At 34.4% G+C, this 68857-nt stretch overlaps 12 protein-coding genes, 1 non-coding gene and 1 pseudogene across 18 annotated transcripts; 6 read left to right on the forward strand and 8 right to left on the reverse strand.

Annotated features, from left to right (window-relative positions):
* The first annotated feature begins 4583 nt into the window (after nt 1-4583).
* On the forward strand, nt 4584-6691 carry MYB110 (myb domain protein 110). 2 transcript variants are annotated; one of them, XM_048108298.2, is made up of 3 exons: nt 4584-5010; nt 5102-5482; nt 6315-6691. In XM_048108298.2, exons 1-3 carry the CDS (start codon nt 4641-4643, stop codon nt 6473-6475), a joined length of 912 nt encoding a protein of 303 aa, XP_047964255.1. In that variant the 5' UTR covers nt 4584-4640; the 3' UTR covers nt 6476-6691. The 2 variants fall into 2 exon arrangements, with proteins under 2 accessions (XP_047964255.1, XP_047964257.1); XM_048108300.2 differs by having other exon boundaries at nt 6318-6691.
* Nucleotides 6692-8996: 2305 nt separating this feature from the next.
* LOC125204790 (Calcium-binding EF-hand family protein) lies at nt 8997-9842 on the reverse strand. The gene has a single exon (XM_048103524.2). The coding sequence runs from the start codon at nt 9663-9665 to the stop codon at nt 9096-9098; it is 570 nt and encodes a 189-aa protein (XP_047959481.1). The 5' UTR covers nt 9666-9842; the 3' UTR covers nt 8997-9095.
* Nucleotides 9843-13253: 3411 nt separating this feature from the next.
* LOC125207423 (cyclic dof factor 1-like) lies at nt 13254-15900 on the reverse strand. Of its 2 annotated transcripts, XM_089061997.1 has the most exons (3): nt 15734-15899; nt 15467-15660; nt 13254-14723 (listed from the first exon to the last, which is right to left on the reverse strand). In XM_089061997.1, exons 2-3 carry the CDS (start codon nt 15518-15520, stop codon nt 13500-13502), a joined length of 1278 nt encoding a protein of 425 aa, XP_088918123.1. In that variant the 5' UTR covers nt 15521-15660; nt 15734-15899; the 3' UTR covers nt 13254-13499. The 2 variants fall into 2 exon arrangements, with proteins under 2 accessions (XP_088918123.1, XP_047962713.1); XM_048106756.2 differs by having other exon boundaries at nt 15467-15900.
* A 3497-nt stretch (nt 15901-19397) lies between these two features.
* LOC125203795 (uncharacterized) lies at nt 19398-20663 on the forward strand. Its single transcript, XM_048102245.2, has one exon. It carries the CDS (start codon nt 19756-19758, stop codon nt 20443-20445), a length of 690 nt encoding a protein of 229 aa, XP_047958202.1. The 5' UTR covers nt 19398-19755; the 3' UTR covers nt 20446-20663.
* A 2507-nt stretch (nt 20664-23170) lies between these two features.
* On the reverse strand, nt 23171-23987 carry LOC125207425 (E3 ubiquitin-protein ligase MPSR1-like). The gene has a single exon (XM_048106758.2). The coding sequence runs from the start codon at nt 23933-23935 to the stop codon at nt 23303-23305; it is 633 nt and encodes a 210-aa protein (XP_047962715.1). The 5' UTR covers nt 23936-23987; the 3' UTR covers nt 23171-23302.
* Nucleotides 23988-27050: 3063 nt separating this feature from the next.
* AAR3 (defective in cullin neddylation protein (DUF298)) lies at nt 27051-30245 on the forward strand. 3 transcript variants are annotated; one of them, XM_048102209.2, is made up of 9 exons: nt 27051-27235; nt 27615-27747; nt 28234-28285; nt 28378-28453; nt 28537-28619; nt 28766-28862; nt 29058-29103; nt 29720-29790; nt 29876-30245. In XM_048102209.2, the coding sequence occupies exons 1-9, from the start codon at nt 27190-27192 to the stop codon at nt 30118-30120; spliced, it is 849 nt and encodes a 282-aa protein (XP_047958166.1). In that variant the 5' UTR covers nt 27051-27189; the 3' UTR covers nt 30121-30245. The 3 variants fall into 3 exon arrangements, with proteins under 3 accessions (XP_047958166.1, XP_047958164.1, XP_047958165.1); XM_048102207.2 differs by having other exon boundaries at nt 27052-27235; nt 29714-29790; XM_048102208.2 differs by having other exon boundaries at nt 27054-27235; nt 27615-27744; nt 29714-29790.
* An 846-nt stretch (nt 30246-31091) lies between these two features.
* LOC125203667 (Pentatricopeptide repeat (PPR) superfamily protein) lies at nt 31092-32863 on the forward strand. The gene has a single exon (XM_048102064.2). It carries the CDS (start codon nt 31241-31243, stop codon nt 32771-32773), a length of 1533 nt encoding a protein of 510 aa, XP_047958021.2. The 5' UTR covers nt 31092-31240; the 3' UTR covers nt 32774-32863.
* On the reverse strand, nt 32845-34436 carry LOC148923838 (amino acid transporter AVT1I-like). Its single transcript, XM_089059981.1, has 3 exons — nt 34216-34436; nt 33515-34122; nt 32845-33442 (listed from the first exon to the last, which is right to left on the reverse strand). Exons 1-3 carry the CDS (start codon nt 34349-34351, stop codon nt 32927-32929), a joined length of 1260 nt encoding a protein of 419 aa, XP_088916107.1. The 5' UTR covers nt 34352-34436; the 3' UTR covers nt 32845-32926.
* A 266-nt stretch (nt 34437-34702) lies between these two features.
* On the reverse strand, nt 34703-36174 carry LOC125203669 (amino acid transporter AVT1I-like). Its single transcript, XM_089059982.1, has 2 exons — nt 35489-36174; nt 34703-35405 (listed from the first exon to the last, which is right to left on the reverse strand). Exons 1-2 carry the CDS (start codon nt 36116-36118, stop codon nt 34884-34886), a joined length of 1152 nt encoding a protein of 383 aa, XP_088916108.1. The 5' UTR covers nt 36119-36174; the 3' UTR covers nt 34703-34883.
* Nucleotides 36175-38885: 2711 nt separating this feature from the next.
* LOC125206873 (amino acid transporter AVT1I pseudogene) lies at nt 38886-40376 on the forward strand (annotated as a pseudogene). Its single transcript, XR_016132893.1, has 3 exons — nt 38886-38991; nt 39079-39686; nt 39775-40376. The product of XR_016132893.1 is annotated as an amino acid transporter AVT1I pseudogene (transcript).
* Nucleotides 40377-42777: 2401 nt separating this feature from the next.
* LOC125207998 (aquaporin NIP2-1-like) lies at nt 42778-44777 on the forward strand. Its single transcript, XM_048107537.2, has 5 exons — nt 42778-42916; nt 43031-43255; nt 44048-44242; nt 44324-44385; nt 44457-44777. Exons 1-5 carry the CDS (start codon nt 42779-42781, stop codon nt 44695-44697), a joined length of 861 nt encoding a protein of 286 aa, XP_047963494.2. The 5' UTR covers nt 42778; the 3' UTR covers nt 44698-44777.
* A 170-nt stretch (nt 44778-44947) lies between these two features.
* Nucleotides 44948-53392, reverse strand: LOC125207997 (structural maintenance of chromosomes protein 4-like). The gene is made up of 28 exons (XM_048107536.2): nt 53040-53392; nt 52824-52913; nt 52632-52733; nt 52373-52549; nt 52150-52280; nt 51858-51936; nt 51608-51765; nt 51446-51521; nt 51213-51341; nt 50976-51120; nt 50213-50343; nt 49667-49819; nt 49390-49579; nt 48871-49004; nt 48430-48588; nt 47867-48172; nt 47601-47777; nt 47230-47313; nt 46928-47137; nt 46739-46828; nt 46521-46642; nt 46222-46377; nt 46022-46129; nt 45872-45932; nt 45649-45783; nt 45454-45541; nt 45284-45356; nt 44948-45190 (listed from the first exon to the last, which is right to left on the reverse strand). Exons 1-28 carry the CDS (start codon nt 53193-53195, stop codon nt 45067-45069), a joined length of 3744 nt encoding a protein of 1247 aa, XP_047963493.1. The 5' UTR covers nt 53196-53392; the 3' UTR covers nt 44948-45066.
* Nucleotides 53393-58096: 4704 nt separating this feature from the next.
* Nucleotides 58097-59147, reverse strand: LOC125204303 (gibberellin-regulated protein 6-like). Its single transcript, XM_048102907.2, has 4 exons — nt 59008-59147; nt 58878-58913; nt 58747-58780; nt 58097-58576 (listed from the first exon to the last, which is right to left on the reverse strand). The coding sequence occupies exons 1-4, from the start codon at nt 59068-59070 to the stop codon at nt 58395-58397; spliced, it is 315 nt and encodes a 104-aa protein (XP_047958864.1). The 5' UTR covers nt 59071-59147; the 3' UTR covers nt 58097-58394.
* A 9034-nt stretch (nt 59148-68181) lies between these two features.
* Nucleotides 68182-68253, reverse strand: TRNAT-UGU (transfer RNA threonine (anticodon UGU)). Its single transcript has one exon. It is a non-coding gene; the product is annotated as a tRNA-Thr (tRNA).
* Between the last annotated feature and the right edge of the window lie 604 nt (nt 68254-68857).

A 68857-nucleotide genomic window follows, 5' to 3' on the forward strand; every position in this document is an offset into this window, starting at 1 on the left:
TACGTAAAGTGAATCAGAATGTTAACATCTATTAAAATAACACAAATACTAAATTGATCGTATTTTTTTAAAGTTAAGTATTAATGCGAGATCTATAACTACGTACTACTTAATTCTAATTTTGTTGATGTAGTATGAAATATCTCCCAAATCCATAATTTGTTCACTATAGTTTTCCAAATCCACAATTCTCACTATATAATGCCTGCGCATAGTTATTTTTTCAATAATCACTGTTCCTCTCAAATCACTATATAAGCCATGGAGATTGTTTTCTTTTATTTTGTTTTACAAATGGCCATTTCATCTTCTCCCCATCAACCACCTCCCGCACTTCCACCGATGTCTTCGCCCAACACACTTCCATCGCCGCTCCTTCACTCACGTCCGGTGCCTCCATCACACCAAGCCGCCCAAGCCCACCGGATTAACTCACTTCCACCACGTACTTTTTTGTTCAGAGATCCAAACAAAAGTAACTACGAATTTTGATAGAAATTCATTACCGATATTTTGTGATAAAGCCATTGTACAAGGCTTGGTATGAACAAAGCGAGTTATATTGTATTTCTCCATTCCCCAACTTAGTAAAGATTTCGTAGATATTGAGATTTCCAGACTTAGTACAATTTCCCCAAAAACATATTCAGATCGGGGTGCGAAGAAATGGAAAATACTCCATAATAAGAAAAAAATTGTGAAATAGAGAGGACAGGATAGGCCAAGGAGATTAAGAGAGCTCGGGGAAATTATTAGGAAGAGGCAATGTGTATGTATATGTAAATGTCCGAGATTTTTTTAATGATGATATTCCGACAAATCTGCGGGTTGTGCTGTGCATTCAAAACGCAGTGTTCTATCTATTTTTCTCATTTAGTTTAATTTGTTGTTATTGTACAAATTTGTTATATAGATGACATAGTTGGAAAATTGCACGAGATTTTAAGAGACATAGTTGGAAAATTGCACGTTCTATCTATTTTTCTCATTTAGTTTAATTTGTTGTTATTGTACAAATTTGTTATATATAGTACTTCCTCCGTCCCATAATAGATGACATAGTTGGAAAATTGCACGAGATTCTAAGAGACATAGTTGGAAAATTGCACGAGATTTTAAGAGACATAGTTGAAAAATTGCACGTTCTATCTATTTTTCTCATTTAGTTTAATTTGTTGTTATTGTACAAATTTGTTATATATAGTACTCCCTCCGTCAAAATAGATGACATAGTTGGAAAATTGCACGAGATTTTAGGAAACATAGTTAGAAAATGGCACGGAATTTTAGAAGACATAGTTGGAAAATTGCATGGGATCCCAAGAGACGTCGTGATAAGAAGCATAGACAATCAACTCGAGCTTATTGGAATTATAAGTAGTGATTGTTTGAGCCACGATATATATGAATTAGTAGTATTATTATTGTTATAATGAGCGCCACGATACAAGCCCTCAATTTCCGAGCTAGTTATATAGGTGATTGACTTCGGAATCCACATTTATTTGATGGTAGAAATGCAATTTTGTGGCCTAATCGTGTTTTCCTTATAGCCACTTACTATTTTGATAGAAATAAAATCATCACCGATTGTGATAAAAAAAATCGTCACGGACTTTGGATTATGATCTCTAAGAGACTGAAGAGAAAAAGAAAACCTTTGTTGTGTCATCATGGAAAACAAGAAGAAGAAAGAAAATGACTCTTGGATCATGATCTCTAAGAGACGGAGAGAAAAAGAAAACCTGTGTTGTGTCATTACGGAAAAAAGAAGAAGAAAGAAACTGACTCTTGGATCATGATCTCTAAGAGACTGGAGAGAAAAAGAAAACCTGTGTTGTGTCATCACGAAAGAAAAGAAAAGAAAAAAAAAAAAGAAGAAAAAAAAAGTAAGAAACTGACTCGAGAGACAGAGAAAAATTGTGTCTCTGAAAAAATAAATTCTCCTATTATTCATCATACAGTAGGAACTAAATCAGATGTCAAAGTGATATTATAAACAGGATTTGGCCCAATTGATTTGATAAACATTGAACCGAAGTTTGTGTAGGGCCCATATATTGATGTTTTCTTAGCCCAATATCAAAATAGAGGCCCATTTGTTAAAGGTAAGCCGAAATTTGTAGATTCTGATATCGCTGCAAGTTACTTAATTAAGGAGTACATTTAATATTATTCTTGTTTATATATGGAGCAATATATTACTGCTAATAATTAAAAAGCAAAAATAAGAGAACGATATTATCAAAAGAAAGGATCGGAAGTCTTGACAATAAAAGCAATAGAAAACAAGTTCAACACAAGTTGTATGTTAAACAATCAAGTAATGAAAATTATTCCCGAATATCCAAGCAAGACAATAAAATTAGAAGAAATAGAAAAAATAGTTACAAACTTAGATTCAATTTAAATAACATGTATTCAGAAAATGACCTGAAATGCATAAAATTAGTTCATATTCATACAAATAGCAGTACTACTAGTTATTTTAGCTTTAAAAATGACTAACTTTCCATTCTTTTCTGACAAGTGTCTAAATAGGCGTAGCTCGGTTTGGTTTGCCTAACTTAAAAACAAAGATAAAGATTAGGTTTACCTATAGACAGTCACGATTTAATTTATACATCAAAACGGAAAATGCATTGTCAAATGCTGTTACTTGTCAATTGTGTTAAATTAATTTTTTTCGTTGGGTATTCACCTAAAAGAGGAATTTCAATTTCAAGTGCATTATAGAGTTAATATATAGGACAAAAATTAAGTAAAATCTCTAGTACTAGTAATATTGTTTAGAATGTGAAATGTTTTGCATTGCAATATCTATAAGTACCGCTCACATTAAACTCGTGTATATTAACTATATTTGCTAAGTGTGCTGTTTATATAGTTCATTAATTTATAGGTTCAGTGCGAGTCATGCAAAGAGAATTAATAAATCAAAATTATTTTGAGATATAGAACTAAATCATTTCAGTTATTAAATTGTGAAGATCTATGTGAATTCACCATTTTACCGAATAAATTTGTGGTTGTAGGTTCAAATTAGACGGTTAGCGTTTTTTTTAATTCATCATTTTTTATAACGAATTTAATTCATATCCTATATGGTATATGTAAAAATAGATGGATAAAAGGTTGTCCCTTGATTAACTAATTAAAATTAATTAGTACATTTATCAACGAAATAACGAAGGGGGATTTCACATTAAATGTGTGTGATGCTATATCAGACAGATATCAAGAGAAAAACAAACCAAAACTATGCAAAACCTTGTGGGAATGTGACAAAATTAATTGCGGGGGACAATGATTGAAAATCGAAGACTCGAATGATGTAATATCATTATCAAATATTAATATTAGCCGTATTATTGAGTTTGTGAAATCAAAGGTACCTAGGTCTCTAGCTAGCGTTCATATGATTAGTGGCTATCACCATAAGTAGTAAATTAAATTTTAATTCAAAATATTATTGTGGGGAGAAACCATGAACTTTTCAATTATGGTGATTTTGCACTTTGTTGTCTCATTTTTTTTTGTTTTAGTGAGTTGGATATAAACATAGCAAAAGTTATACCTTTTCAACCTTATTTTTGGAATGTTGAAAGTGAAACTCATTTTATCAATTTTGTAGAGTATATGTTATTCATTATTTCGATTAGGGAAGTAGTACTATATTATTTTGACTTGGTTGTTTATCAGTCTATTCAGTTTAACCTACATAGCCTAATAACTAATTAATGTATTACTATTATAGAAGTCGTGCGGTCGAAATATTTATCCTACAACAAGATGCACAGATTAGTTCAGAATTAACGAAAATATCAACCAACCTACGTACATTAACTAACAACACAAGTCGAATTTGGGGCCTATGTCCTATTAATTGTTGATTTTCCCAATGCATCTACCTTAATTGTGAAGATTATTCACCGTTAATTACAAAACTAACTTATTGGGCCATAAGGACTAAATTTTCTCTCTTGAGTACTCTTGAACTATAGAAATCACCAAGACTACTTTTATCCGGCTTATCAAACAAACTTCCACATCCATTTGTGACGTCAACAAATGACAAATGATCATATTAAGTTAATTGGAGAATGTTTATTTATTTATCCTATTATAATACTTATAAATATTTTCCCTTATACTAAAAAAATCAAAACTAGAATCTATTCCTCAGTCAAAATTGGCATTTATATTTCGAAGATTAAATAATCAACATGATTGCCATGTACGTGTGCCACATACATCTTTCAATAATTCTGTAATTAAATAATCAAACATATTAATTTCTTCCAAGAATGAAGGGTTGAAGAGAGCAAGTAGTACTGTTTTTAGTAAAAACTGCGTTTCAATATAGAGCATAATCAATTCATCAGAACTGCACCTGTTAAATGTTTAGTTGGTGAAGATAATTGTACTGTGCAACCATCAATGGAGGTTAATAATAAGTCAAATTGAGGGTCATCCCCACTTTCATTATTAGCCACACCAGGCCCTCCCCCTACAATCCTAAATAAATAAACAAATCATCCCATTTAATCTCCCAAATAAAAACTATACTACTTCCTTTTTTTCTTCCCTTTTTAAGCTCAAGTTCTTGCCCTATTCCTCTCTCGAATTCGCAGTTTTCCATGTACCACCACCGCGAAAAGGCCGGTGGCGCCTCCCTCATAGATAGGCTGCTCCGCCCCATGTTTTCATTAGGGTTTTCCGGAAACCCTATGGATGATCGACCGGACCAGATCATTCTAGGGTTTCAAAGTAGTGACCCCAACAACCACGAAGAGGAAGAGGAAGAGGAAGATGAAGCATCCTATAAAAACGCTAAGAGAAACGAGGAAAACCCTAATTCGATCTCCAAAAGGAGGGAAAATGGTGGCACTAAATTTTGTGCTAGAGGGCACTGGAAACCCTCAGAGGACGCGAAGCTCAAAGAGCTCGTCTCCGCCTATGGTCCCCAAAATTGGAACCTCATAGCAGAAAGACTTGAAGGAAGATCAGGTTAATCTGTTTCCAACTTTTTATATAATAGTACTATACACGATAACAGAGTTATCTGACCTAAAATGTGTTTTCTTGTCGTATTTTGTAGGAAAGAGCTGCAGATTGAGATGGTATAATCAACTAGACCCTAAGATCAACAAGAAGGCATTCACGGATGAAGAGGAGGATAGACTCATGGAGGCTCACAGAATGTATGGAAACAAATGGGCTCTGATTTCCCGGCTTTTCCCAGGTCGAACGGACAATTCGTTGAAGAACCATTGGCATGTGCTGATGGCGAGGAGGAGCAGAGACAAACCCAAGACTTACATGAAGATGAAATGGGCTTGCTCGAAGACTCCACCTCTCGAAGATCGCACAAGAACGACGACAATGCAAGAGTCTGTAGCTTATAACTACAACTCTCTTGCCACCACCCCGAATTACTATGGTGAACATGGCTTATTCGACTATCAACACTTCAACCATGGTACTTCTTGTCTCAAATTAATCTTTACTTTGTCTGATTTTTCTTTATATTTGGCTATATGTCTGTATTCAATCACTTTCTATTTGTTAGTGTCTAGATTACAAACCCTAGAATTTTTCTAACTTTAGAAACATCAAACATTTTCAATTATATAAAATTTGCAACACATTTATAAATAGGGGTGTGATCAAATTGAACTGAGCTAAATACTACCAAGCTCATGCTTAGTTTGTTAAGCCTTGAGCTTTTTTTAATAGCCAAATACCTCGAAACTCATGAGCTTATTCAAGCCTAATCTGAGTTTTACAAAATTAGATTAGTGTTTAAACTATTTGTATCATTTTTAGGGTAAATAGCACTTTAAAAGTCAAATCATACATACTGTAAAAAAATGGATCTAGAACAAACTCTTATAAGTATTTATTCCAGCCCTAAACTATCAGTTTAATAATAAAAATTGATTTAATTTTGTGCTCGAATACTTAAAAAATCATGTCCTGATTTTCTTTTAAGCATTATGGCTTAAAACAATAGTTGTTTTGTGTTATGTCAATATACTAGTAAATTACACGATGACTGTTGATGAGCTACATCATGAATTTGGGGAGTGAAAAATAGGATAGTTTGAGATTTAGTACACTTAGTATCTTTAGAGCTAACTCACTTCACAAGAATTTGCGCACGAGTTAAAGAGATTAATATTGTAAAGCTCTAACTTGATTTGTTTAGCTAACAAGCTTTACTAAACGAGCTCGAACGAGCTTTTATCGATTCAAGTACCCAGTGAATTAATGAATTGATCATATTTGTGTCAATGTGTGCTTGTTTGCAGCAGGAAGTTCATACTCACCGGGATCAACGTCACAGATATCGTTTGCTGCTCCAGTATCGTCTTCTACTTCGGCTGCAGATCGCTACCAAGATGCTCACTGTTATCAGGAGAGTGTGGAAACGCCTACATTCATAGATTTTCTTGGAGTTGGATCTATATGATATGAGCACTTGCAAGTCTTGAAGACATTTCTAGTTTAATCGGCGCCTCTCTAAATTAATGAAATTGATTATTGCAAATTTTATTATATTTCTTTTGATTTTAGTTTCATTAATAAGTAAATTATATTAGCATGTACAAGTTTGCTACATCTCCCCTCCTGCTAGAATCCCTTAATATGAATATATATATGATCATCAAGTTATTTTTTAATGATATGATATGTCTCATAATTTTTTTAAAAAGGCATGCAATTCACTATGTTGAGACGGCCAAGATGGTGATTTTATCTTCATATTTTGATGTATATGTCCATCCCATAACATGATAACAATGACAACTTTTGAGAAAATAATTAATGTGATTTGCTGAATGAAGGGTGAATTTTAAAAACTAATGAAAATTAGGAATTGATGGTTGATATGGAATCATTGAGGCATTTTTATTATATATAATAAATTTAATTTAGTGTTAGTTATAAATTTTACTCACTACTAGAGTGTTTTATTGGTAGTATATATATAGGAACACATCCAATTATGAAAATATTTAATCACATGATTAGAAATTAGAATGAACCTTAATTCAATTAGAATCATCATCCACAGGAGGTTCATTACTAATTAGGAGGATAAAAATTGACCTCGAAAATAAGCTAGAAGAAAAGGAGATCCTCACTTAATTTATTGCTCATTTATGTATTGACTGAATTATTTTGTCGATCCATTCCTTCAATACAGTGGTTCAATTTAATTGGGAATTCTTTCTTTGACCACAAAATAAGTACTCCATAAAATGTACACTTTTGGGAGGCTTACTCAACTGGTAATTAAGAAACTTCATTCATTCATCACCAATAATGATCATCAAAATATAATTCCAAAGTTATTTCCTATGAGTACATAGTAATTATTGTAGTAGTATATTCAACCACAAGAATAATTACGTTGATCAAGGAACGTGGAGTCAGCAGTTTGTACGTTTGTAGACCGACCTGTATTAATTACTCTTATTATTAAAATTACCAAAAATAATTGCACACGTAATTAAAATAAAGAATATTGCTGGAATACATTCGTATTTAAATAAGTATTTCATCTCAATATTATCTAGGCAAAACACATTATTAGGTCCTTATACTTTAATCAAAATATTTATTAGGTCCTCATACAATTTTTTCGTTTTAATAGGTCCTTATACCTTTCTCATAAATTTCATCACATCCTCGTACATTTTTTTCGTTTTAATAGGTCCTTATACTTTGATTATAAATTTTATTAGGTCCTTATAAAAATTTTTATTTTAAGATATTTTTTTACTTTTATTTTAGATAATAATTTATATTTAATTAATTAAATTTAATTAACCTTTTAATTTTATTATTTAACTTATCTTATGATTATAAATATTCAGGGAAACGTATCTTTCAATATAAATATAAATAATCAATTGAAAATTCGGATAGTTATTCTAAAAAAATCTTTGATTTTAATCTTCAATCATCACGGTTAATCTTTTTATTATTGTCTACAACTTATTGAGATTATTGGATAACAAGATGATATTATCTTTATAGACTATGCTAAGTTAAATAATGGAATATTAAAAAGTTCATTAAGTTTAATTAAATTTAGATTATTATCCAAGATAAATGTAAAAAGTCTCTAAAATAAAAGATTGTACAAGGACCTAATGAAAGTTATGATAAAAGTATGAGGACCTACTAAAACGAAAAATCGTACGAGGACCTGATAAAAATATTGTGAAAAGTATAGGGACCTATTAAAACGAAAAAATTGTACAAGGACCTAATTAACATTTTAACTAAAGTATAAGGACCTAAGAATGTGTTTTGCCTATTATCTACTGTGACATTTTTACATGTCCTCGTAGATGTTTATATATATAGTGATTCTAACATGAGAGACAACAGTTTATGTACTGTCTCTGTATGTGTCGAACCCTCAAAATTTTCAAATTAATTTTGAATTAGAAATTTTATGGGCCATTGTGGGCTGTGGTATTTATGGATGTCGGCCCAATTCGTTGGGCCAGTTAAATTACAAAGTTTAGTAAGTACTTATTCTGCAAATAAATTGTTTTCCACAACGGAATCAGACATTTGAAAAAGACCATCTTAAAAATAAAAGTAAGCAACATGGAATTAACATTAATGTAGAAATCTTTTTTCCGATTGGAAAATTTTGACTCAAACACTTTTCTTGTTTCATTAATTTTGACGGAACACCAAATACACATTCTCTCTCTTTTACTTGAGAAATAAAAATACTCCATAATGTGTGAATCTTAAACCACTTTAATGAAAAATATAATTTAATTCGTAAAACACTTCTCCTCTGTCCAGATTGTGAGAGAATCATTATTATTTATTAATCACTCAATAAAAAAAATAAAACTCTCTACTTGTATAAATAATCAAAACATCAAGTTTGCCCATAAAGCAAGTAAGACATATAACTTTTTCATATTGCAATTTATATACTTGTACCAAAACTGAGACAATTTAATTAAAAAAATCAGTAGATTAAATAAAGCATTAATTCCTCCAACTTCTAAACAATTTCTCTTGCAGCCAAAAACTAAAAATAAAAAATAAAAAATCTAAGCAAAGTTATTTTCCATGAACTTGACAAACTGATCAAAACCAATCCTCCCCTCTCCAGCTTCATCAACAGCCCCAATCATCCTCCTACAATTCTCAATCTCCACCCCTTCCTTGAATCCCAAGCCACACAGAACCCTCTGCAGCTCCATCTCGTCGATAAACCCATCCCCGTTCTGATCAAACACATCGAATGCTTCCCTCACTTCCCCCAAACTCGGCTCCTTCTTCTCAAACATCTCGAATATCTCGTCCCCGCCCATCTTCGCGGGGAGCTTCCCTTGCCCGGAGATGCCTAGCCTCGCCATGACCGTCTCCAGCTGCTCTCCTTCGCAAACGCTCTCATCATCGGATTTGATCTCGGCCACTTTTATGTTCGTGTTTGAGTCATCATCGGCGGCGGCGGCGTGGGATTCGGCGGTGAAGAAGAGGGAGATTCTTTTCCTGTGGAGGAGGATTTGCACGATAAAGAATTTGATTAATCCGATGATGAGGAGAGAGAATCGGATGGTGCTCATGTTTGTGGATAGTTCGTGAAGTGGGAACTCGTTGAGATTAGCCACAGACATTGTTTTAAGGTGGGATGAATGTTTAAGGATTGATCACATGTGAATGGAGATGAAATCCTAAGATGTTGGAGATGATGGCTTTCATGTCTGAGATAGCCACATATATATATACATTTGTATAATTGTTGTGTGTGAGATGGGGGGATTTGGAGAGTGTGAGGAAGCTGCTTGTGTGGTGCAGGTAGCGATTGACGTAGAAATTTATCAGAAATGGTCAGGAAATGGAAAAGGAAATTAATTGTGTAGGAAATTTCTTAATTGAGTGGGAAATCTTGGGGATATTATAGTTTAAGTGGACAAGTGTGGAATTAGAGGTGGTCTTGGTTGACTTTATATGGAAATTTTTATGTGATGAAACTTCTTGGAAATTCATGACTTGGAGTCGTGTTTGGTGATCCTAACTTTTATCTTTATTTTACTTTTACCCATATTTACCTACAATATAGTTGAAAATTATTTGGTTTAGAAAATCAGATGAACTTTCGACTTTTTCTATTTTTTCTTTATGAATTTTATTGTTGGATCCAAATACACAAACTTGATATTTCTTTAGATTTTTGTCTCGAAGAGCAATTCCGACTGAATTACAACCGATTTGGCTTTAAAATAAGTAATTAACATATTATTATTATTCTCTGTCCTATGACAATAGACAACTTTTGCCATTTTTGGATATCCCAAAAATATAAACCACTTTTATTTTATGAAAACTTTTTTCTATGCTAATTTTTTAAACAGTACTCCAATTGTTTTTTCTTTCGTTTATAAGCTTTACCAATTTCAAATAAAGACTAGTATAGTTTTAAAAGTGGTTTAATGTTATGGAACAGAAAGAATATTATTCACATGGTTCTAGTACGTTAGAATTACGATATGATAAAGATGAAACTGTGTGTATTTGGATCATAAGAAAACACTAAATTAACTTGCGTATTTGGATTGAAATTTGATCAATATTACTTGTGAGGGAAAAAAAATCATAATACTCTGTGCTCCGTTTAATATCAGCTTGGTGACTTTTTCGAAAAATAAAATAAAGTATAAACATGTAGTACATGCGAATTTGTAAAAAGATTAGGAGGAAACGTACATTTTTTAAAATCTCCTTCGTCTTTTATACTCAGGTTCTTCCTTTGAGCGTTCTCAAATCCACGATGATCAGAAGAGAGATTTGAATGTAAATTCTACTATCAATTGTGCTATATTTATATCGTATCCAATTTCCCTATCTCATATAGGATTCTAACTCTTTATTTTTGAACTTAGATAATAATTTTACTTAAATATAAAAGGTTACTTCTATTCGCTAATATTAAAGAAACCAAAACATAGATTAAATATAATTGACCAAGTTTATATTTAAAATTAAAAGATATAGACAATCAATTATGATGAAATTAACTAACATATACTAATATTTTTTTTTTGGTTTTTTTCGCTGGGAACTAACTTCTATTGAAACAATAATTGCGTATATCCAAAATTCCATAAGATATATTTCGCGATTAATTATCAATTTCCATATCCATATCTTGTGGGATCTTCCTTCGGTATGAAGTCTTTGGATGAATTTAATTAATACCATTGTTTTCTTTTATCTGAAGGAACATTAATAAAAGTAAAGTAAAGAGATATCTATTTATTCACCCTCTTTTGAAAAAAAAAAATAAGTAAAGATCTAGATATTTATGTAATTAAAAGAATGTAATAAGGGTACTATATAAAAATTTACATATATCTGAGGCCGCGTTAAGCATAAAGAGAAAAGTGAGAGAAGATTAAAATTATTTTAACTTTTACATTTAATAAAACAGAGTCATTTTTTTATTGAAACAATATTGTTTTGATTAAAACGATCATATTTTGTTTGTCATAACATTTTCTTTTGTCATATTTTTTTCTCGTTTGATTTTATAGGATAACGAAGAAAAATCAAAATTTCATAATTTGTTATTCTAATTTTACTAAAAAATATGCTAAACTATCAAAATTTCGTAATTATGGCGACAATTTTTTCTAACAATTGTCCATGTAATTTTTTAATGTTCTTGTATCCAATATTTATACAATTATAGTACTAAAACTATATTGTTACATTTAGAATATTTCTGTGATGCATATATATGCATATAGTTTTACATGATCTCAAAAATGATGGTGGTCCGATTAAGTTACAAAATTGTTAGTTAAGTGGTCCGATTAAGTTTTTACCTTGACACTTTTATATTTTGGAAATTATAAAGTATTACCTATTAAATTGGAAGAATTATCATGCCTCATTCATAGCTCCAAATTTCTGCCGTATTGAATCTTTCACTTCATAATCATCATTGACTTATAAATAAATTTTTTAAAACTAGTACTCGGAGTATATACTAACAAAAATAATCAATTGCATTGAGTCGTATTCAAAAAGGCAGTCTTAGCCGTCGTTATCGTAAAGAAAAGAAATTGGGAATTTAAAATTCTTGTCGTGGGTAATTGCGTTGTTTGTCATTTTTGCGTGTTTAATAGTAAATTGAATGCTACTAAAATACATTTTGTTGGATGTCAATATTCTTGACGAGGAAGATAGTGACAGAGGAGAATGCATAGGTTAATACGACTCAATCGCTTCATTAGTCAATTACTAGTATTTTTCAACCAGATTGAAAAATACTAAAATAGTGTGAAATTGAAGCAACTTTACGGCCCAAATAATTTATTAATTTCCCATGCCAAATGTTTATAATTTAGTTTAGTGTTACCCCCAATCAACCTATTTTTCGACTATTAAATTCTTTTCTCTTTTAACTACCATATGTAGAATTATAACCTACGTATAACTCATAAATAGGGTAGTCACTCCATGCATTTCACGTGCCAACAATACACACTCTTTCTCTCTCTGCTTTGTTCTTCTATCACTAGAGACGAAGCCGTTTCATCATTGGAAACGACATGTCAAATCCGAGGACACTACCAGAGTGTATCTCATCTTGCGAAAATGAAGACTCCTCGACTCAACTTATTTCTTACAGTTTTGTAGTTTCGACTATTTCAGTTGTAATTTTCCTTCCAATTTCATTTGTGTTGTACTACATTGACTAGAGTTTATACACTGTTTCTAACATAGATTTCGTTACATTTTAGGAGTTTCGTTATACATGCAAATTCTTAATAATTTATATTTACTAATATACATTTAAACACATATGACTGTTCGGAATAAAAGATCAAAACATTTTCAACTACATACGAGCTTGTTTTAGCTTGTAGTAGATCTGAAGTCATAAATTCTTTTTTCCTTTTTTTTGATAGTGCAAACACACTTTTTAAATGTACGAGTGATTTAAACAATTTATCTAAATTTTTTTTCCATCATGTTTATGCTCATTGATTTATGATTATCATTATTTACTGCTATGATTGAAAAACATTGATCGGAATTATTAATAAATAAAATTCTAAAACCAATTAATGAATAGAGTAAAATATTTTCCATTAAATCCAAAAAATATGCAAATGAGATTGAAAATTTCTCTTGTGGGCATAATAATAACCTAAAAGTCAAAACCATGTCTGAAAGAGAAAAAGGCTGTGATCAAATAACAAAAAAAGGAAAATCTCATAAATATTCCCCACTTATTTTTACGGCATGTGGAGTTTGTTACACAAGCTCACTATCTTAGCAAGTGACATTATCATAAATTTAATGTACAAGGAGGATACCATATCCTAAATCTTGTCAAGAATCATGGAAATGCACCATTTCCCCCACACTCAGTCCATGGCTACAACTACTTCTCAACTTGGCAATGGAGATCATCAAGAAAAACTGCGCGATACCTCGGCTTAGGAGTTCTCATGGAAGTTCAACGAGCGGGAGAGTGCTGCCGGATTCGCTTGTAACACCGTCGAGGCCTCTGAACCGAGGCTCTTTTCATCACCTTTAGATTGTGGTTGGAAGACCTTGAAAAGGCCGCTGCCACCACCGCTGGCCCCCACAGCTCCGGCTCTCTCGTTCTTTATCCCCAACGTTGCCCATATCGAGCTCTTAGCAGCCTCTCCCGGATCGTCAATCCTCAATGTTTTTGGAAACCATAGATTTCTCTCAAGATTGCTCTCCTTTGGTTCCCCTTCCTCTGCATTTGCAGGTTTTGGCGCGGTTTCTTCTCTCAAATGCTTCCCCAAAGTCGGGGAGTTTGGGCTAGGAGGCGTCTGGAGAGCAGTTGGCGGTTGTTGCATAACATACGGGACGTTCCAAGCACCAGGCACTGCACAAGCCCAATAAGGTGGTGGTGCTGCAGCATAGAACGGCACAGGAAAGCTCGGTGGAGATACAGCAGAGTTCCACTGCACGGGATTCCACGGGTAGGGCCAGGGGCCTCCCGGATAGCATGGCACCTGATGAGGCAAGGGATGGCCGTTTGGCATCATCTTGGGCTTCTTACCTACTTCGTCCTTCGAACTTGAAGCCGTGGTGGAAGAATCATCCCCGCTCTCCTTACTCCGAACAGACATCTCCATCTCTTCGGGTCTGTGGAATCCGTTTCTTGAGTTTGTTTTATCAACAATGTTCAAAACCGACGCCATGGATTCACATAGGGGTGAATCTGAGTCGAAGGTGAGAAGAGTGCCGTTGGGGTTGACAGCAGCGTGGTGAGCACTCTGAAGGGCCTCCGGGACAGTGATATGGCCGTACTGGGGAACAGAGTTCTTGTTCTTACGTCGACCAGCACCTACAGGCACGTTCCTCATGGTCCCTCCGGCTGTCCAGTATCTCTGGCAGTTCTTGCAGAAATGCCTAGGTTGGTTCACGTTGTAATTGTTGAAGTAACAAAACTTTGTATCCATGCTATTGCAGCGAGGACACGGGATTATCTTGTCAGGCTTCTTGAGGGTTTTCTCCTGTGAGTTACTTGTCTCGTTTTGGTCATCATCGCCCGTCACCATCTTCTCTGATCCAGCTTCAGCCTCAGAGGGTGGATTTGGATCCTCAGCTATGGCTCGATACTCACTGGAATCTATCAATTCCTCAGAGTCTTTAGCATGATCTTGTTTAGGACTTGACATACTCTGCATATACATCATTCAGAAATCAGAAATCCAAAGTCCAAAGCTACAATAGTTTTCAACACTGAACATATAACATCATGAAGTCACTCAATCATACGCCTTATCGACTTATCACATATACAACATCGACTCTCATAGCACAGTTTTGTATACCAATTTCACTCAAGAAGAACTATAACAGCCAGCAATATCACATCTGATAAACAATCAGATGCTTCTTTCACCTTTTCTATTTCAGTTTATTAACCAGATTAAGTAAAATTGTTCCTTTAACTTCCATTCTTATGCATCAGCACAATCTATCACAACATCAAAATTCTTCTATAACCAAGAGTCTCTCCAAATCTGAATTTCAGCTAGTTAATCGTATCTTCAATTCTTGTTTTTTATTTCAATGAACAGAAAACTCTCCTTAATCCATTGTTATTTACTGTTGAAAATTAACATATTCCTAAAGTGAAATTCAGACGATTAAGTTTGCTGAGAATCCAGATAATTTCCTTCAAAAGAAACGCATAACACACAGTAAAAGGTTGGTAACCGTAGAAGGAAGACACACACACAACACAAAGTAACAGACAATTTGCATGTGAAAGAGTAAAGGATCAATAAAACACAATTTCAAATTCAACTGAAACATTTTATCAATGAATTTTGAGCCTAAGAGTTTATCACAAAATTTCGTAACACAATCAAAGCAAGGATCGCAAAACACCCAATCGAATTTGAATTTCAAACCATACCTCGCTAAATTCCTGGTCCTCCGCATCTCCATTCAAGCCGCCATCTTGGAGCATAGAATCAGAGGAGCACGGCGGTTCCTGATTGGAGCGATCAGCGTCGCAACTCCTAGCTGAGACAGGTGCACCATTCTCCGCCGCCGGCAGCTCAATAGTCTTACCAAAAAGTCTCACCTCGGACACCGTATTATCCTTCTCTGTCATCGAAACTATCAAAACAGATGAATATAGAAATACAAAAAGGAAATACCAGATCTGACTGACACCCACTCAGCGTGCGACTGCGCGTATTTTGGGGTTTTGAGAGGTTTTCTTTTTTCAGTTTGTGATTGTGTGTGTATGTGATTAAGGAAGCGTCTGTTTACAGTTTGACGTGTGAGCCCAGAAGGTGTTTGATGAATTGCCACGTCGGAAAAGGGAGTGTTTTCTGAGCCACAAATTGTGTGTGGCCTTTACATTTTCTGTGGTTCTCTTTTTCCTCTCTTTCCCTTTTCTTTTGATTCTTCTTTTTTTTTTCTGACTCATCACTTTGCCTTTTTTGCACCTTTTTTCCTTTTTTTTATTTTTCTAACTCTCTCCTTTGTTTTATTCTTCCTTTTTCTCTAATTAAATAATTAGATCATGTTTTGCTTTCCTATCATTATCCGAATCACCTAATTTTTTTCCTACACCATCTCCTGTTCCACTCCTCACAATGATCAAATCAATTTAAATAATAATAAATTGTCAAAGAGGAAGTTCATCAAGTTCGTCAACAAGAATTTCGGTTACAGCTTAAAAAGTAACCAGAAAAACTTAACATGAGACAATTAAAAATAAATCTAAATTTCAGTTTCTTTTACTAGACTTTTTGAATATGAGAGGATAGGACGGAAATTTGATCTGATCAAATTTCGTAATTTTTTTGACAATTTAACCTAAGCAAGTATACACAAAATCTCCACCGTTCATAGTCACTTTTTTCTAATTTTCTTTAGTCCTTTTAATTGCATAGATATGCCATCTTTTAATATGGTTTGGATGTGCTTTAAAGTTCCTTTGGAAAAGGTTTTCAACTTTTTCAGTTTGCTAATTTGGTTTTTCCATTTTATTAAGCATTCACACTTGTGGATGACAATAATTTTGCTAATATTGTTTTTTCATTTTATAAATATTCACTCTTGTGGATGACAAGAGAGCATGCAAAAGTTGTTGGAAAGTAAAGGTGGCACTTTAAATTTGAAGCCATCTTTGAAGATTTTGGCTACCCCATCCATATTTGAGCAATATGAAATCTTTTCAAATTAGGGTAGAGCTAAAAAATGATCCTCCCTTCTTCCCATAAATTTAAATGATTTTTTCATTTTAAGTTGTTCCATAAAATTAGTTATTCCCTCTGCCTCTTGAAACTAATTTTCTTTTTTATCTGTCCATAATCAATTGACATTCCTACTTTTAATATTTTTGGTAATAGATTTTGCATTTCACTATCTCATTTCACTCAAATTTTATTATAAAAATAAGACCAATGTTCCATTAACTTTTTTCATCCACTTTTTCACTACATTTCTTTCTTAAAATTCGTATCAGTCAAATGATGCCAATTAGTTGGGGATGGAGGGAGTAACTTCTATTTTGATTTATTTTCTCTTTTTAATAAGGCGAGTCTCATTTTTCATGAACAATACTTTTTATCAGATTTCTTCTGATCTCTCTTACTTAATCAATTATATTTTCTTCCCAAAAGTGTTTAATTTTATGGGACAGAAGGAATATTTATGTTTATTAATGTGGTATTTGAAAAAAAATAGTAGTTTATTTGATGATTATTTAGCTTGATTTACATGTATTTTGTGACTCGACCTATGAGTTATGATGGAACGATCATAAAAATGGTTCTTTTTTTTGGACCACTAGAATAATGGATTGCATTCTTTCGAGTTATAATCACTATATGCTTTCTTCCTTTTTTTTTCCTTTACACCCTCTTTTTAGGTTCTTTTTCGTTAAATTGTTGTTTTGCTTTCACTTGGAACCGCATATAATTTGATGTGGCCTTTTCTTTGTAATCAACCAATAAACCCATATAGGTGTTTATCCATTTGATGTGGCAACGTACTCAATTTTATAAACAATTACTTTTTGAGCATCAATATGCCAAATTCATTAATCAAATCATCATAATATCTTTGGTCTATATTCTTCTTTTATTTAGTATATTTAAGAATCTTAGAAAGATATCCTTTTTAAAGTATATAAAAAGTGAGTTTTAGAGAGGATTTTTTCTTTTACTAGAAAAAGAATAGCAAATATAGTTTGTTCTTTTTGGTGTTTTTGGGGATGTAACGAGACCATAAATTTAGACGGAGTAGACTAGCTCACGATACTTACGGAAAATTTCAATACATAATTTGGGGCAATAGTTGTTATACTCATTCCCATCGTCCATGATTTGGAGTCTTGGTGTGGCATTTCGGTCCGTCCGTGACTAAGATTCTTAATTACTTTTATTTTAATTTTGTGTTAAATATAAGTTGATCATTAGTTTATTAATAAAAGGAGTATTATCTAAGGTAACATCATTACATGACTAGGAAAAAAGTATCGTTTGTAATTAATTAAGAGGTGATTATGTGATGGTTATAATAATAAGGTTGAAATAGAGTAAACTGTAAGGTCATATTATAAAATTAAAATAATTAGTGGCATAATCTTTTCAGGATATCAGTAATTTCTATATGCTGATCATGTGACAATTCCGATCAACGTAATAACTGAACATGAATCCAATTTTAAATTAATCTTAACTTTAAATACACTCATTGCAACTAAGAAACAAAACATAGGTAGTTATTTAATCTAAATAATTAAATTAAGTTTTTTCCTCAAGCTATCAGTTCTTCAAAAGCCCACCACCAGATAGACTAAAATGAATTTCTTGAGCTTATGTCAAATATTGTTTGTTTTACATTCCAAAATTCAAATCTGTTGAATAGTATTTGTTAATTAGGTAATTGGTCGTTGTAATACCATCTTTGTTTATGACTGATGATGTAATTGGGAGGGAGAATTTATGAATCATGGATTCAAGAAAGAGTAGTTGCGGTCGTCAAACGTCAACTATTAGTACTACTCTTTCTCCTATTTTTGATGTGTTGTTGTGTCGTGTGTGTGTAATTTTGCTAATGGGTTAATTACGTTTTTGTTGTGTGGCCGTGTGAGTTGGATAAATCTAAATTATTTTTTTATGATTAACTTTGATTACTGAATTTGTTAGAATTGATGACTTTTGAAAGTTTCTTGTGTGGTTCTAAAACAGTATTTTGAAACATTTTTTTCTGGTCTCAAACTTATTCATTTAAGGTGGTAAATGAATCACGAATTCAAGATAAAGAAAATGGTCGGGTAGAAAAAGTGATACTCCATTAAAATAAATGAAATGTTTATTAGGCTAAATTATTTACCAATAAGATAAAATGCCATTTGTACCCTTATCATTTTTATAATGCTGAATTGATTGATAATTAATCAAGCTAAACTGAGTATTAGTTAACTAATGATAAATGAAATCAAATTAGTTAATTAATCAATTAATTATTAAATAAGGTAAATTAATTGGTATGCTTTTCTGCAAATCAATTAGTCACTGATTTAAGCAAATTTTGCTTATTAATGAATATATTAACTAATTAGTACTTGTAATTAATTGATGATTAAATAAGTCAAATGATGGCCAGTTGTCGAACACAGATTCACCAACCAAAAACTGCATCAACCCAGAAATGGAGAAAATCTGTGGAATCGAGCCCATAAACACTGAAATCATAATTGAAATCAACAAATTTGAAATCGAAAGGCCCATTAAATGTCAGCCCAAGAAAGGAATATATATTTTATTCATATATTTTTTATTTTGATAATTTGTTTATTCATTTTTATGCCTTTGGTCTAATATTTCCGCACCGTGTCCGACTCTGCATTCAATTCACAAATACGAAAATTTCATCATTCAATCACCAGATTCTAGAACGCCGTAGCTTAAGCAATTATATAATTAATCAATCAAACAGTTCGCGTGCATCATGACTCCCCACTAAATAAGTCTTCCCAGCTCTCTTCTGTTTCACATCAAAATCCCCCAATCATCCTCGTTTCCCCATTCCCCTTCTCGATTGCGTTGGCGCGTGAAGAAATCGGTCCCCCAATTCGTGATTTTGAGAAGAGGTGTGGTATTCGATTCCAATTTCCTTGGGGGCGTCGGTAAAGTTTCGATCTTGACATCCGCCCCTCAATTCCGATTTCCCCCAATCCAAATGGTCTGTTTCGATACCTCGATTTCGGTTGAACATCACATAGGTATGGCTAAATCTGTTAATTCAGCCGACCCTTGTTCGAAATCCAAGCAAATCAACCACCACTCGCACAAGAGTAGGAGAAATCCAATCTCCTTCAATCAGCTAAACATCCCCGCCTGCGATCAATCTCGCTACGCCGTGATCGATGTCGCGATCCTGATCGCTGTAATCGCCTCCTGCGGCTTCCTAATTTACCCCTATGCTCGAATCCTGGCCCACAAAACCATGGAACTCGGTGAGGAGGTGGTCGACGTGGTGAGCGAGGAGATCGTCCGTGCGCCCATGGTGTTCGGCTGCTTAGGGCTCAGCATTCTGTTCGCGGCGATGGCTCTCGTCGCCATCGCCATCTGCACGGACAATAGGTGTGGGAAGCCGGGGTGTCGAGGCCTGACCAAGGCTGCTGAATTCGACATTCAATTGGAGGCAGAGGAGAGTTTGAAGAAGTGTGGTTGTTTATCAGAGGCTTCGTTGAAGAAGGGTCTCTTCGAATTGCCTCGTGATCACCATAAGGAGCTGGAGGCCGAGCTCAAGAAGATGGCGCCACCTAATGGGAGGGCGGTGCTGGTGTTCCGAGCTAGGTGTGGATGCTCTGTAGGGAGAATGGAGGTTCTTGGGCCGAGGAGGTTGTCTCGGAAGCTAAAGAAGTAGGCTTGAATCTTGATATTGTTTACTTATTGCTCATCTACTTTGATATTATAGCTTATCTTTATACGGTGGAAGTTACTTGAATGATGTTGATGATGATGATGAGCATATCTATTTCCTGGTTGACTTCATCTAAACATTGTAGATTTGAATAAGCTCATTCGGCTCATTTGAATAAGAACATTGGTTAATTGAGGAATATATACTGGAACTTATCATTATGCCCTTTGAGTGTTGGGAATGTGCCATGTATTATTTTGTTGCTACTAATTGGATGCCATTTGAATTCGAAAGATGATTTTGTCTTGCTTTGCTTTCGGCTATTCAAGTCATCATAGTTAACTTCTTAGTGAGGTTTGAATCATACACCCCTTCATATGGAGATCTCGATTTAGATTTTGGTAATTGAAGCTTCATGATCTTGTAAGCATTGTATGTCTGATACTGGCTTTCTTGAAATCGTATTTACGTAGCTGATAACATTATGCAATGACCCTCGAAGTCCATAGCAGTTTTTGGCATTTATATGTCAACAAGATTGTTGTTTGCCTACTTTTCATGTAACCATCTTGATAGTATCTATATCTTTTTTCCCATGGTCCTATCTAAGGCCATCTATTACGAGCGTTGTGACTAAAGTTGAGCCGAGCATTGCTACATCAGATTGTGTATGATGCTATGTTTCCTCAGACATTTTGATAAGCCAAGTGGTGCTACTTACTGAAATGTGTCTGTTAGCTGATCATGGTTATGGAAGAACAAACTGCCCAAATAAAGAATGGTTTAAATTTATGAACTGATCTGCCTTGTTTTTCCTTTTCTTGAATAGTGTATCATGGTCACAGACATAGCTGGCTGCTAATATTTATTGCTGTTATGAATGATGCTTTTAAACACTTCTAGCATGTCATGAATCTTTCTTGCTTTTTCCAGAGAGTTGGATGGGTTTGCATCCCGGTATTTATCTTGGGTTTTCCTGTAAATGATCCGTTTTTAAATTTGAGAGAGGTTTTATATAATAGTACTCTTTTATCCTTTTTCTTTTACAAGTAAATTGATTTTTTTGAAGCAATTGAAATAAAATCCTAATCATTGGGGGACATAAGGATGCTTTGATTTTTTAAACTATAATGTTAGAGACTAGAGTCGACCATATTGGTCTTTATCGTGTGTCTATTCACGGTGAGCTGCACAAGTTTGTGGGAGCACATAAAAATGGAGCATCGCTTATAGTCAAGGAGTCGGTCATGTCTTCGTTTGTCCAATTAGCGGTGTTGGCTCCTTCGTCATGCAATATGATGCATGCAACATGATAATTGACTAGCAGTACTTGCACCACATGTTTCCGAACCTATTGAAGATTGTGAATCATGCTTGGACACGTTGAATGCACATTCCACATCTCTTTCTGGCATGCTATGCTTTAGTGAAAAACAGGTTTTCTTTGGGTCTCGATAATAAGTCGGTCACGTGAGATAAATGTCGTCTGCAAGATAGTAGCTCATTTCAATATCCAGATTATTGTTATCAGAGAAATTACCTTCGTTGTCGTATGTATCAAAATGAAAAATATTTGAAAGAAAAAATTAACATATAAAGAGAAGTTGGAGACTTTGGAGATAAATTTTAAAAGGATTGAATTTTGGTGGGAGTGAAAGGAGGAAGTGGGGTATTTATAGACAAAAATAAATTAAAAAAGGAAAGTGTCGTTGGAGTGTAATAGCCGTTAGGCAATATTTTTTAAGAATGTGATTTTCGAAATAATAAAATAATGTAATGTCACGTTTCACCTCTTGATTTAGCGAAGGAAAATGGCATGCGCACTCAAGCATATGGCAACATTTTTCCCTAATATGCTTAGTGTTATGCTTCGAGCCTTCGACGTTTGAACATGCCAGCACAGACTCAACGCATGGCATTGCGCATGTTCTAAGTACCAATAATAAATTTCATAGTGTATATCACATTTCTGTCTTTCACCATAGTATGTAACTAGAAAGCTAAACGAGGAAGAAAATAACTTTCAAAAATTGATTAATAAAAGTAAATGTGAAAAAAGAGAAGTATGTATTTCACTTCAATATCATTGATGTGAAATTCCATTGCTACTTTTGTATATCAAAAGGAAAAACTAACCAAAGAGGAAATCTCCTTATCTATACTACCTTTTCAAAAACTTTGTATACCTCGATAATTTGTTGGCTTGTTGAAGATAATGAAAAGTTTCTCATAAGAAAAATTTGACAAATTTAATACGCATGTTAATTTCCAATTCCAAAAAGAAAGTTAATGGAAATAAAAAAAACTAGCTTATGATGTCTACACAAATGGCAAACCAAAATGGCTTAGAACGTGGATACTCTCTCACGTCGCCGGGAATGGGACACATAAGGATGATAACAATTCGGACGATGATGATGTTCATCACCTTATTTCATTCATTCAACAAGCTAATAATGTGTCATTTATTAAAGTACGTATTTTTCGAATTTTAGTGATGTGTATTGCTAGAATATTACTTATGTGTTTAAAAAAAAATTTATTGTGTTATTAATTAAATTGCATAGTTAATTTAATAGAGTATGTATGAGCTGTCAATGACCAAATTGAAACGTGGCATGAGCGTTACACAAACATATTGGGCAGCAAAGTAGACTTAAAAAGTTAAAACTGGAATGAAATCTTGTCTCCTTTACATTATATTCATACAAAATTGATTGTGGGAAGATTGCAATCGGCAAATCGTAATGTGAATTTTATAATAATAATAATAATAATTTTTTTCTTTGTATATTGTACAAGTACCTCTCCAACTTAATACACTAAATTAAAAATGTATGAAAAAAAAAGAATAAAAAAATCATTCACTTTCATAAATCTCCATATCCTGAGCTGGCGACTCATCATGACCCTGACCCGCCTCCTCACTTTCCATATCCATATCCATATCCATATCCACATCCATATCCGAATCCGACCCGTCTCCCCTCCCGCCCCGCGCCACAAACAAATGGATCCTCCACCCGCCCATCTCCTCCTTCCCCTCCTCCACCGGCATCCCGTATCTGCAAATCGGGCACGATCCGTGCATCCCCAGCCACCGATCGATGCAATCCGCGTGGAACCGGTGCCGGCACGGCATCTCCTTCGCCTCCGCCTCCTCCTCCTCGTACTCCGCCAGGCAGATCGCGCACTCCTCCCCGGCCTCCGACACCTGCACCACCGGCAGCGACTCGATCGAGGCCTTCGTCGCCGGCAGAGGCCCCTCCTTCCCGGGGACCTCGCGGAGGAGGGACTCCATGTCGAGGGAGCCTTCCACCAGGGTTATCGATCGGGTCGGCTGGTGGACGAACACGGCGACCTCGCCGGGAGGGGAATCGGCGGCGGCGGCCATGCGGAGGATCCAGGGGAGGAGGAGCGCGGTGGCGCCTCTGGTGCTCAGCTCCTCCAGCGACGGCGGCGCCGACGACGACTCCGAATTTGACGAAGACATTTTTGCTTTTTGAATTTGATTTTAGTGAGGGGAATTGGTAAGAAGGAAAATGGGTAAATGGGGCGGGTTTTATATATTTGGGGGTGGGGACCCGCGACGGCGGGGTTTAGTAAATAGGGCGGTGGAATATTCTAGAAATTTGTGAACAAATATTATTTTAATCATTTGAATTTGGATGGGGAGTGTATTTCTTTAATACAACGAGTATTACATACATAACTATGGATTAATGACCAAATTCAACTCATTTTATTGGCACGTTTGAAACAAATTTTTGGACTTTACGATTGTCACTTCATTTTTTCTTTTTACAATTTAAACAATAAATAAAAGAAATACTTGTTCAAATCATAATATAATAAAATATCAGTACTATCATTTTGTCCTCTAAAATAGAGTAATAGATAATGAATGAAGTAATATTAGTTAAAAATCCCACATGCATCATTAGTAGCGTTTAATGACAGATTTTTAGTATTGAATCACATATGTCAAAATTAAATTACACTTCATTCATTAAAAATTGAGTTTTTTAGAAAAAGAATGAAGTGTAATTTTAGGTACGGTTCACTTTGATTTTCTGTACTATGTTATTTTTCTAACAGATTTTACTAGAAGCAATTTAAAATGCATAACCTTATTTTAGTCAAATTGTCCGGTTCTACAATCTTTATCTTCAAATCCTCCAATCAGATTTAAGTGATCCATTATCAGAAATGAGGGAGCAATGTATGCAAAATACCAAAATATTAAATTTATTTTGGTAGAAGTCTACGTCTTATCAAAGTAGCTTGGTACGAGCAAGTGATTCATGGCATACGTAGTGGAAGTGTAAGCCAAGATTCGATTAGAAAACTGTGGAATTTAGGTGGAAGTGATGTTGTGGTTTGGCCTCACTTGATTTGTTGTACCTTGAGTAGCCATGTCGTGGACTCTACTGCAATTTCTTATTATTTATTTCGTTACTTTTAATATATAGTACTCCTCTATTATATGATGAATTTCTACTTGTAATAGATAGATTGAAAATTTACAAAAGTATAGTATACCCTAATTATTATACTAATATAATTATAAATCCTAGTTACTTTGTTTGGAGCCAAGATTTTTTCTACGTGATCTAAGACCATTTCTAAGACCATTTCTAATGGTACACTAAAATTTAAAATGAATAGAGAATTAGTTCCAATAATACTCTATAATTAATCTTTTTTTTTGTTTTTGAGCAAATAGCACTCTCTTCGTCTCAACTAAGTTGAGTCATACTTTTTGAGACGTCTCAACAAAGTTGAATTATTTCTTTCTTTTTTTTAACAAAAAAAACATCTGATAAGTGTTACTCCACTTTACTTCATCACATACTTTACTCTCTCTTATCTCCCTTATTTTTTTCTCTCTTTTATCTTATTATTCCCTTCGTCCCACAAGAGTGTTACTATAACATTTTCTTTTGTAGTCTATCCCACAAATGTATAAAATTCTAATTTTATAAATTATTTTCTCTTTAATGAGGCATGACTCATTTTCCACTAACAATACTTAAATCACTTTTTCTCACTATATTTCTCTTACTATACTAATTTTGCATTAAAACTCGTGTCCAATCAAAAGTTCATGCTTTTAGGGGGCGGAAGGAGTATCATTTAACTTATTCAATATAAATTTCTTAATTTCCGTATCCAAAAGAAATGATCCAACTTACTTAGAGCATCTCCAACCATTTAAACTAACCCAAACTCATTTTAGTGTAAATGTTACATCAAATATGATTTTACTCCAACCATTTACACTAAACTCAAACTTAAAAGAATATTCTCTCTATTATGCTTTTTTTACTCACAAGATTTGAAAAAAAATTGGTTTGAGTTTAGTGTAAACCTAAAAATAGGTATTTTTTTCTCAAAAACCAAAAATGAGATTGGTTTTTTAGTACTATTTGAGCTAAATACTTATCCTATTTTGAGTTTTGGTGTATTCTTGGAGATGATCTTAGAACGGAGAGAGTACCTATTTTTAGGTTTACACTAAAACAAACTCAAATCACTTTTCCGAATTTTGTGAGAAAAAATACACTACTCCATAGATTATTTGTTTTAAGTGAAGTATGAGTTTAGTGACATTTACACTAAAAATGAGTTTGAGTTTATTGTAGTAAATGATTGGAGATGCTTTATGAGAAATTTAATAATAAAATCTTAATTTTATCTATATAAATTAAATTCTAATGTTCAAAGTACATATATATTAAATTCTAATGTTAAAGAATATGCAAGCTTGACATAAAGCTTAATATGTACTCCTATATAAAAGGAAGACGAAAATATATTCTAATGCATAACTTCTTCAATTTTGAGTTGTGATTGTGGAAGGAAAACAAAGAAGTAAAAACTTAGTCCAAAAACTTGAATCTAATAATTTATTCCAACTTTTGATGTGTCTCATAAATCTATGAATTGTTATCAATGATTGTAAAATCGATTCAGAGTAGCAAACTATTGAAATTGGAAAGAAAAGGAAACTAAAAAACGGTGCACCACTATTCTAATCTTTGATGGCAATAATATTTAGGATTTTTTTGTGATTTTATACATAGTAAAGACCACACTCAATTATTACTAGAGTTTGCGATTTTATGCAAAAACCGCCAATTTGTGCTATTTCTTTAATTTTATTCCACTCAACTTCATTTATAAACATGATCGTATCATTTTCTCAAATCATACACAAACAAAAACTCTTAATTATTTATTCTCTTCTATAAAACTTTTCTCCAAGTTGTGAAAGCTATGAATTATTCGCTCTCGTACACAATAGGGGTCGGTCCTACCACAAATTAAATTGATCTCAAATAACTTTCTTAAAAGGATACTTACGACTTACGAGTACGTTTATTGATTACTTACATTAATGTACAATTATGAAAATTTTATGTTGCATAAAAATTGGTCACTCCAAACACAAATAGTACTGCTTAAAATAACTCAATTCTATTTTATCCTGTCAATATCATTTATGCCACCAATAAGTAAAGGTATTAAAGATTTTTTGCTAAAGTTAAACTATAATAAGCCTATTTATTAACCCCCTAAAGAATTCACCAAAATACAAAATCAAATTAAAGAATATTCGAGTTTAATCAAATCTCACACTGCTAAAATTAAAAACACAAAATCCTTCAAGTTTGCAGCTGCCACCGCGCTCCCAGTGAATTTGCAACCTGGGATTTCGTTTCCGCAGCGAAACCCCACTACTCCATGGATTTTTCCTTCGACGTTTTCCAAATCTACCGTCAGTACTATGGTAATTTTTCGTCGCAATTTCTTTTTGTTACTTTTTTTTAAATCTGGGTGTTTGTTGTAAGACTTTGGTTGAATTGAATTTGACGAATCTTTGTTTTTTGGTATTTACTAGTGTACCGTTAAGATGTTCTTCCATGAGTTCTCAATTCTTAGAATATGGGCTGTTTATGTCGGTTTGCAAGATTTCATATTTTGTTGATTAAATTAGCTCATGGTTTTGATGGGAGGGGGGAGGGATTAAGTTGTTTTGATCAAAGACTAGATTTTGATTTTGGGAAAGATTAGTTGAGGTGAAATTGGGGAAATTTGATGTTCCAGTTGGTATTTTGCTAAGGTTTTGAACTGTGTTCTGATTCTCTTGAATCATGATTTTGTGTCAGATATTACATCGAGGGCTATTATAAATAAGTCGGAAGATCATGGTCCGTACGAAGAGTTGCAGAGGACAAGAGACTTGAGAGAGGAATTGGCACAGCTGTGGAAATTGGTGGAGCCAAAAGTCAGTACAAGGTAGTAGTAGCTATTTTGTGAAGAGAAACCATTTAGAAAAAATGACTAAGTTTAGTTAAATCGTTCGATCGTGGAGATGAGATTTGAGGTCTAATCTGAAAAATGTGTAATATTAGCATACATATATGAAAGCTGCAGCTTAAAGAAGAATTTTTGAAAGTTGAAACAGGTGAAGTTTTTAAGCAGTTTTATGTTATTCCCGAAGGATAATGTGGTGGAATAGTTTCAGTTGGATAGGAAATGTGATGCAAAAAAGAGTATTATGTTGTGACATATATTGGCAGTTCGAAGCAATCACAAAACATGGTGTTTGTATGTCTATGTGGATGACTTCCTGTTCTTCTACTTAGTTACTTTCTTTCACATTGGTTCTTGCTTGTAAAGAACTATACTCTCAGTTTGTGGTCCTCTCAATGCTTGATCTTCTAAATGAACACTTCAGGAATGAATTCTATTAAGAGAACTGAAAAGTGTCGTATTCTGCTATAGTGTTTCGATTCTAGATGAAGTGTCCAAGCTGATGTCAAGACTAAACTTGAGGGTAAGGTGCCATCTTTTGCTACTAACGTCTCATTGGCTCCTCGAAAAGGCAATTTTTAGATGCGTCCGTCTCAGTACTCTTTTATCCCGCAGGCAGAGTATTCTGAGTTCTCACGCTTTTATGACTTTGTGTTCTTCATTTGTCGGGAAAATGGCCAGAAAAACATCAGTAAGTTGATGACCGGTTTTAGCATTTTAATCTGTGACATAAATACACTTTTCACAACTAATAATAACATGAGTGTTTTCCAGCTGCAAGCAGGGCTATTATGGCGTGGAGATTAGTCTTATCTGGAAGGTTTCGTCTGCTTAATCATTGGTGCAACTTTGTGGAGGTAAGTTTCTTGTATTAGGGCTTCAACTTTGATTAATGATTAGCAATTATGGTCTTTTTGTATACTACTACTACAATATAAGCTTGTATGATGCAATTTCTGCGTTTATCGAAATTGACCTTTTGGGCTACTCACTTGATCTCCAGAAAAATCAACGATATAACATATCTGAGGACACGTGGCGACAAGTTTTAGCTTTCAGTCGATGTGTCCATGAAAATCTTGAAGGGTACGACCCCGAAGGTATTGTCTTCATATGTCATACCTATTACTACTACTTTTCAGAGGAGAAATTGTGAATGTGTTAATGATAATAGAAATTGTGGGCGAGTGAAGTGAGGCTTCATATAAACTTAGTACGGAGTATATAATATTGTGACTGTGGAATTTAAGTTATTATGTATCTGAATGTCCTCACTTTAAAATTGTCTTCACCAGGAGCATGGCCGGTACTTATTGATGACTTCGTCGAATACATGTACAGGTACAACATCTCAATGACTGCAAAATAAGTAGTATATGTATAAACGCTAGCATATACTGATATTATCACTTTTTTTTACAATTTTAACCCAACAAGTTATAAATACGTCGTTCAAGCCCAATAAATTGGATTTGTGATATAGCTCGGAAGTGATTCCTGGCAACCAAAGATGACATGTGGTTGCCAATGTAGACGAAATGATGTCGTTTCGTGTTAAAGGGAAATACATTGGTTTAACATGGAGTAACATATAAACCATGGTACTAATATGATTTCTGACAGATCTAGCCTGACAATTTGTTAAAATTTCTTGCATCGACTTTGGCAGTCACATGTCTTCTCCGATGGCCCACTATGCTTTTTGATGCAGAAAATCACATCCAGACTAAATTTTCACAAATCCAATATATTGAGGTTGGGTAATGTTAAAACTGTCACAAATCCAATTGAGCTTGAATGATTTATTGGGCTAAAAATGTCAGTCATATTGTTAGAAAATCAATGTATTTACCCTATGTTGATCATGAAATTCTTTGAGAAACCATTTTGTCTTTTGAATACATTAACAAATGATTTTCCCTTCACATTATTGATATACCATGTGACGTAGGATTAGGGGAAGCCATGGTGATTCATTCTGCAACTGCAATGATGCGGAAGCCCAACCAGGCGAGATCACATCATCGGGTACTGCTCATAACGATATATTGATACTAGTCTTTGCTCATTCAAAATCCATTTCTCCCTTGTAAAACTACTGGACAAACGCCAGGTTTGAAAAACTACCCCGGTTCGAAGAGGAGGTTCTGGGGCAACAATGAGCAGGCAGGACAGGACTCATGTACGAGCAATAGTAGCTATGCAAGTTGCAAGAGACGGAATATGTATCTCCCAGAGTTGGATTATGCCAAGTCCGTATGTTCAGTCGAGGGCTGTTTGTCGAAGGGGTTTGCAGGACTTCTCTCTGGCCATTCGTGTCTCAATTTCGAGCAAGATAGACGAGTTCCATACACTTAAAAATTGCGTAAGTTTGAGGCTTGGTTGCAGCGCTTTGATTTGTTTGAGATTATTGAAATGAGTAAGGCTACTCAGCTTCTTATTATTATTATCTACTAGTAATAAAATGCTTAATTTGAATGTCACACTACTCTTATCCTATTCTATCATATCAATAGAAAATGTAGTTGTCGCGTGGCAAGATAGGACATAGATCTCACCTCTGATACATGGCAGCAAAAAGAACTTCCTCGTAGTTCTGCACTGCGATGTCCCAACTCACATCTCTCCTTGTATCAGTTCGTCTTTCTCTGTTTCCTCAAAATTGAGAAATCATCGACAGGACCACGGCCCTGTTTACTCGAAATTTTCAAAACCCCTTATTTCGTGTGCGTAGATACAGAGGATTGCCGTGGCATAGTGACCTTACTCTCACCTGGGTTGGAGGTGGATTAAGATATGTTGAATGGATGAAACCAGTTTCCGGCTTTATATCCCGGCTGGCCCACCCGCATTCATTGCACCGATTGCTCGAAATCACAGATAGATTACAATACGAAATTCCCCCAACTATTTTGAGGCTAGTATTGAAATCAATGACCGATTCATTTGCCTCAAAAACACAATCAAGGATCCTAGCAATGAGGAAACATGAGTGCATAAAAATGGGGAATTTATAAACGTGCGATGAACAAAACAGCAAGATGAATTAGATCGATTGGCGATCCGTTCCAATTGGCAATTGCTAGTTGGAATTAGTCACAACGACGGAGAGTATGTTGGAAATTGGAATAGCAAGCGAGGCACCAAATAACATAAATATATTTGAACTCGATCCTGCAACTTACTCCATACAATTATGACATTATCATTCAAAATATACTACTGTTAAAGCAGCTTGAGTGGATTTGATCGAATTGAATCATCACAAATAATCTACAAAGAAAAGCTCACATTTTTTAGCGCTGTCTTCAACATATAGGTCTAGTCAGTCAAGGATGAATAGAAGGAAGATTTGGCAAAGAGGATGATGGAAAATAAAATCTCACTTATAATACACAATTATTCAAATTTTCATAATTTGTAAATAATCTTAGCAAAACGCCGCTTCCATATAAAAAAACTTGACCTCGGAAATGGTATGGTCCGATTTTCGGCTTCAACGATCTCTGAAATTCAGCCGCTGCTGGAGCGATGTTTCTCTCTCTTACACTCTTCTTCTTCGCTCAAACAACTGTTGCAGATTCATGTCCAGTTAATAATATCTGGCCTCCATCGCAACTCCTGCTTCGCTGAGGAGATCATCCAGCTGTGCACTTCCGCTTCACTCAAGGCGAAACATCAAATTGATTGCATAAATCACGCTCACCGTCTTGCTAATTGCTATCAAAACTTGGATTCTTCGTCATGGAACAGTGTGATAAGGGCCTACGCCACCTCCGATTCGGGCTCGCAGCGAGAGGCCTTGAGGGCTTTTCTCGATATGCGGCGGTTGGGAGTCGGACCCGACGGCCATACTTTCCCTTATGTGTTTAAGTCGTGCGCTTCATTTCTCGGCTTCAGTGAGGGGCGGCAGGTTCATGGGGATGCGTTGAAGCATGGTTTGCATCTAAATGTGTATGTGCAGAACACCATGATTCATTGCTATGGGTCTTGTAGGAAGTTGACGGATGCCTACAGGGTGTTCGATGAAATGTCCCACAGAACTCTTGTTTCCTGGAACTCGATGATGAATGCTAATGTGGAGTGCGGTTGGTTTTATGAATCGGTGGAGCTTTTTCTTAAGATGAGACGCGCTGGATTTGTGGCGGACGAGACGACCATGGTGATTGTGCTTTCTGCTTGTGCGGAGCTTGGGAATTTGAGCTTGGGGAAGTGGTTGCATTCTCAGGTGATTGAGAATGATATGGTTGTGAATTGTCAGCTGGGAACTGCTCTCGTCGACATGTATGGGAAATGTGGGAATGTTGGTTATGCTAGTTTTGTTTTTAATAGGATGGTTCATCGAAACGTCTGGACATGGAGCTCTATGATCACTGGGTTTGCGCAGCACGGGTTTGCTGGACAAGCCCTCGAGATATTTCAGGAGATGAGGAATCAATCTGTCAAGCCTAATCGCGTGACTTTTCTTGGAGTTCTTAGTGCGTGTAGCCATGGTGGATTGACAGAGGACGGGCAGCGTTATTTCAAAGAGATGGAACAAGTGCATGGGATCAAGCCCATGATGGTACACTATTGCGCCATGGTCGACATGTTGGGCCGTGCTGGCCGTCTTAAAGAGGGTTACGAGTTTGTGATGAGCATGCCTATTGAGGCTGATGGTGTTGTGTGGAGGGCGTTGCTCAGCTCTTGTCACATTCATGACATGAATGACTACAGCGGTGTGAGTGAGAGGGCGAGGGAGAAGCTGATGGAGCTAGAACCGAAGAGGAGCGGCAACCTTGTGATGATCGCAAACAACTATGCTGAAGTTGGATTGTGGGAGAAAGCAGGTGCTCTCAGGAGCAAAATGAGAGTCAAAGGGTTGAAGAAGATAGCTGGAGAGAGCTGCATAGAGATAGCCGGTAACACTTTTAGATTCTTATCCGGAGACAACTCTTGCTTTGCTTGGGATGATATATTCTTGCTGCTGAAAATACTTAACTTGCATATGAAGATGGTCTGTTTTGAATGAAACGTGTTGTCATATTTGAAATGTGTTATGTGATTTAGCCATAATTGCTGAAATCTAAGTTCAAGTAGAGATTGATAGTGTGCCATCAAATGAATGAAAGCATGTAACTTTTTGTTAATGATGATAAATATTTGTAACAAATCTACACTGCCATCAAAGGCTATGGATAATCTGTAATATGGAAATATAAGTACCAAGAACAAGGATAACAAGGCCAATCGGCATGATGAAGCCGATGATAGCCAATTCGAAACCAAACTTCCTATAAGCCTGTGTGATCTTCAAGTAGCATATGCATGGAAGCAATATTGAAGCTGTTGCACTAAAAAATGCTCCAATAAGTGACATTAGGTATCCAAAATACGGCAGGGCCACAGCTACGATAACACTGGCTCCGACCAAGATAGTTCTTACCAGTAAACTGTAGAATCTTCTCTCACAGTAAGGTTTAAAATAGGTTTCAATTGTGTCAACTATTGGCTTTAACAGCAATGGATATTTGGCTATAGGATTGATTAAAGCAGTGAAAGTTGCCACTTTAGAGCTATAACTGTTTGTTGGAAGACTCAATGTTATCTGCGATTTTACTTCTGATCCGAACATTAGGTATCCGATAATTGCCATTGAAACATAGGTTGCTGTACTGAACACAAAGCCGACGAGGAGAACCTGTCAAAAGCATTATAAAAAACCTAACCGAACAAGTGAATCAAGAATAAAATCTCGAAGAATTTAGTTTACCAAGTGGAATTGTCTTTGATTACTGCTCGAGTTGTACAGAGTGGGAAAAACTGAATGAGCATGATAGCACATAGTATATAAGCTGCAAGCCGTAGGAAGTCCGCTCCAGTTTATAAGAACTCCATTTTGATGAAATCCAACACCATCAAATAGGCCTGACCATAAAACTGAACCTAGTATGACTATATAGGCTAAGACACCTGTGGCAGATATGTATGAGAGAGTCGTCATCTTATTAATCCAAATCAGTGGTAGTACCACGAGGGCGACTAATATGATGAAACTCCGTGGTCCTCCAATTTGGATACCATGTATGTTTGTTTCCAGGTTTGGTAGTAATTTATGCAAGTTATCTCCGGCTAATATTAGAAAACCTACGTCAATTAAGAAAAGTTCGAGATGAATGGAAACGGAGATAAGTATTCTTCCCTTTCTACCAAAAGCCTTATCACCAATATCAGGATAGCTTCTTACACTCGGGTCTGCGTCCATACATCTTTTAATCAACAAGCCTGTATAGAAGGTCGCACTAGCAATGACGAACAGAGGTATAAGGCTTAACCAACCTCCAGATGATATGGCATATGGAATTGACATAATCCCAACCCCTGAAAAGAATGTGGTTTATTTGTTAAATCTCCAAATCTCAAGAGGGAAACATATTGTCATTATGTTAGAGAAACCATGAGAGAGATAGAAACCTGCAAGGGTGTTGACAGTGTTGAAAGTTGTCTTGAAAAATGAGGTTGTTCCAGATGAAATGTAGCTCACTGATTCACCCTTCTCAGATTTGTCCATGCCACAAACATCAAGCATGTCGTTTTCTCTGACTTGCATCTTAAGTTTGTATGTGAAATTGGAACGAGAAAGATGAATTCAATTATTTTTGTTGTAGGAGTATAGGCTGACTTTGAACATACTTGAATACGAAAATAAATTTGATACCGAACTATAGGCGTAGTTTCATACATTTTCTTCTCTGTTACATCTAATTGATAATTTTACTCTCCAAATTGTTTACAGTAATCTATGTTAGCTAATAGATTGCCTAATAATTAGGTATAAAATTTCAATGTTCAGGTTAAACCTAACCATATGTCATTTATCCGCTACAGTATAATTATCAAATTTTCATCCCTTGCTGTTCGGTAGTAGATCTATTAAGGTGGTAGGAGTATTTGGTTTGATAGATAAGATAAGATTGAGTCTTATTGGGTATATATAAAGTCTGGTACATATCTCAAGAAGTTGTGAAAACCTTGTTTGTATATTTGGATTAGTGATGACACAAAATTGTAGTGCTGCATTTTTATAGCTGTTTTGCCCTATTACATCTTCATACACAAATACATAGATATACACTAATTGGCTACATGTATAGATTCTCAAATATTTGTAACAGACATGTATAAGTACCAACAACTAGAATAATAAGCCCCATCAACACAGTAGACCTAATGACCACCAACTCAAATCCTAGATCCACACAAGCTCCACAAATCCTCAGGTAGCAGAAGCACGGCAGCAATATCGACCCTATCACCGTCGTGAAAGCTCCAACAAGCGACATGAAAATTTCGTAGTAAGGTATGGTAAGGGCTACAAGGACAGTGCTGCAGAGCAGCAAGCTTCCTGTGAATGCGCTGCAGCTTCTTTTGCCATGCGTAGACATCAGCTGACTCTCTATTGCATCGACAAGAGGCTTTAGAAACAACGCGTATTTAGATAGAGGATTCACTAGAACAGTATATGTAGCTACTTTAGAGCTCAGTGTATTTGTAGGGAGGTTAAGAGTTATCTGAGACTGCAGCTGTGAACCGAACATTAGGTATCCCAAAATGGCCATTGCTACGCAAACAGCCGTAGCTATCACAAAACATAGTATCAATACCTGCAAAAGAACACCAATTAGCACTCACCTTTTACTCACAAAATCATTGTAGCAGATTTACGATTTAGTCTTAGATGAATTACCCATTTGAACTGTTTTCTGTTTCTCATCGAAGTATAGAGAGTAGGGAAGATTGGATGACTACAGTAACAGAGTGTGTATAAACTCATACTAGTAGGTAGCCCTCTCCAGTTGAAGAACACTCCTTTCTGATTAAATCCAACTCCATCAGACGCCCCGGACCAGACAACTGAACCTGCTATGACAACGGTAGCCACGATCCCAGTAGCAGATACATATGATAGAGTGGTAAGATTATCTATCCAAACAGTGGGCATGATTATAACCGCAGCTAACAGAATACATGTTTGACGCCCATTGATCACGAACCACCCTTGCACGTTGACTTGGAGATCAGGTAACAGATTGTGCAAGTTATCTGCAACTAGTATGAGGAAACCTATGGACAGCAAGTAAAGTTCAAGATTCATGAAAATGGAGACGACGAGTCTCCCTCTGGCACCAAACGCCTTTTCACCTATGCCGGGATAGGTTCTTATGTTGGGATCGGCTTCCATACATTTCTTGATCAGTATCCCTGTGTAGCACGTCGCACTTGAAATGACCAGCAGGAGGAGCAAGCTCGCCCAGCCTCCACACGACAGCGCGTATGGCACTGATAGAACTGCAATCCCTGGTGATAGTAACATCATTGTAGTTGAAAAGAGAACTATATGATGGTAGTAATCATAGTAGAAAAGGAGAGAGAACATACCTAGAAGAGAATTTAGGCCATTGAAAGTCGTCTTGAAAAATGATGCAGTTCCGTTGTTACTATCAGCCAAGATTGGCACAGTTACAGAATCACAAGCCTCCTCCTGCATTGTTCTTTTGGCTTTAAAATTCAAGAAACGTAAGATAAATTTTACATACATACATATATATACATGGTTGTGTTAGGATGAAATCTGTATAACTAAAATCAAATTAATCTCATCCAATGGATTAAAACATGGAAGGCTTAGATTTAGTTAAAACATGTAGTATTATAGTTCCATCGGAGCATCATCACATGACTATTATATTAATCCGTGATATTAATGGTTGTCACCAGCACCTTTACAAATTCGAAAATAGTACACGTCGTCAATAGTCATAACATTGAAAATACATGTATATTTGTGGTGATATTTTTGAATTATTAATCTCTTACATGTGATTACAGCGTTTGATCAACTATTAAAAAAACAAAATAAGAATCACGTTGTGGAGCAATCAAGACTTTTCCGATTGCGAAAATGACAAATGATGTGAAGAACCATGGTTGTGCAATAAAGAAAAGGAATATAGAACAGACGTGCCAAGGAAAAACAAAGTTAGTACTTGTATATAATTAGATTGTCATACAAGTTTAAAATTAACCCTTAATAATTTGAATGGTTTTTTATCACTAAATTATGTCTAACATGTTCTTTGAATATTGAATTAGTAATACAGCTTCTTAAATATTTAGTGTGATTGATTTATAGATTTGAACACCCTGGACTCTTCTTATTCATTATTTTCTTGATTGTAGTGTTAAAGAATAGTAGTACATGAATTTGTCATGCTATTTTTATATTGTTTTGTTTTTCAAGATAAACGGAAAGCCATGTGGACACGATGGTTTACTTTAAAAATGAAGAAGCTTTCTCGAAAAATAGAGAATTACCATAGTGGGGAGAGTCTTTTTAGGTGTTACCACCCCTATAGTACACATTTAATATTATTTTTAAAATGGTTTTTATGAAGTATAAAAGCGTGGATTTATGGAACTATAAAAGGTGGTATAAAAGAGGCTATGAAACATGAATATTGGATAATGGGTTGTCAAATTATGAATAAATGGATTACGGATTATGAATATTGGATAATAAGTTTTTGAATTGTAAAATTATTTTAGAAAAAAGAGAGTATGATTGTACATTTTTGTTCTCACGTAAATATATCCCTGAAAAAGTGAATTAAAATATGATTTGAGATTCAAAACGAGGGATTGCTAATAAGCTGATTAATTAATGCTGGCATGATTGTTGGAACGCCAATTTTCGCTTTATTTTGAATTAGTGTTGTAGAAATAAATAACAATTGAGCGTGTTACATTTTCTCCTTTGGGTCGGCCAAGCCCAACTCCACAATCTCAGCCCAAAGCATCGAGCCCAATCCGGAATCAAGAAAATAAGCCCAAGAATAACGGCGACGGTGTCTCCGTTCAACGGCGTCGTATCTTCACCGGCAGTTTCTCTTTGACACTTTTAGTGTGTTATGTGTATATATGATACTGTTTCTCATCTCCAGGTATGAACGTATATGCAAAGAAGATATTTACAAATGTGGAGAATAATATATAGTAGCAGTTGACTTCATATATATGCGTTTAAATAAGGTATATACACAATATAAATCTAATAAAAAATATTTTGATTAGGTATATACACAATTATATAAGCAATCAAGATATTTTAGATATAATTAAACAAACGTGTTTGCCTGGAGTACTATCAAGTAGCATGACAAAAACATGTACGGAGTATTCTTTGGAAAAAAAAGGTCAAGGTGTTCAAATTTATACATCAATAATAGTAGTAAATATGTTCGTACAGCTGTATTAATAATTCAATATTCAGAGGAATATGTATAAAATCAGAATACCTGCATTTAGTTTAGTGATAAAAAACCATTCAAATTAATCAAGGGTTTATCTTAATAGATTAATTAAATTTTGCTCTTATTTGGCCATGTTATTTGAAATTATTATAGTAGTAGTAGTAGTACTTAATTTTGTTTTTCCTTGGCACGTCTGTTCTTTATTCTTCTTTCTTATTCAACAATCACGATTTTTAATATCATTTGACATTTTCAAAAAGTCTTGATTAGGGTTTAGGGTTTTCACATCATTTGTCTTCGCAAAGTGATTCAGATTTAGGTGACCCCATATTTCACACACTTCATTTTTTTTTTATCATTTTTGGCAGTGGACCTCATATTTCACCTCACATTTTATTATAAAACTAATACTTTAAAAGTAGGATCCACATTCAACCAACTTTTTCAACTCACTTTCCATTACATTTCTTAAATCCCGTGTCAGGTCAAAGTGTGTCAATATTTAGGGGACGGAGGTAGTATCAATTATAGTTGCTCAAACCCCACATTCTCATGTACGAGATTAATATTTCAAACATATAATCATAAATAGACATGTAATTTCAAACATATCATCACAAACAGACATGTAGTATTGAATTTGTAATGACATCTGCCATCCACCATTAATGAATTAGTTTAGCTTTGCGCAATTTTTCTCACATAATGATCGATGTTCATATGAAACTATAACAATACATGTTTTAACTCAATCTAAGCCTTCCATATATATATGTATGTATGTAGGATTACAATTTATCTTATGTTTCTTGAATTCGAAAGCCAATAACAACAATGCAGGATGCTTGTGATTCTGTAACTGTACCGATCTTGGCTGATAGTGGCAAAGGAACTGCATCGTTTTTCAAGACGACTTTCAATTGCCTAAATACTCTTCTAGGTATATATGTTCTTTCTCCTTTTCATAATACTCCTATATTTCTCTTTTCGTACGCAACAATTACAACGATGTTTTCACTATCACCAGGGATCGCAGTTCTATCAGTGCCATACGCGCTGTCGTGTGGAGGCTGGGCGAGCTTGCTTCTCCTCCTCATCATTCCAACTGCAACGTGCTACACAGGCCTATTGATCGAGAAATGTATGCAAGCCGATTCCAATATAAGAACCTTTCCCGGCATAGGTGAAAAGGCGTTTGGTGCTAGAGGGAGGCTCGTCGTCTCCATTTTCATTAATCTTGAACTCTACTTGATTGCCATAAGCTTCCTAATACTAGTTGCAGATAACTTGCACAGTTTGGTACCGAATCTCCATGTCAGCGTGCAAGGGTTCGTGATCAACGGGCATCAAACATGTATCCTGTTAGCTGCAGTTATAATCATGCCTACTGTTTGGATAGATAATCTCACCACTCTATCATATGTATCTGCTACTGGGATCGTGGCTACCGTTGTCATAGCAGGTTCTGTAGTCTGGTCCGGGGCGTTTGATGGCGTTGGATTTAATCAGAAAGGAGTGTTCCTCAACTGGAGTGGGCTACCTACTAGTTTGAGTTTGTACACACTCTGTTACTGTAATCATCCAATCTTCCCTACTCTTTATACTTCGATGAGAAACAGAAAACAGTTCAAATGGGTAAATTCATCTAAGACTAAATTGAAAATCTGCTACGATGATTTTGTGAGTAAAAGGTGAGTGCTAATTGGTGTTCTTTTTTTTGCAGGTTTTGGTTGTATGTTTTGTGATAACTACGTCTGTTTGCGTATCAATGGCTATTTTGGGATACCTAATGTTCGGTTCGCAGCTGAAGTCTCAGATAACTCTTAATCTTCCTACAAATGCATTGAGTGCTAAAGTAGCAACGTATACGGCTCTAGTGAACCCTCTAGCTAAATACGCGCTGTTTCTAAAGCCTATTGTCGATGCAGTAGAGAGCCGGCTGCTGTCTGCGCATGGCAAAAGAATCGGCAGCGCATTCACAGGAAGCGCGCTGCTATGCAGCACTGTCCTTGTGGCCCTAACCATACCTTACTACGAAATTTTCATGTCGTTTATTGGAGCTTTTACGACGGTTATAGGGTCGATATTGCTGCCGTGTTTGTGCTACCTAAGGATTTGTGGAGGTTGTGTGGATCTAGGATTTGAGTTGGTGGTCATTAGGTGCACTGTGTTAATGGGGCTTCTTATCCTAGTTGTTGGTACTTATACATGTTTCATACAAATATTTGAGATTCTATACATTTAGCCACTGCAATTTTGAACCAAAATAATACTAACAATAAAGTGTAATAAAACAACTTTGATATATTACTTTTTTTCTTTAAACTTTTCTGTGTGGAATAAAAATCTTCATTATTGAATAAAGAATTAATTTGAGCTTGTTACATTATCTATCTCCTTTTATTTCATTTTTTTTTTGTGTTGGTATGTTTTCATGAGAACCAGCTAAGCCCAACTCCACAAGCATCAGCCCAAAACATTGAGCCCAATCCAGAGCAACCCGGCCCACTAGGTTTCAATATAGAATCATGATTATGTTTAAAAGTGGATTGATAAAATGAAAATATCTTACTGTTGTGTTTAATAATTAATACTGTAGCGATTTCAAAATTATATGGATTCTCAATTGAGTTATGAGCTGTGTTTAAAAGTGGATTACGACAGTGGAAATTTTGCTTCAATTTGAATCAAATTCTATTAGAAACGCTGTGGACATGAGTCACATGACCATTTCTTATTCCATTAGAAATAAGAAAGGATCTATTTATACTATTGTTTTCTCAGATTAGATTTATATGTGAACAGTTTCAAATAGCAATTGCATAATCGTTATATAAAATATGATAATATAAAAGTAAATTAGCAGTCCACACTTTCCGCGCAATAAATGAGAAAAGTGATTAAGGGAACAAATTTAATGAAATATTGTAGTGGTAGATAAATTTGTCTCCAAATTTGTCCTACCTTATGGTGATAAAGAGTAGGTCCTGATATTCGACAAGTTTATTGATAAATAGAATATGTTTACTTCAATGTAAATAGAATTTAAAAGGGATAGATGTCACTTTAAATTTAAAATTATGTCCATTTAATCAAAAATATCATGTACTGTACTATTTAAATATAAAAAATAATGATCGAGCTTTTTGTATAATAAATATCTCAATTTCAGCAACGCTTTTGGACATCAAGTCACCACACTAGCTATAATTTTTTGTATAATGTTTGTGAATTTATACAGACTGTAATATTTTCTCCTTATATTTAAGTAAATAATAGATTTACTTCTTTTGTGTTGGTATGTTTACATTGGAGCCCGCTAAGCCCAATTCCACAAGCATCAGCCCAAAAATTGAGCCCAATCCAGAAGCAAGATATCTACCTAATTGAGTTGTGTTTAATTAGTTGATTTCAATAATGATTTGAATTCCCAATTTAATGTTTATGGTAAGAAAAATATCTTATCAACTGAGTTGTGAGTTATGCTAAAAATGGGTTACAGACAGTTGAAAATTTGCTACAGTTTGAAGCTAATTTTATTAGAAACGCTGTGGACATGATGACTACTTCTTATTCTATTAAAAACAAGAAAGTAACGACTTATGCTATTGTTTTCCCAAATTAAATTTATATGTCAACAGTTTCAAATAGCAATTGCAAAATCGCTATCGAAAATATGATAATTACTATATAAATAAAAGTAATATAGAGGTTCACACCTTCCGCGCAATAAATGAGAAAAGTGGTGAAGGGGACAAATATAATGAAATGTTGTAGTGGTAGATAAATTTGTCTCTAAATTTGTCCTACCTTATGGTTATAAAGAGTAGGTCCTGATATTCGACAAGATTATTGGGTTCGTTAATACAAATAGAATATGTTTACTTCAATGTAACTAGAATTAGAAAGGGATAGATGTCACTTTAAATCTAAAATCATATCCATTTAATCAAAAATATCATATAATTTAGAAATAACTATTGAAAAATAAAAAACAACGATCGTTTTGTACAAAAATATCTCAATTTGAGCAACACATTTGGACCTCAATTCACCACACTAGCTATAACTTTCTGTATAATATTTGTGTGTAATTGTTTGTGAAAATATACAGTAGTGCTTAAGGCCTGTAGGATATGATTATACCAACCGTATCATATAAAGTTTTAAATGGTCAACTTGATAATAAAAATCCAACATGTGCCTTCTATACCAAAATTAAAGTAATAGTAGTTATAAAAAGTAGTATTAAAAAAATAAACGCAGTAGTAGTCAAGATCTACCTTGGGCCATAAATCTATCCAAAAAAGTAGTAGTAGTACTAGGAAATTTTAAAAATTTGGACCGCCGGTTCACAAAATTATTATAGCGTCGCCCTCTTTCATTTTAACCTTGTAAATAAATTAGATCGAATATACTATAATTCCTAATATAAGACTGATTTTATATTAAGGTAATGTTCTATATGTCAGACAAAATAAAACGAAAATACAATATATAATAAGTAAAAGAGATTTTATCTTCAATTAAATTAGTCACGAAGTGAGGGTAGGATGAATAATCTTGAGACACATTGTAATTGTAGGAACCATGCACTTGCCATTATAATGAAAAACCAAGAAAAAGACCCCCTTATTAGTGGGACCAACTCCATAAACCAACTACCCATATCCATATAAGTAAATATATATAATGAAAAACCTGGTCATATAAACATCACTAATTTCATGCTCCTCATCTACTCACTCGTCCTCTTTGATCTTCACCTTTCTCCAATTCCCACAAAACAAAAAATGGAGAACGATGCAACCACCAACATTCCCACCTTCTTCAAACATAATTACCCGCCAGATTTTCTCAAAAAGGTAATTAATCACCCTCTTAATATCAGAGTATTTCTTTCCATTAACTTGCATGTATCACTATTTTAGTGTAGTTATTCCACTTTTGTTATAAGAATAGTGAAAAATGGTGTGCAGGTAATTGCGGAAATAATAGCGACATATCTATTGGTGTTTGTGACATGTGGCACGGCCGGTCTAAGTAGTATCGATGAACACAAGATTTCGAGGCTCGGAGCCTCCATCGCGGGCGGTCTCATCGTCACCGTCATGATCTACGCTGTCGGCCACATCTCCGGCGCCCACATGAACCCCGCCGTCACCCTCGCCTTCGCCGCCGTCCGCCACTTCCCGTGGAATCAGGTCCGATATTTTACCCGCACATTTCATTATTAAATTAGTGTATATAAAATTGGAACTCACTATCACACTAAACTTTTTCCAAATTAGACATTTCATACTTCTATTATAACTATATTAAATTAAAAGATCTTATTATATATTAATATAAACCAAGTTGATATATATTAGATTGAAGATATTTTTAAAAATAATAAAATAAACCAAGCTGGTATATATTTAATTAAAAATATTTTTATGAGAATAACAAATTAGATAGTGGATTAATATTGTATTTCAAGTGTGTCTTAATTACGTGCACATCTGAGGTGTATTATTGCATGACATGCTTGTGGGCAGTGTTGATGATAACATGTGAGATGAGGCCATCCTAGTCAAGAATTTGGGTGGACGTTATTTTTCATGGCTTTAATTGTCGATATTTTCAATAAATATATCATAATATTATTGACAACAAACGATAGAATCTTTTTGTCTGGAAACATAGGAGAACAACCCATTTCCACCCCAATAATCATTATTTATATACAATTGTACAAACCCAAATCTACATCATTATCATTTGGTAAGAGATGGAGTACTATCATTTTTGTCCTCTTGAAAACTGCTTCGTGACTAAACACTGCTAATAATGCAAGTCTCATTATCTGCTGACATTATTTGCAACCACTTTTACTTTTTAGTATCTCTTTTCCTTTACTAATTCCATAGTAAAACGTGTGTCGTTCACAAAAGCTTTATTTTAGAAGAATGGGGGAATAGTAAAAAAGAAAATTGATTGGAAAAAAAATGCAGGTACCATTTTATGCAGCTGCACAGATAACAGGTGCTACTTGTGCTGGATTCACTCTACGTGTTCTATTACAACCTATCAAACATGTGGGCACAACTTCTCCTTCTGGGACAGACCTTCAAGCCTTAATCATGGAAATAGTAGTTACATTTTCTATGATGTTCGTCACCTCTGCCGTTGCTACTGATACCAAAGCTGTAAGAATCTCCCCATTCCCAACCAATAAACTTTTATGTTACTATGTCCACTAATCCTGTTTTTGTGTCTTTGGTTATTAGATTGGGGAGCTTGCAGGGATCGCGGTCGGGTCTGCAGTGTGCATCACTTCCATTTTAGCAGGGTAAGTGAATCCCGTAAAATATGATATTGTATGATATGATATTGATGTTCAGTCATCTTTTGATAATGCAGGCCGATATCTGGAGGATCGATGAACCCGGCAAGGACGATCGGCCCTGCACTAGCAAGCAACTACTACAAAGGCATTTGGGTGTATTTACTAGGCCCTGTTTGTGGCACATTAGGTGGAGCTTGGTCTTATAATTTTATTCGTATCTCAGACGACCCTACCGCTGCAATAACCCCATCCCTCTCGCTGTCGTTCAAGCTCCGTCGTATGAGGAGTACTGACAGCAATGTGCTGCCAAACTAAAATCTCAACCATGTGTAATGTTTTGGCATGTACTACAATAATACTACCAAAAAAATAAAGTTTTTAAGTACTTCAGAAAAGCAGATCTAATTAAGTAATGGGAACTCAATGTAGCAGGACTAACCGACTAAGTATTAGATTCTCCATAAGGTAGCGATTCCAATTCCAAGGATGGTGGAAATGAAATCAATCCATCAAAATTTGTGGAAATTTTGATTTTGATTCGAAACCATTCCAGTTCCACAGATGGTTGTCAAAATATGAATATTAGATATAATGAGTTTCGTATGTGAATGTCTCTATAATTACATACTACTATTAGTATTTCTCCAGAAATACTTAAGCAAAAGACAGATTTTGCAGAGAATCTTAAGAAGGCTGTTGTTTACAAACAACAAAGCTCTCAGGATTGATGGTGATGCTCTTTGTGCAATTATCGGTTTTGTATATTCCAACAAGTCGATCAGCCAACTCGAACATATTATTACGTAGGCTGCATGTAGAAAACAAAATTATGTGAGTACAAAAATTTACATACTACATAACATAATCGAAAATGGAGCACGAATTTATTTACAACCACAACCTTATGATGATGAATTGTGCATCCTTTGTACGATCCTTAACATAATGCCCCACGATAGATACGTTCTTGAAATCTGTCATAGAGATTGAAGTTTGTGGGGATGCTGTTAAAAAGCGATGACGGGGTTTTAAAAGGGGGAAAATGACTGAGAAAATTTCTGGTAGGTGTACCTAGAGCAGCATCGATCTCATCCATCACGTAAAGTGGGGTTGGTTTGTAATGGTGGAGGGCAAATACTAGGGCTAGTGAGCTGAGGGTCTGATATATCATCATAAGAAGTCAATTAGAAGCTTTAGTGTGTGAGTAAATGTTGCTGCGGAATCAAGAAATTGTCAGAGGTGTGTGTGTTGTAGTCGAAAAAGTACCTTTTCGCCTCCTGATAAGTTGGCAATGTTCTTCCAGCTCTTTTTCGGTGGTCTGACACTGAAGACGACACCTTCTGAGAATGGATCTAAGGAGTCCACTAACTCGAGTTCAGCATCCCCTCCCAGTGTTATCATCTGCAAAGGCAGCATCACAATGAAAAAGAAATTAAACAAATGACTAATCATATCAAGCAATGAGAATTGAACAGAGATTGTATTTAACCTGATACATTTCTTTTAGTTTCAACGAAATTGTGTTAAAACCAGCCATGAATTCATCTAACCTGAACATGTTAAACATGGCAAAATGTTTAAAAGAACTGAGGATGATAATAAGGAATTATTACTTTCAATTTTTCCATCAATTACCCACCTCTTCTTCCTCCATTCATCATATTGCTTCTTTATGTCATCACGTTGTTGAGTGACCAAATTAAGATCTGCAACTCTCTCATTATACAAACTAACTTTCTTCCGATACCTTCATCACAGAAAATAGAGTAAAAGCTCAGAAACATAAAAAAGAGCTATACACCTTTCTAAACTTATGATCCCCAAAATGTTAATGCATACTCTGAGATTGAGTCAAGGTTTGGGTTCATGTCCTTCAATTGAGCTTCAAGGAGCGCCACCTTCTCAAGACCCTGCTTAAGGTCACTTGTTTGAGCAAGAGTTGCATCTGTCAGAACTACCTCTAGCTTCACCGGATCCACCAAATCTTTCTGAATCCTGCTCAATTTAGAAGGTTACCAAAACCAGCAGCTTATGAAATACAGAAATTCTGAAACATAGAAAAATCAAATAGGAAGACATAGCGATGTTACGGTATCATTAAGAAAACTGTGATACTTTAACCAAGACCAAACACTTACTGATCCAGGTGCTTTGATATAGATATTTCAAGATCATCAAGCCTTTTCATGTAAGCTTTCCCCTTAATTTCTAGCTCCTTGCATGCTTTCCTCTTATCTTGTAGCTTGTATTCAGCATCAACCTGTGTCATATATTATTGGATTAAATAGATAGTTGATGCTAACAAAGAGTTACAAGTTAAGAACGAAATAAAGAAGAAGAAACTAGTAAACCAGACCTGAGATGTTCGTAAGGTATCCATGACTTTCTTAAGGTTTTCATAGTCTGATTTTGCTTGGTCCAGAACTTCCTTATGCTCATTAATTACCTGCAAACACAACCACCAGTAACTTAAACAAGTTGCTTACAATTTGGCTTAAATTACAATATAAGTAGAAATTTGATGTACAGAAAAATGAATGCTTGCCTCCTGTATCTTAACAGAATCCTCCATAACTTTTATAGCTTTTTCTTCAGTTTCCTTGGATGCGGTATGTAATTTCTCCTTTTCGCCCAATAGCCTTTCCTTCTCAACTTTGGACTCTTCAATCCCCTTTGTCAATTTTTCAATTGTCTTCTGGCCAGTTTCAATCTGGACTTTGTCGCGGTTGATCTTAGTGCTGTTTTTATCAATATCCTAAAAATTGGTGGGATGAAAAAAGTAAAAATGCCAAAATCAGGAAATGTAACGTGTTCAAGTTCTGTTCAGCATTATTGACTTTTACTTACAGACTGAATCTTGCTAACTTTAGCTTTCTGCTTTTTCAGCCTTTCCCCTCCAGCATTTTCTATTTTGTTCTGGAGCTCCAAAGCCTGCAAAAATGGAAAAGTATACATGAGATGATAACTTCCTTGCTCAGTTTTAAGCCTCAGTTTGCAAATGGAACTAATCCTCTTGCAGTAGCAACAAACTTTGAAATCTCACATACGATTAAGATCCTTACCTTTAAATGAGAAAATCTCAGTTGTGCTTTTTCAGAAAGCAAATTGTAAAAGGACAAAGGAAGTAACAGGTGTACAAGGCATTTTATATTTTTCATGCAACTTTTTCAGGATCATGTAGCTGATAGATTGGCATAGAGATTTTGTGATACAGTTACCTTGTTTTTTAGTTGTTCTGAACCTTTGAGAAGCCTGTTCATTTCTTTCTCTTCTTCGGAAATGATGTGTTCAAGTTCTTGCAGCTTAGCCAGCTCTGCCTTTGATGCCTGTGATCCTGCCTTCAGTGAAGACAGCTGTTTTTCTAGATCTCCAAGTAATAGCTTTAGACTCTCTATCTGTCAAGTCAAGTATAGTTGATGTGATTAATGATCCTTGATATGCATATGAACAATATATAACCAACAATCTAACGCTGTTGAGCTACCTCCTTCCAGGTTTTTGTTAAATTCATCTCCAAGGGTGAAATCGCATTTTCTGAATCTCTGTAACTCCTAATAGCATCAGATATTCTGTTCCTAATATTATTTAGCCTTTCAGCCAAATCTGATAGCTCCTTTTCAGCAGTTGCCACAGCCTCTCCAGACACACTAGCACGAATAGAGGTCCCCATTTTGCCACCACTTGGCCGATTCCCTCCACCAGTCATTGTACCAGATTTTTCAAAAAGAGCACCATCAAGTGTGACGACACGCCAGGATCCATTCCTTCCACCATAAGCGATTCGAGTGGCCTGTAATGTCAGGATAAACATAGAAGAAAGAAACCAGTGATTTAAGATATAAATTAATACTGTATGTTGGAAACAAAGGTGTTTGTGACATGGAAATATTTTGGAAAGTGCAGTGCAGGATATCTGCAAGCATAATCAGATACCAGTAACATGGAGAAAATGAAAAATATTTCAACATTTTTTATGCAAAATTAGTGAATGGATGCTAATTTTCATTTCTTTAATAAATTTAACAAGAAAAACAGCATGAGGCCTACCTGATCAATATCTTTAGCTACAATGGTGTTCCCCAGTGCTGCAAAAAAAGCAAGTTTCATCCTCTCATCCTGAACCTTGATGAGATCAAATAAGCGAGGAACACCCTCTGGTGTGACAACTTTCTCCCTTAACCTAGGTAGATGATTGGTTTGCTTTTCCTGCAAAGAACAATGAATGTAAATTCGAGTTTCAGAAAAAGAATTTCTCCATATTCTTTACAAAATTATTCTTGGCAATAAAAATCAAGCTCTTTCATCTAGTAAACTGGACAAATGTAAACTATACGAAGACTATCTATATCTGAAGAGGTTATGAGAAAGCATCAACAAAAATGTGTCTCAAATGATTTTTTTGCTTAATTAGTACATATTGAGAGAACACGTGACTCTTACACCTGATACAAATGATGTTAAAATAGCTAAGCGGACAAAATTATCTACCAGAATCATGAATGTAGCAACACCAAGGTTTTGGCTACGCAGCAGCTCGACGCATGCTTGGGCTGCAGAAGTTTTCTCCACAACAATATAATCAAGTCCAGCACATGCAGTTGATATAGCAACATCATATTTTGCTGCAGAAAAGTTATGAATGATCAGAAAAGTATCAACAAGACACAACTGAATATCACTGAATATGATCCAAAAATAATTAGTACTACTAAATACGTTACATGCATTATACATTAGTTTTATATGGCACTTCAGGTTCACACTATATATTCATTTCTGGGAACTCAGATGTAAACTAAGACTCCATTTTCCATTTTCACACAGATAATCCTAGTCTAGAAATGAGCAATTAACCATAGCAGGCACACCATAAACAACAGACAGTTCATGGAACAAGTTTACCGTAGAAAATATAAAAACCTTGTTGTTCTCCGACACAGTCAAATTTAGTCACATTCAAGTTCAGACTAAAATACTGCAAAACATAAAGAATGGATGTGTATTCACCATCAATGGCCCCTAGATCTCCCATTCGGCCATATATTCCCGGTATAATATTAGCTTCCTTAGCGTGAATTATTGCTTTTAAAACAGAATTTTGGTTCCTTTCAGACTCCATAGTAGATGAAAGCTCAGCAACCCTTTGTCTAGCAGCCTGTTCTAGAAGAACTAACTTGTGTTGTTCTTCAAGCAAAGCCTGCAATTTCCCAATCAGCACCCCGATTTTTAAAACTAGGAATTACAAAAAAAATATCAAAGGAAAGTTAACATTATAATAGCTTACTTGCTCCACTTTACGAGCTTCAGATGCTTCAGATTTCTTCTTCACTAGCTCATTTTCAATATCTTTAACAGCTGAAGTTTTTGTCTCAATTGTTGCATTAATTTCAACTATCTTCTTCTTTGCATCTTCATATGCAGCACAACCAGCTTCATGCTGTAATACAGATACTAATCATCAGCAATTATCAACAAAGAAACTTAGCTACCAAGGTCCAAAAACGGATACCTTTTAGATTTGTTTTTAGCATGGAATATCAAGACAGGATAGGGATCAGCAGAATTAACTTAGACAACAAATCCAACAATGCACTATAGTTGAGACATCCCTAAATATGCAGTCCTCACTACCCTGCAAATCATAGTATTTAACGATGCACATATTGACAAGTAATAAATTCACAAAAACAATATAAAAACGTGATTGCAGCAGACACACTAAAAGATGCCTACGTTCAATTTTCATAAATTATAGAGGAGAAAAAGAAAAATACAGCAAATACCTACTACTAACAAACATTGCAATGACAGCCCTTATCACCAGCCTCACCTTTTTATTCAAGAGATCTTTTTCAGCAGAAGCAACTTCAAGTTTTCCTCTGCAATCAATCATTTGCTTTTCCCAGGGTTCTAGTTCAGTACGAACATCAGCAAGCTCACTACGGAAAACTTCGGTTTCAGCTGTTTGAAAAGGACCAAATAAGAATTATTAAACACCGATAACAAGTCTGAACCTAAAAGGAATAGAGAAGAGAATATAAAGATGAGATTAACAATCACTTTTTCATATGATCTTACTTCAGAAAATGGAAACTTAAAAAATCAAAAAGCAAAAATTCGAAAAAAAAGGAGAAAGAAAAGATGTGATAATGCCATTAAGGTAAACAAGCCCTTTTCTTGGAAAAAAAGCAGATTGCATGGCGATGTACTTAATAAACTTATTTCATAAGCCTGTGAATTCATAGATGCATTCCATGCTCATATAGAAATCATGAAGTAAATTAATTTGCTGCACTGAATTATGAATGCCTTTAGAAAAGACAAATAGAAGTTCCTAAGGTTGTATTAAATATAAGCAGTTAGCCTGCATAGTGCTGTCAAGGATAAGCATGTGTGTACAATCACACATGTTTTTTCATGTTCATATGTATCTATTAGGCAGTGAGAAATAAATGGAGTAATAAATATATTGATCAACAGAAAGTCCATGAAATTATATAAACATGAGGACGAACACCCGGAGAAAGAATGATACACCATATAGCATTCCGAGTTCCCAGTTATAGAATACACCAAAAAGTTGAAGGAGCCACCTTTAGAAGTTTCTTCTATTTCTTCCAAGATCTTCTCCTCGTTCACTAACTGTTTCTGCAACTGACAAATTTGTTCCTCAAGCTTAGGAATCTCAATCACAGAGTCCTCGCACTCTTTAGTAAGGTCTGCAATTTTGGTCACATCCTAAGGAAAACTCAGGAAATATTTGGTCAGATACAAACAATATGTGAAGTAAGAAAAATGCCATACATAACATGTGCTATTGTTTCTCATACCCTTTCGAGTTTGTCATTCAGCTTTTTTATCTTTTTCTTCAAGTGGTCATAATCTTCTCGATCTTTCAGGTTCTGCCTTTCAAATTCCTTTATATCATTTCTTGAGCGCCGGAGATCATTATCCAGTTCCTGAAATTTCCAAAAATGATGAAATATTAAACTAAGGTTTGGCATACGCTTAAATGAACAAGAACATCCACAAATGATGGTGTAAAGAATGCTAAAAGTTAAACCTCTTGTCTCTTCATGTACTTCACATGCAAAGCTTCAAGTTCTTTCAATGTTTTGGTATTTTCTTGTATTTTATTCCTGTAAAACATGGACAAATATCTTTCAGGAGAAGTCAAAAAGTGTATCAAAGAGTTTAAAGTTTAAACTCATGAGAAGAATATCACCTTTCAGACTTTACATTTGCCTCTAGGCTAGAAATAGCTGCCTGAATATCTGCTATTTCAGTGATATTATTTTCAGAAGCCAACTTGGTAGCTTTCTCTTGCCATTTCAACAGTGACAGCTCTTTAAGCATGTATTCTTCTGCTTCATTCTTGACACCCTGGTAAATTGAGCCATTAATAATAATGTGAAAATTCCCTAACTACATACATGAATCAATAGAAGTATACAAAATTTACATTAAAATCACACCTCCAGGCTCTCTGTTTCTTTCTCAGCCAACTTCACCATTTGAACCACACTAGTTCTCTTTTCATTAAGTGCTTCCAGCCTAAAGAGTTGAAACAAAATATTAACAAACAAATTGTTGAAAACTGTTTATGTGAACTTTAGCTAACAAAACAGTCAGCGCATCTACATTAGAAACCTTTTGCTGAGTGGCAACACAAAATTACATGAATAATTTTGAAAATTAACAAGCGCCTGCAAAAATAGTATGCAAGAAAACAGCAAGCAACTCTTCGTGATGCAATTGATAACTTACTCCTTAAATGATTCATCAATCTTTTCTACATATTTGTTAGTTCCAATAATATCCTCAAGATACTCTAGAAATCCTTCATCATGAGGCCCCTGTGCCTTTGGCTTCATAAGTGATATTTGTTCCACCTCACCCTGACGAAAAACAGAGCACTCAACTAGTGACATAACAAACTTGGGGATGCCGAATATGCAGGAATAAGCTTAAAAGATTGTGAAGTGTGAACCTGAAGAATCAGAAATCGGTTGTTATCCAAATCAACACCTTTCCCTCTTAAGAATTTGGTCACCTCTGTGAAATTACTTGCTCTGTCGTTGATATAATACTTAGAGGAGTTATCCCGAAATGCAACACGTGTAATTATGAAATCACTTCCGGAGACAACTTCATAATTCCCATCATCCTACAAGCAAGTAAAAGTCAGTACCACAGAACCTGAAGCACCACCTTCAGAAATAAAATACAACTCCCAAAAGAGGCTATACCAAATCAATAATCTCCTGAAAGTGAACTGATACACCAGCACTTTCCAAATTCTGGTGATTTGTAGAGTTGTGAATAAGCTCCGAAACTTTATTTAGCCTCATCTGCATGTTGCATACACCGAAATTTAAAATAACTACGCAAAATGCAGTATTTCAGCTTTCAAAAATAAATCCAGTAGTTCAGAAATCCACCTGTTTAGCTCTCTTCCCAAACACAAAAAGCATCGCATCTATGACGTTGCTCTTCCCACTTCCATTAGGACCGACTACAGCGGAGAAATTCTGCACATAAAAAACAGCACTCTCAACGAATTGCGCAGAAACACAACTGAAATCTCGTACTTCACTTATCTCCAGCAACAATGTTAGCAAAAATTGAAAGAATTTCAACAAAAACGAAACCCTAACCTTGTGAAAGGGGCCAACGCGCTGTTCGCCCGCATATGATTTGAAATTCTTCATCACCATCTCCTGGATAAATAGCCTAGGAGGTGGAGTCGCCTTCCGAGTTGGCTCGGGAACGGAGTCGGCGGCGGTGGTCGTCGATTCCATATCTATCCCCATTGATAGATATTCAGCCACAAAAGTGAGGTATATTATGTTTCGTCAACTGGAGTCCGTGATCTCTACTCAGCAGTGAGCACTTCTGCACTTCGCACGGCCGTTAACAAAGCAATTGTGGAAACTTGTGTGAGAGTGTCCGAATTCAGTAGAAGAAGCGATGAAGATTGAAGAGAAGGGGTGAGTGGAATTTCAAACCAGTGGAAATATTTGGGCGGGAATGTGAAATCTTCGTTACAAATGATAATTGGGCCAGTTTTGTGTTGATTAAGTATATTGGGCCATAGTTCTTATATCGTAAATAATGGCCCATGTGACCTTTGGAAATAATGGACCTAATTATTTTGCAAATATACAGTATTTCATAGTATTTCTGAATTGAAAAAATGATATTTTGTGGGTTAATCTGGGAAAGAATGACAATGGAATAATAAGAAAATAAGAGAATTTTTTGCCAAAAATCAAAACTATCACTTAGTTTGAGACGTGCTAATAAAAAAGATACTACTACACATTACTCATTGGAATGGAGGGAGTAAGTTTTAGTTGAATATGTGCATGGTAGTACTATATTCCTTTTGCCTGCTGATATGGAAGCCACATTTCACTTTAATAAGTGAAACATATTTTGTTATAAAAGTTGAATTCAATATTGATTAAAACTCTGTGTTAAAAATAAATAGTAACTCTTATTATCAGACAAATTGAGTTATTAATTGTGGTGGTGTGTTTTGAAATTTTAATGAAATCACTATTATTACTAATACAACATATTTGTTCATAGTTTTTGTAGTGAATATAATGGTGTCAAGTTTCATTTACACAAATAGGGATTACGATTTATGAATATAAAGTTGTCAGAATTCTAAAAGTAGTTGGTGCTAATAAGCTTATATGTTACGAAATCAGTTTTCCGATTGTGAGTTTTAATATGCTTTGATTTCTTATCTTTTTTTAAAAAAATTGCGATATACTAAATTTTTTAAAAAATGGGTAAACCTTATCAAAATATTTAAATAGCATAAAATAAGAGGACAAATATTTTTAAAGTAATTAAAGCCAAAAGTTTAAAAAGAATTATTCGACAAAAAAACAGAATCCAAAAATCTGAAAATAATAATAAACCGAGTAAATAACACAAGTTCACAAAAAATCTAAAAGGAAAGTAATTAAATTAGTTAAGTAGTGGTGATGTAGAGATAATTACTTACTTTCCTGATTGGAGTTGGATTCACAATTCCTCACATTATAAATAAATGCTTTAAACCTTTGTGCCTCACAAAAAATTCCATTGATCTGTTGCATCACCAAGCATGGATCCTGAATACTATTACCACACCAATTACTCCATAACCCAAAAGGCAGCCCGCCCCACAATATTCCCTCACCTCCAAATCAAATTCAACCTTTCCCTCAACAAAGAATACGCCAACTACCTCATAAACTCCGAAACCGGCCATCGCCATCTCCCTCTCCCTTCCACGCACCGCAGCGCCACCACGGCCCTCATCGTCGCCCGAGATCACATCTCGTTCGACGACGTGCGAGAGGCAGTGGGAGCAGCCATAGGCGACAGCCTCCGCGCCTACGAGCGCAGGCACGCGATCTTGCTGGCGTGGGAGCGCCTGCTCGGGGTTTTATCCCCGGTGCAACCATTGCCCAAGTACGTCCAATTGGAATTCGACATGGTTGTGTCTACCAGGTACTTTTACGTTCACGGGGAGAGGAGCGACGACGACGACGGCAGCAGTGGCATGGTTCCTGCGGCGGAGGAGGAGATACGGATGCTGGAGGAGTGCGACGTGGCGGAGGAGGAGAGGTGTTGTTCGATTTGCTTGGAAGAGCTTGGTGTGGCGTTGAGGATGCCGTGTTCGCATGTGTTTCACCGCGGGTGCATTAAGAAGTGGCTGCGGAAGAGCCACTATTGCCCGCTTTGCCGCTACCAGATGCCCACGACTTATTAATCTATTTCACTTACATTTTATTATAAAATTAACATATATAAGAATGAGATTCATTGATTTTTCTGCGTTGAAAAGTAAACGAGACTCTTATTATCAGAATGATAGAGTTATTAATTGCTCTTGTGTGTTTTTAAATTACAATTAAATCAGTATTACGTACTATATTAATTTATAAAATTCGTAGTGAATATAATGGTGTCAAGTTTCATCTACACCAGTATGGCCGGGGGTATGATTTATGAATGTAAAGAAGTTGTCAGTATTCTAAAAGTAGTTGGTGCTCTAATAAGCTTATATGTTATGAAATCAGTTTTGCCGATTATAAGTTTTATATATTTTGATTTATAATCTTTTAAAAAATATCGCATTATACTAAATTAAACAAATGGGTAAACTCTTTCAAAATAAATTTTTGCATAAAATATTTGAATGCCCTAAGGAGAAATGTTTTAAAAGTATAGCCAAAAAGTTTTAGAATAATTGTATATATCGACATAAAACAGAATCCAAAAAACTAATAAAAGTAATGATAAATCGAGTTAACTAATACAAATTCAATTAGTTCAAAAAAAATGTAAAAGGAGTGGAATACTAATCTAAAGGTAATGTTTCCTATTTGGAGTTGGATTAGGGAATAGGGATCACATCATATATTATTAACTACTATAAAAATAAAAGCTTCAAACCACAAAAATCTCCAAAAACGTATTGATTTGTTGCAACGGCGAGCATGGATTATGAATACTCCTCATCTCCAAATCAAATTCAACCTTTCCTTCCACAAAGAATACACCAACTATCTCATAAATTAGGAAACCGGCGCCATCTTCCTCTCCCTTGCGTGCACCACAGCCATACGAGAGGCGGTTGCGAAGCCCTGCCCAAGTACGTCGAATGAGGAGATACAAGTCCTTCAAGTGCGATGCGGAGGAAGAAGGGAGTTGTTGTTCGATTTGCTTGGAAGCGCTTGATGTGGCGTCGAATGGCTGCGGAAGACTCATTATTGTCCTATTTAACCAATACTCAATACTTAAATCCTATTATCTCCAACTTAATTTATCTCCACTTAAATCTCTATTATTGCATAACATGATAATTGGGGATAAAAGGAGATATATGATGCAACTTACACTGGCGAAGAAAGTGGTCGCGCGCTAGCACGGGAGTTACCAACAATAGTACATTAACCCAAGGGGCTCCGATCCATCTCATTTCGAGATTATGTGTGAATTCATACTTTTATGAGGAATGAATTTATGGTCAACTTCAACAAGAACTTCAACAAGATATAATTGAAGAAATTCAAGTTCCTTACCACTGAAGTTTGTTCTGTTAAGTAATATTATGAATTTAAATTATGGTACTTTTGGTTTTTTAATTAATATAATAATCTTCTATATTTAGTTTAATATACTTTTCCTTTTTAAGTACCTTTTAAATATAGCATTTTGAAATAAATAGTTGTGATTGATGTTGGAATATTAATAAATAAATTTAATTTATAATAGAAATATCTAAATATTATACTAGATATATCTAGATATTCGAATAGAATTAACTAGAGAAAATATAAAAGAATTAAGTAGAGAATTTTAAAATGAGTTAGGATTGCCTATAAATATAAGAGAGTTGTACCATTTTGCACAAGTTGTGAAAGTTTGAGAATAGAGTTTTCCACCTCATTTCCCATATATTCCACCTATTCTCCTCTCAAATATTTCCTCCGAACTAAATTACTACACCAACATATGTGATTCTCCGGACCTCCCATATATTCCATCCGTTCTTTTCTCAAATATTTCCTCCAAAATATGTGATTCTCCAGACCTCTAGAAATTGTTATGTCACCATACCCTTTCATTTGCTCAACTGTTATGAAGCCTTCATGAGCCAGAACTATAATGTAAACCCAAAATATTAGTCTAATCATAGGTTACAATCCAAGAAAATGGATGCAACAGTTGTAGCACACTCTCTGTTTTGCTCACAAGTTAATTGATTTAATCTCATGTATGTTTGGATTAATATTCAAAACGATTCTTCCATATCATCTTTAACGATGGATTATATTTTAATGAAATTAAACGATTTAAACATAAAGTTATATATTTACACGCAAATTATTGTCTATCAAAAAATGTGCCGCATGCTGTCTTATTTTGGTCTCCTTGAATTTTTATTATAACTCATCGTATAGTAACTATTTATGTGAACTTCATTTCAATTTTTTTAAAATGGCATAACATAACGATGTTATTGCTTGGTACATAACAAAGACATCGTTTACAGAGAGGTACATTTACTTAACTTTTTGATGGAAACGAATTTGTTTATGATTTAAGTACTACTTTTTGATTTATTTTTTTCACATCCATTGTTCTTTTTTTTATGATAAGATGAGACTTAAAAATGTAGTACCCCTACCTTTTGTTTTCTTCTTCCTTTCTTACGTTGTGGAATTTTGTTACCCCTATTAAAATTGTTTTGATTGCTATATAAATTACATTCACTATATCAATTATGTTTTGTTTATGGAAAAAATTATTGAAAACTCCAAAGCTCATGTATTTGTATTGAAAATAAAGTTTCAATAAAAACCAAAAAGTACCAACTTTATTTACCACCGACATCGAGTATGCATAAGATATGATTTCGGAATCTCGATAGCTTTTGTTTGCTTGTATCCCTTTTTAGCTAGCAACTTGTCATGTGAAATACTATCAAGGCTCTTGTAAGTTGTAAACCACTTTTAATATCCCACATCAGTCATCACATAATGGAATTGGAAATCATTTTTACAACATCCCTCTTCACACAACGGAAATTTATTGTTGCAATAAATGTGGGTATAGTCATAATTCAACAATTCCATTTACCCCATAGATGGACTTGATTTAGCAATCACAGTGTGAAAGCAATGTAAGATTGGAACAATAGATGTTGATAAAATAAAGTAGACAAGTTCATAAATAAAGATGGGTCGGCATCCAACTCTCATTCAAGAGGAAAAGCCCTCAAATGGAGTGGCACAAACACAAACCAACATAGTATAATTTAATAGGAGTAGAGAAAACTCCCTAAACCAACATCAAAATATGAAATCAGAAGTAACATATGATATATTTCTAGTTAGCATAAATCACCATAGACTAATAATACTAGTGATAATAATAGATATATAGTCTATGATGGTAGACTTGGTAGTAGTAGTAGTAGTAAAAGTGTGTGAAAAGAGACTTCAAGGGCATTTTGGTCCTCCTTGCTGGGTCTTCCAGTTGTTATAGCAAGGGCAAACAGCTTTGTTCCCATAATACCCCGGAGGCACACACAGACACTTTTTGCAGCACTTTTGGCAGAAGAACATGCACGGTTTGTGATACTGTGTCCTACTGCACCGCCTCGTGCACTGCGATGGGCATTCTGGTCATTTCAACACTATGTTAGTCCATTTCAACAATGGTCAAATGCGCAGATCTATATTCTAAAGTATGATCAGACATTCCATTTTTTATGAGTGTGTAATAAAAAATTCAGGACATTCCCAGATTCAGACAAAATTGCAGTAAAAAATGGAAGAATTGAACACTCACGGAAGCTCTTGAGGCTGCCAGGGCCATATCCACTCTGTAATTCATCAAAAAAAGGGAAATAAATGCAAAATTAGAGTACTAATTTGGGGAAAAAAAAGTTGCAAAAAAATGCAAGTGAGTGTGAATCTAACCTTGCTCAATTGTCCCTCAAATTGAGAGGCCATGACCTGTGATGCAAAAAAAGGGGATGAGAAATTAGTAATGTGAATTGCAAACAAAATGAGATTATTTGATCTGAAAAAGAGAGACAGTAGTACTAACAGGAATTTGCAGCATTGTGATGGCGAGGAGAGTGAGAAGGAGAAAGGCGAAGTACTTGGCCATGTTTAGAGTGAGGCAGAGAGAGCAAAAGAGCAAAAGGGGTTGTGGGAATACTAAAGAGGGGATCTGTGGGGGCTATAAATAGATGGAGTACGATGGTTGGGTGAGGGTGAGTTTATCACCTCTCCCCTATTTCACTTGCATTTTGTAGGCCCAATCTTGTCTATTTCTTTGAAAAAACATAAATTTTTTTATTTTTATAGTACTAACTACGTAAATTTTGAAAGAAAAAAAAAAGTGAAAGTATTGTGAAGAGATCCAGCTTGTTAAAAAAATAAACTTACTATATATATAAAGATTAACTTTAATGAACAAACTAAAATAAACAAAAAACTATTTCTTGTAGATGGAGTATGCAAAATTTAGTAATGCGTGGTTTCGAGTCGATACTCGCATTCAACTACGAATGAGATAAATTTAGATCTTCATGATTATTTAACGACCGATACAATTACTCATTTGAATATGTACAGCTAGCCACATAAAAATGTACACTCGAAATTCATGTATTGAAGATAGACAATCATGATCTTGTTTGAATCTCACAAAGTTACTTTTAATGTGATTATTGTAAGAAAAGTTTAAATTAAAAGATTTAAAGTTTGAGATATTTTACAGATATTTGCTAATCAGGCACATGCCTTGAACAGTTTCATAATTTCATCTCTCTCTACAAAAGGCCCCATTTTCTCTATTTTAATTTGTGGTTATGGTTTAGATCTGTACTGTATATACACAAGAGCATAAGTTTTTGCAGGTTGGTTGATGGAGAATTGATTGACTATTTATAGCAACATATAACAATAATTGCTATATATACCATTGGGTCATATATATTCAAACACTTCTTACTCGAATATTTATTTTGTCAATGCGAATTCACTAATTTTATATAAAAATGTAACTAGCTTATTACCATTATAACACAATTGTCTATTTATAAGTACAAAGATTTATTAAATTCATTGCATGTGCCCCGATTTTCAAGGAATATAATCAATTGAGTAAAATGGTTTGAAATAATTCAATGCGTTCAAATCAAATTTGTACAATTCCAAAAATGGTTTGAAATTATTCAACGCATTCATATTACACAATCAGAGTCGATTGATTGGCTTCTCGACTGCTTTTGAAATCGAATTAAGTAAATTGCGCAACTCATTTAATTTATTCAAATAAATAATTTCGTGAAATGAAAAAGAAATGTTTTTGGTATTAGTACTAAAGTTAATCAATAAACTTTTCACGTTCAATACTCCTACCATGCATGTACCATTAATGAAATTATTAATTAATTAAAGTGATAATTAAGTTCTAAACAGGACTCCTAAACTAGAGCCGCTCACCTACCGACATTAATTACGTCCCTCACACATAGAATCATTAATACTACTAATATTATTTTATTTGGCGCATAAGTACGGCTCGTATAATTAAATGCAACAAGGAATATGAATTCTGATTTAAACAAGATTGTTTATGTGTATACTAGCCTCCACTGACTATATGCGGTACTGATCATGAACTAGCAAGTAAAGTGTCGACTCTTCGATTACTTCCTGGCCACCTTCTAACTTTGTTCAACTCGTCACATAGTTCTTTCGATAAAAAATATAAGTACGGGCACCGCCCCTAATTAATCCACGAACTAAGTTTTCGAAGAATGAGTTTTTGAAATATTATTTTCAAAGTTAGCAACATGTAATATAATTATTTACGAAGAAGGAAAATTTGAAATTTTATATATGGACTAAAGAAATCAACATATATTGATTGGGCCAACTAACACTGTGATTCATACATTTCATATGATTGTTGTTACTGAAATTAAATACTCCATCCGTCCCATGTTACTCGCACTTTTCATTTTAGGCCGTAAATGTGGGATTGATTTTTTAGTATAATTAAATTAGAATTTTAAGTGTAATGAGACATCACTTAATAAAAGAGCTCTTAACTTAAACCCACATATTACATTAATTCTAACTTAAACTAGAAATAGTGTAAATAGTTTGTGACATTTCAAAATGGAATAGTGCAAGTAACATGGGACGGAGGGAGTACTAAAGTAACACATATATTAACAAACGAAGTATGTCAAGCCTACTTAGCTTGGGATTTTTAGTATGCTTTGCATGATGGGTGGATAGATTTTTTGGCATGATTATTTTTGTGGGTAATTCTTTTTATAGCTATCGATTTACTAACTTTGCATGCATCCCCCTCTTCTCCTTTTTCTCACATGATGAAGGCTATAGTGATCAAAATATGGATTGTTAATGGGAATTGGAGCTTTATTTTGCTTTTGTCACTATCTTTTTACTATAAACTCAACCCATTAGAAATTTCTATCCAACTTTGAGAGTTGTAAACACTGCGTATACTCGTTTAATTCGTACACCACCATATATAATTAACAAAATAAATACATACAAAATACTACCAACATAGGGGTAATAGATATAAATATCCTATTATTAGAAAGTGAAGAAAGATGAGATGAAAAGATTTAATTGCATGTGAGGCGTTAGTTAGGGAAGTTGGGGTGTGGGACCAATTCAATAATAAATTAAAAGTGGATACCTCAATGATGAATCCATGAGAAATCTGAAAAATAAGAATAAAAGTAAAATATAGAAATGGATAGAGAGAGGATAGTGCAATGCATGTGGTGGGCACATGGGAGTGAAGTGAGGGTTGTTTGGACAATATAGCGTGCCCTTCGCTGTAAAACATAACAACAAATCCATTTCCGATCATTGCATGTTCATTTCCTCAAATTGCCTGTCCGATCTAGTACTTGACAACTTGTGTATAATATTATAAATATTTATGTTTTTTAATTTATGAGGATAATTGATATTTATATCATAAAATTTGGCCAAAGTTTAATCAATGTCACTTTAAATATTATTAAAAGAGGATATAATTATGAATAAAATGATTGAGAAAAATTAAAACTTCATCAGAATTTGAATAAATTATGTCACTGAATGGTCTATTTGGAATATCCGTAACAAGATCGTGTTTCAAAACTTCCAACCCAGTTGGGAGTTTAAGAAAATGCGACTGTCTTGGCTCATTGGCACGTGGTTTGAGGATGGTGCCCTCACTTCCCATTCTCATTAGAGCAAATACTGGAGGATTGGAACGTCATTAGAAAGTGGGAGGGTTGACACCAGGTTTGAAGGCTTGAGAAACATACGAAATAGGTCGGCGCTGCCTCTTGCTCCTTACTCGCTATCTTCTCTGAGGTAGCTTCCTGTTGTTTGCCTTCTCTTTGATAGTTAGTGGTGTGCCTTGCTTTCGATTACTGCTTTTTGTTTCTAGCTTTGTTGATTTTGCACTTGTTGTGTTGTCAGCTCTGTTGGCTTTATCTTCCATTTTTTTCAATCTGTGTACGTCTAATGTTGTTGTACTCTACCTCGTCACTTTTAGGTGATTTGAGATTTTTGATTTATCGAAAAAAAAAATTAAGTAGCTATTACCTCTATTTTAAAAGATTGTTTTTTATGTAGAATTTTTTATGTAATTGTTCTTGTGTCCAAACTCCAAACAAATTAATGTTTTTTTCAAATTTTCCGTCGAAGACTATAAGTAATTGAGAAATAGATTAATTATAAAGGTGACAACATGGGCTATGTTTGGTATACCTTTAACTAGATATAACAAATTTAATAAACGGTGATATTAATCAAAATACGAACTAATACATATTGATTAAGATTAGTTGTTAATTATACTCCTTTCTCCCTCCGTTCTTGAGAGTTTGTCTCATTTTTCCATTTCCGTCCGTCCCACAAAATTTGTTTCATTTCACTTTTTATCATTTTTAATAGTGGATCCAATATTCCACTAACTTATTTTTACTCACATTTTATTATAAAACTAATACTCTACATAAAAGTAGGACTCACATTCCACTAACTTTTTCAACTCACTTTTCATTACATTTCTTAAAATCCGTGTTGGGTCAAAGTGGGACAATATTTGGGAGACGGATGAAGTATTTGTTATTGAATAAATATGATTAACACTCTTAACAAAAATACGCGAAGTGTTTGGTAGAAATGTGTTACTACTTAACTTTTGTTGATCTTCTTAAAAATTTGAATTATTCTTCCTGTTGATAGTGATTATATAATTTTTTATTATTAGTTAACCCAAATTAACGATTGCATATACGTTAATTGTAGGGTTTGATTATTTACTGATCAATTCAACTTGTAACCTAAGCTATATTAATGTTATTGAGTAATTAGTTGAGGGCCCTGACAGATTAAAGTGAAAATTAATTAATTAGTTAATGATCAACTAATTAAGCTAAGTTGAGATTCACTAATTAATTTAGATACATTACTAGTATTGAGTATTCTGGCAATCAAATTCGTTTCAAAGTCACGCCAACAAGGAACGACCCTCCCTCTCCGGCAACTACTAACCAAATAATTTTCGAAAATCATGTAGGTTAGGAAAATTATTCCACCCACGATTTATCAGAACGTTCATGCATTCTATTTGTGGCGTCATTCATCTACCCACACCAAGACTTCGGCCACGTTCCAAGTTGATCTGTTATCAATTCTTGAATCAAGAACGAGAATTATATCAAACACGCTAAAAAATTGTTGAGCTAAGAGTCGAAGGCTTTATCCACGCTTAACCCATCAATCTAACGTGACACAATGTGTAAACCTTTTCGAATGTTTCTCTTTGCTGGAAAATTTATAAATTCGAATACAAAATCATAACATGATATGAAGTAAGATATAGGCCGGCCAAATACTACTCAAAGACTCCAAGTCTCAAATCAAACTATAAATTTTACAAAAAAAACGAAATAGTAGTTCTTTTGTGTCGCTACAAGTGACATGTATAATTTATTGAGTTGTATCACTATAGATGGCCTGGTCCAAAAATTAAATATTTTACACAAAAATTTAATCAATTTTAGTGGACGACTACAATAAATACACAACACTTTTAAAATCAAATAGACAACCGAGAGTTGGGTCAGACTAAAGGGTTGATAACGAAACTGGGCTTTATTAAGAATGGGCCTTGACTGCAAATAACCATAGCCATCAATATAGAATTCTCAATCAAGCATTTAAAATTAAGTTATGAAAAAATAATTGTAAATTTAATCATCCGTATACTTTTATAGAATTGTCGCATGTTGGGAGGTTAGATTAAGCTAAATAGAACAATCCATTTAATCTAGCATGAATTTTGAAACAACATAAAACTTTATTATGATTGTACCTGCAATCACGGTTGATATTTTCTGGAAGATCTTCTTTAGTCCTTTTCATTTTCAGAATGGGCCTTCACGTAATTATATTTCTTATTTTCCTTTAGAAAATGGCATGGGCCCATTTATATGATAGCAATAGGGTCCAAAGATAATTGTCCGAACTTTCTTCAAGCCCTAGCTATATTAGTATTATGTTATTATTTTTTTTATTATTATTTTGACTACTATTATGATTTTTTATTTCTAAAAAGAAACAAATAATCAGGTTTCTCAAATTATTCTACTTAAGTATAATAATCCAGTTTTTTATACTTTATTGGATCTATTTGTGTAAAATTTGTTTGTGCTTTGATTTACGTTTAGAATTATATTTTCATAGTGCATCACATTTCAGGGTTAATTTACACACATTATTCGAAGAATAATGTAAGAATCTTATAAAAATGATTAGTTTGTCGTAAACAAACATAAGAACGTTTTATTTCCATTAACGGCACATTAGGCACGAAGAAAAAGAGTACAAACAAACAATCCCACACATTTATACTTGTTTTATTTTGTCAGCCCACCTTCTGTTTATTATCATATACTTTTGATTTGCCTTTTGTAGATATGAACGTTGTGTTAATTTGGCTTTTCAAGACACAAAGGGAAAGTCTCTAATTATTTGTATCCATACAAATCTAACCATCATAATCTCTTCAAAACAAAAATAAGGGTATTTACTCTTGTTTTCTTTTACAAATTAAAACAATATTTTGTACTACTACGGTAGTATATTTCGATAATTTACTAACCAGTACTTGTATACCGATGCTGCAATTTCTAGTCCATATAATTTTATGTTATACTCCCTCCATTTATAATTAAATATCTCAAATATGACTGGAGTTTTAAAAATTGTTTGACTTTATAAAATAAAATGTGTAAAAAAAATTAGGAGAACGTTAGACCTACTTTATTATACTATTATTAATAATTTTATAGTAATAAAATGTGAGTGAAATAGGTTAGTGGAATATAGAATTCACTTATTTAATATAATAAAATTGAAATATAACATTTATTGGCAAATGGACGAACAAAAATAATATATTTAGTGACAGCAGAGAGAGAATTAAATTTTTAATCTACAAAAGCAAATTAAACTGGAGCACAAATGGGTTTTCACGAAATGAGCTAATATTCACTTTTTTTTTTTTATATGGGAACTAAAATCCACCCAACAGGCCGAATGTCAATATGAATGTTATGCCTCAACTAAAATTAAGAAAAAAAAAATAGAAGCTTAAGGTGACATTTTTTTTTTGCACCCTCAACTTCCGGAAATTTTAAAAAAAATTCAACGTAAGTACATGTGTTTCTAATTTACATCCTTATAAGATAAGTTTATTATAGTGCAAATTCCTAGACCAATATATTAAATCCACAAATATACAAATTCAAAATTGCATAGCATAAGTACTTCCTCCGTCCCAAGGAAGATAGACCCCTTCCTTGGACGGCACGAGATTTTATGCACTTTTATTTTGTGTGTTAGATTTTTTTTTTTGATAAAAAGAAAGGCTCAAAACCATTCAACATGGTGAGCAAAGGAGTACAAAACTTGAACAAAAACTACAACTCCCCAAAGTAAAGAAACGCCACAAAACAACATACCAATCACAACCAACAACCGCCGCAAACAAAGCCAGCCCAAAAGGAACACACGACAAACCAAAAACTACAGCATAGTACCAAACATCCACACCAAAGATGAAAACCCACAACTCACCAGATAAACTTCATTTGTGTCCCAACCATCTTCTAGCTTTAGGTAGGTCTTCGCATACTTGCTCGGGCGAGTAAGGAAAATGTGGACACCATCCTTTAATCCATAATCCAAGCCTCCAAAGGAGTAGTTTTTTCTCTACATCCCAATTTGGTTTCATTTTTTCGAAGATTACTTTATTCCTGAGCCACCAGATTGACCAAGAGATCACGTAGAAAAGAGAGCTCCAAATTTTCTTATCAAATCTCCTGAATGGTGTATCCATCCATGTTAGATGGAAAGAATAAAATAAGAGAGAAGAAATAAAGTAGAGATAAATGAGTTTCCATTTTTAGTAATGAGGCATCTTGGATGAGACAAACTAAAAAGAAAAGTGAGTCATCTTCGATAGGACGGAGGAAGTACTATATTAAACGATATACGAAACTGTATTATCTTTAAATTTAAAATTTGAACTACCTCACATCTTTTGATCCGGGAAGCGATTAGACATACTAGTATTAGACATACTATATAGACGAAACATGAGTATTTTTCACACGAATTATTCTCTTAATTTTCTAGGTTTTGACCTTGAGTTGAAATCAAATCACACCATAGTGTAGCATCACTACCCCAAATAGGAAACTCACTTAACTTTTGTGGTAACGAGTCAACTTGAGTTGTTGGCGCAGTAAAATGCGTGGACGCAAAAAAAGGCTTTTTTTGATACACTATCAATCACAAATTATTAAGATCATGAAATCCGACCATTAATACATTTTAATAAGTCTAATCAACCATTCTTAGTGATGTTGATACCCGACATTATTTCAAGAATGTTACTGTTAATTACAATAATTACGTTACCGTAGCCCCCACTTTTGATCTTATAGGCCTAATCATATTGAAAAATTAAAAGATTGTTGGCCAATCACAGATTAATATACATTAGATGACAAATCGTACTTCACATCACAATTTATTATGATTAATTACTTTAGGTAAGATGAGTTTAACCAGAGACGGTTGTTGCCAAATTGCAACATGTCGTGTATTGGTTTATCTCAAAAAAAATATTTAACAAAATATGTAGAGTGTTGATTGGTCCAATTTTTTTATTATTTGTGGGGTTGTATGTTTAATAATTAATATAATATGCCGATGAGACTAAGTTCAATGTTCTATTTTTATCATTCCACATAATTCTCCAAATTTAATAAGCAAAAAATATTTTTAAAACACATGAGTAAATCTTAGTGCTGGTTTGGCCTATATTTTAATCAAAACGTGATCAACTCCTTTAATATAGTAGATGTTACCTTAATTGACAATTACTACAATTTTGTTTATTTGTTTGTATTTTCTCATATATGAATAGTGCTTTTGCCCTTTTTACGGTGACAAAGAAATCTTATCCGTACATGAATTAATAAATAGTCAATCTTTGAACAGGTTAAATTAAATATGTGGGGTCGTTAGGTGTTCTATTATTAAATTTTTTCACATAATATTTTGAATAAGTATTTAGAGTAATTTAAAATTGCATAAATCTTTCTTATTATACCCTTTACCAATGAAAACGACGTTTAATGTCAAACAAAAGTAATAATTAATGTAAAATAAAATAGTGTACAAAGTTTGCTTGAATTATAAACAGTAGAATATTATGATTGATTAAATAAAAACTTGAAAATTACGCTGTCAGTTAGGGGAAATAGACAGGCATGTGGGAAGTTATGGGTTAAGTAGTGGGCTTTTTCTGTATTTGGTTGGTAATCCATTCTATAATGGTGGGCCCTATTTTACCTTTTTCATTATTTCTTTCTATTAGGCCCATACCCACCTCATTTTCCTAACTACGTATTTTCATTTTCATTTTATTTTTTTAAGCTTCCTAACTATTTTACTTTTTTTGTACTGGCATAGCTCAACACGATTTTATTTTTGGCGAAGCAGGTGAAAAGTGTAAAACGCTTTCTCTTCACGCCTTAAAATCACAAAGATTCTACGCCATTTTCAATTTTTTTAAATAATTTAATTAAAATTAATATTGAGCTGTAATTAATAATTAGGAATTAGGAATATAATAAAACAGAGACAAAAATGCCCCCATGCAGGATCGAACTACAGACCTTCAGTTTACAAGACTGACGCTCTACCACTGAGCTATAGGGGCAATTTATACGTTTTTCATAAATTGTTCATTAAGAATATTTCACAAATTAAAACTCAATTTATTAAGTACTACTAAAAATTTTCACATTATTAAAATAAGGTGGCATTCAATTCTATTCCATGATCATTAACATAAACAGTAAATTTTGGTGGTGTAAACTATTTATAACCATGCATAATACGAAATTAATTAGAAAAATGGTACTAGTACAAATAATCACGAAAAACCACACACGACAGTGGGAAAATTATTGGGTGATTTCACAAATTGATAGCGATTGAGTGAATGGACATTCCCGGTCAAAAAGCTGTTTAAAATGATGTAAAAACCTTAACCATGACGTAATTTTACTGCAGTTTAATACACCAAATTAAAATAGAAATAAACAGTCTCAAAATAATATGGTATTCAAACTATGAATGGACTGGGGGTGAACAGTCATAGTAATATTTTTGGCACTTACATCAAAATTTCTGCTTCAATATTCAATTCACAATATTTTTTTTTATATTGTCTTTTCTTTGGGATTTTGACTTATGAAATTATGACTTTGAATATTTTTATGGATGCAGATTTCATGCAGAGACGACCGCTTGGTTTCAAT

Source organism: Salvia hispanica, chromosome 6 (genome assembly GCF_029641045.1).
Source record: "Salvia hispanica isolate PSC_SH4W2 chromosome 6, Shi_PSC_v1, whole genome shotgun sequence".
Taxonomy (NCBI): domain Eukaryota; kingdom Viridiplantae; phylum Streptophyta; class Magnoliopsida; order Lamiales; family Lamiaceae; genus Salvia; species Salvia hispanica.

Bases quoted from the DNA above. Each gene is read 5' to 3' on its own strand.
- AAR3 (XM_048102207.2), top strand. From the start codon at position 27,190: ATGGATTTTTCCTTCGACGTTTTCCAAATCTACCGTCAGTACTATG. The intron at 28,286-28,377 runs GTAAGGTGCCAT...TTTATCCCGCAG, and splicing joins TGTCAAGACTAAACTTGAGG to GCAGAGTATTCTGAGTTCTC. The intron at 28,620-28,765 runs GTAAGTTTCTTG...CTTGATCTCCAG, and splicing joins ATTGGTGCAACTTTGTGGAG to AAAAATCAACGATATAACAT.
- LOC125207423 (XM_048106756.2), bottom strand. From the start codon at position 15,667: ATGACAGAGAAGGATAATACGGTGTCCGAGGTGAGACTTTTTGGTAAG. The intron at 14,724-15,466 runs GTATGGTTTGAA...ATGTATATGCAG, and splicing joins AGGACCAGGAATTTAGCGAG to AGTATGTCAAGTCCTAAACA.
- LOC125203669 (XM_089059982.1), bottom strand. From the start codon at position 36,118: ATGATGTTACTATCACCAGGGATTGCAGTTCTATCAGTGCCATACGCG. The intron at 35,406-35,488 runs GTAATTCATCTA...GTTCTTTTGCAG, and splicing joins ACAGAAAACAGTTCAAATGG to GTATTGATACTATGTTTTGT.
- LOC125204303 (XM_048102907.2), bottom strand. From the start codon at position 59,070: ATGGCCAAGTACTTCGCCTTTCTCCTTCTCACTCTCCTCGCCATCACA. The intron at 58,781-58,877 runs GTTAGATTCACA...GATGAATTACAG, and splicing joins TTGAGGGACAATTGAGCAAG to AGTGGATATGGCCCTGGCAG. The intron at 58,577-58,746 runs GTGAGTGTTCAA...TGAAATGACCAG, and splicing joins TGGCAGCCTCAAGAGCTTCC to AATGCCCATCGCAGTGCACG.
- LOC125203795 (XM_048102245.2), top strand. From the start codon at position 19,756: ATGGTCTGTTTCGATACCTCGATTTCGGTTGAACATCACATAGGTATG.
- LOC125204790 (XM_048103524.2), bottom strand. From the start codon at position 9,665: ATGTCTGTGGCTAATCTCAACGAGTTCCCACTTCACGAACTATCCACA.
- LOC125203667 (XM_048102064.2), top strand. From the start codon at position 31,241: ATGGTCCGATTTTCGGCTTCAACGATCTCTGAAATTCAGCCGCTGCTG.
- LOC125207997 (XM_048107536.2), bottom strand. From the start codon at position 53,195: ATGGGGATAGATATGGAATCGACGACCACCGCCGCCGACTCCGTTCCC. The intron at 45,542-45,648 runs GTACTTTTTCGA...ATGATATATCAG, and splicing joins ACTTATCAGGAGGCGAAAAG to ACCCTCAGCTCACTAGCCCT. The intron at 45,357-45,453 runs GTACACCTACCA...TCTCTATGACAG, and splicing joins TGAGATCGATGCTGCTCTAG to ATTTCAAGAACGTATCTATC.
- LOC125207998 (XM_048107537.2), top strand. From the start codon at position 42,779: ATGCTCCTCATCTACTCACTCGTCCTCTTTGATCTTCACCTTTCTCCA. The intron at 43,256-44,047 runs GTCCGATATTTT...AAAAAAATGCAG, and splicing joins GCCACTTCCCGTGGAATCAG to GTACCATTTTATGCAGCTGC. The intron at 44,243-44,323 runs GTAAGAATCTCC...TTTGGTTATTAG, and splicing joins TTGCTACTGATACCAAAGCT to ATTGGGGAGCTTGCAGGGAT.
- MYB110 (XM_048108298.2), top strand. From the start codon at position 4,641: ATGTACCACCACCGCGAAAAGGCCGGTGGCGCCTCCCTCATAGATAGG. The intron at 5,011-5,101 runs GTTAATCTGTTT...CGTATTTTGTAG, and splicing joins AAGACTTGAAGGAAGATCAG to GAAAGAGCTGCAGATTGAGA. The intron at 5,483-6,314 runs GTACTTCTTGTC...GCTTGTTTGCAG, and splicing joins CTATCAACACTTCAACCATG to CAGGAAGTTCATACTCACCG.
- LOC148923838 (XM_089059981.1), bottom strand. From the start codon at position 34,351: ATGCAAGTCAGAGAAAACGACATGCTTGATGTTTGTGGCATGGACAAA. The intron at 34,123-34,215 runs GTTTCTATCTCT...CATTCTTTTCAG, and splicing joins CACTGTCAACACCCTTGCAG to GGGTTGGGATTATGTCAATT. The intron at 33,443-33,514 runs GTAAACTAAATT...TGCTTTTGACAG, and splicing joins ATCAAAGACAATTCCACTTG to GTTCTCCTCGTCGGCTTTGT.
- LOC125207425 (XM_048106758.2), bottom strand. From the start codon at position 23,935: ATGTCTTCGTCAAATTCGGAGTCGTCGTCGGCGCCGCCGTCGCTGGAG.